Source organism: Paramacrobiotus metropolitanus, unplaced genomic scaffold (assembly GCF_019649055.1).
Source record: "Paramacrobiotus metropolitanus isolate TYO unplaced genomic scaffold, Prichtersi_v1.0 Parri_scaffold0000003, whole genome shotgun sequence".
Classification (NCBI taxonomy): domain Eukaryota; kingdom Metazoa; phylum Tardigrada; class Eutardigrada; order Parachela; family Macrobiotidae; genus Paramacrobiotus; species Paramacrobiotus metropolitanus.
Window position 1 is genome coordinate 347,099 of NW_026570223.1, and position 60,948 is coordinate 408,046.

The 60,948-nt window shown below is 42.1% G+C and overlaps 10 protein-coding genes and 1 non-coding gene across 14 annotated transcripts; 5 read left to right on the plus strand and 6 right to left on the minus strand.

Moving 5' to 3' along the window:
* Window positions 1–737: 737 nt before the first annotated feature.
* On the minus strand, window positions 738–3,039 carry LOC129597708 (uncharacterized). 4 transcript variants are annotated; one of them, XM_055495380.1, is made up of 5 exons: window positions 2,916–2,997; window positions 2,454–2,574; window positions 2,116–2,342; window positions 1,394–1,684; window positions 738–1,126 (listed from the first exon to the last, which is right to left on the minus strand). In XM_055495380.1, the coding sequence occupies exons 3-5, from the start codon at window positions 2,325–2,327 to the stop codon at window positions 898–900; spliced, it is 732 nt and encodes a 243-aa protein (XP_055351355.1). In that variant the 5' UTR covers window positions 2,328–2,342; window positions 2,454–2,574; window positions 2,916–2,997; the 3' UTR covers window positions 738–897. The 4 variants fall into 4 exon arrangements, with proteins under 4 accessions (XP_055351355.1, XP_055351337.1, XP_055351363.1 ...); XM_055495362.1 differs by lacking the exon at window positions 2,454–2,574 and having other exon boundaries at window positions 2,916–3,030; XM_055495388.1 differs by lacking the exon at window positions 2,454–2,574 and having other exon boundaries at window positions 739–1,126; window positions 2,912–3,039.
* A 6,729-nt stretch (window positions 3,040–9,768) lies between these two features.
* Window positions 9,769–11,579, plus strand: LOC129594983 (uncharacterized). The gene is made up of 3 exons (XM_055491872.1): window positions 9,769–10,093; window positions 10,613–10,924; window positions 11,101–11,579. Exons 1-3 carry the CDS (start codon window positions 9,891–9,893, stop codon window positions 11,369–11,371), a joined length of 786 nt encoding a protein of 261 aa, XP_055347847.1. The 5' UTR covers window positions 9,769–9,890; the 3' UTR covers window positions 11,372–11,579.
* Window positions 11,580–12,801: 1,222 nt separating this feature from the next.
* LOC129597701 (uncharacterized) lies at window positions 12,802–14,760 on the plus strand. Its single transcript, XM_055495351.1, has 2 exons — window positions 12,802–13,480; window positions 13,633–14,760. Exons 1-2 carry the CDS (start codon window positions 12,842–12,844, stop codon window positions 14,311–14,313), a joined length of 1,320 nt encoding a protein of 439 aa, XP_055351326.1. The 5' UTR covers window positions 12,802–12,841; the 3' UTR covers window positions 14,314–14,760.
* Window positions 14,761–25,466: 10,706 nt separating this feature from the next.
* On the plus strand, window positions 25,467–26,480 carry LOC129596839 (uncharacterized). Its single transcript, XM_055494221.1, has 3 exons — window positions 25,467–25,631; window positions 25,796–25,831; window positions 25,897–26,480. The coding sequence occupies exons 1-3, from the start codon at window positions 25,583–25,585 to the stop codon at window positions 26,334–26,336; spliced, it is 525 nt and encodes a 174-aa protein (XP_055350196.1). The 5' UTR covers window positions 25,467–25,582; the 3' UTR covers window positions 26,337–26,480.
* Window positions 26,481–27,016: 536 nt separating this feature from the next.
* Window positions 27,017–27,109, plus strand: Trnay-gua (transfer RNA tyrosine (anticodon GUA)). The gene is made up of 2 exons: window positions 27,017–27,053; window positions 27,074–27,109. It is a non-coding gene; the product is annotated as a tRNA-Tyr (tRNA).
* Window positions 27,110–27,456: 347 nt separating this feature from the next.
* LOC129597176 (atrial natriuretic peptide receptor 1-like) lies at window positions 27,457–32,557 on the minus strand. The gene is made up of 18 exons (XM_055494640.1): window positions 32,424–32,557; window positions 31,994–32,337; window positions 31,881–31,919; window positions 31,787–31,811; window positions 31,421–31,722; window positions 31,264–31,307; window positions 30,955–30,993; window positions 30,806–30,880; window positions 30,589–30,720; window positions 30,225–30,461; window positions 29,807–29,945; window positions 29,448–29,740; window positions 29,230–29,385; window positions 28,305–29,090; window positions 28,113–28,251; window positions 27,998–28,046; window positions 27,764–27,905; window positions 27,457–27,698 (listed from the first exon to the last, which is right to left on the minus strand). Exons 2-18 carry the CDS (start codon window positions 32,334–32,336, stop codon window positions 27,621–27,623), a joined length of 3,018 nt encoding a protein of 1,005 aa, XP_055350615.1. The 5' UTR covers window position 32,337; window positions 32,424–32,557; the 3' UTR covers window positions 27,457–27,620.
* A 3,945-nt stretch (window positions 32,558–36,502) lies between these two features.
* On the plus strand, window positions 36,503–38,112 carry LOC129597856 (uncharacterized). The gene is made up of 2 exons (XM_055495550.1): window positions 36,503–37,325; window positions 37,522–38,112. The coding sequence occupies exons 1-2, from the start codon at window positions 36,687–36,689 to the stop codon at window positions 37,933–37,935; spliced, it is 1,053 nt and encodes a 350-aa protein (XP_055351525.1). The 5' UTR covers window positions 36,503–36,686; the 3' UTR covers window positions 37,936–38,112.
* Window positions 38,113–47,002: 8,890 nt separating this feature from the next.
* On the minus strand, window positions 47,003–50,397 carry LOC129596169 (uncharacterized). The gene is made up of 5 exons (XM_055493369.1): window positions 49,976–50,397; window positions 49,408–49,781; window positions 48,279–48,739; window positions 47,901–48,135; window positions 47,003–47,447 (listed from the first exon to the last, which is right to left on the minus strand). Exons 1-5 carry the CDS (start codon window positions 50,078–50,080, stop codon window positions 47,276–47,278), a joined length of 1,347 nt encoding a protein of 448 aa, XP_055349344.1. The 5' UTR covers window positions 50,081–50,397; the 3' UTR covers window positions 47,003–47,275.
* Window positions 50,398–51,191: 794 nt separating this feature from the next.
* Window positions 51,192–52,988, minus strand: LOC129597892 (uncharacterized). The gene is made up of 2 exons (XM_055495597.1): window positions 52,608–52,988; window positions 51,192–51,609 (listed from the first exon to the last, which is right to left on the minus strand). Exons 1-2 carry the CDS (start codon window positions 52,857–52,859, stop codon window positions 51,418–51,420), a joined length of 444 nt encoding a protein of 147 aa, XP_055351572.1. The 5' UTR covers window positions 52,860–52,988; the 3' UTR covers window positions 51,192–51,417.
* A 584-nt stretch (window positions 52,989–53,572) lies between these two features.
* On the minus strand, window positions 53,573–54,406 carry LOC129593035 (N66 matrix protein-like). Its single transcript, XM_055489219.1, has one exon. It carries the CDS (start codon window positions 54,404–54,406, stop codon window positions 53,573–53,575), a length of 834 nt encoding a protein of 277 aa, XP_055345194.1.
* A 556-nt stretch (window positions 54,407–54,962) lies between these two features.
* On the minus strand, window positions 54,963–58,832 carry LOC129597980 (uncharacterized). Its single transcript, XM_055495699.1, has 3 exons — window positions 58,295–58,832; window positions 57,647–57,825; window positions 54,963–55,249 (listed from the first exon to the last, which is right to left on the minus strand). The coding sequence occupies exons 1-3, from the start codon at window positions 58,433–58,435 to the stop codon at window positions 55,060–55,062; spliced, it is 510 nt and encodes a 169-aa protein (XP_055351674.1). The 5' UTR covers window positions 58,436–58,832; the 3' UTR covers window positions 54,963–55,059.
* Window positions 58,833–60,948: the final 2,116 nt, after the last annotated feature.

Below are 60,948 nucleotides of genomic sequence, written 5' to 3' on the forward strand. Positions count from 1 at the left end.
AGTCAAACGTGGTGTGCGAAAGGTGGTATTAGAAGTCTAAGGTGGTGTGAAAGGTGGTATAAAGGTGGTATGCGGAGCCTTCACCATAAATGTTTGTGTAAGTAATGTTAATGTTGCGTATACGGTATAAACTATCAAAGTACTTATTGTAACAGCATAGCCATACAGATGAGATTCGGCAACAAAGACAATCGCACCCGCCCGTGGAATCACTAAATTTAAAACTGATCAAACCGCTTCGACGGGCAGCTACTTTATCTGCAGATCTTGCAGTCCCCGTTTCCCCACAGGGAATGTGGGCTCTTTGAAAATCTTCTTTCCCCCGTTTAATTTTCTTCCTCGAAACTGACTTTCGGTGAAAAATTCAAAAGCTCGCCAATGACATACGTAAAGGTTTGAATTTAATTCCGTGTAGTGCTTAGCGGAATTGTCAGAACTGCGTTTCTGGCTGTCTCACAGCCTCTCACTCTGTTGGACACAGTGGTGGAGTGGTTGGGTTTGCAGTGGTGGGTTCTTGACTTTTCCCATAGACTTCGTATGTTAAACATTTTTGAAATTTTTTTCCAGGTCTCAAATAGTTTAGAAAAACTAACTCGTTTCTGCAAATCTATGATCGCAGCGCTATCGCATGATCCATAGACATTAAAGTTTGGTTCAGTGTATCGTTTGCAAAAGGGAGATACGAATAGAATTTTGCTAAGGCTTATGCTATTAATAATTTAATATATAGAGATATGTACAGTTTGACCTGCTGAGTCGAACTGAAACGTTAAACTTAAACTTCTAAATTTGTTATCAGGTTTTCTGTTAATACTTATATACATGTGTATATATAGCATATAAACAGTCACGTTGCCATTATCCTATTTCTGAGGTTTTCATCGTTATCATCAATTACTATGACCAGTATCTGTATGCCAACATATTGGCCATGCTGGGTACGGGGAACGGCTTTTCGTCGTCCGCAGAGGGCGGTGGCAGGAGCGGACAGTTTTGTCCACGGGGACCGTTGCATTTGAAGGCCTCCTCGATGGCATGAGTTTGCTCATCAGAAATTTGTTGGGTCTCACGTCCGCACTTGTCAGCCACTTCCGTTCCAGTGCAGGTTTTATGGGATTTGATACTACTGCAATTGCAAAATACGTTACGATTTTAGTTTATAAATTTGACAAACTGCGTAATCTTTATCGTAACCTTTATCGTTCTTTATCGTAATCTTTATCCTTTATCGTTTTACAAATTTAAAAATATAGTGAAGTACTTTAAATCTGGCAAGGTTATTTTCGTCGAAAGTTTGAATTGCTTTCTTATCAGTATTACTCCAGTTTATTACGTACCTCGATTTTTACTTATTTTGACGTATCATGATTTAGTGAAGAATCTGCTCGTTTACCAGCATATTTGCTTAAAAATTTTCCCGTTGCGCCATCCAGCCCAATTATCCTCTTTCTCCAAACCCAGGCGAAACGAAAGAGTGCCGCAAGCGCGTGCTTTGGAGCCACTGGTCTGGTTGAGTGTCTTGCCGCACTGCATCAAGGTGTTGAATTTGCTGTAAAGATCCGGACGGTCACAGACATCCATCAGTCGTACCACAGTGGCAGTGAATTCGTGAAAATCGGTTACATCACGCGGAACGCACTGACCGAGGGCGATTTTCACACAGGCTAAGGCTTCCTTGGTAACTCTGCCAAAAACAGAATAAACAGAAAAAGTAAATAATCACACAGAAGACTTATTACTGTCTAGTTTCTTTCTTTTTAAAATTCAGTTATCGTTTTTTCTTTAAACGCGTTTTAATAAAATTGTGATATTGTTAATTCTTAAAGTTTAGTTATCGTTTTTAAATTCAGTTATCGTTCGTTCTCATCTTTGAGAATTAACAATAGCACAATTTTAATAAAACGCGTTTATCATCCTGGTTAAGCTAAACTAGTAAATAAGACTTTTTAGGTAATTCATACAGAGAGACAGAGTACAACTCTAGAAAAATTTATGGCCGTTAGCTGTACAGTACTTTTATAGTTAAAAAGTTATCGTACTGTTACTGTAACGAGTCGTACATATACCGGCTAAAATATTGTATTAATATCCACGCGGAAAAGCGGTTCAGGATACCTGCAGAGGCTTCTCAGCTGCGGCTCCGTCACATCCATTCCTGCTTGCAGCTTGGCCAAATAATCGTGACCTTCCGGTCCCATGGCGTACGTCTGCATGGTCATCCCGCACGGCGCGAAGGTGCTGGCGTCGCAGGTATCCAGCGCCACTGGATTGGCGGCAACGTAGCTGGCAATGGCCAACAATCCCGCAATAACACCGGCAAACATCATTTTGCTCTTCTCTGTCTAGCAAAAGGTTACGAACAGATTAACAGCGTGCAGAATTGATGGACTGAATGTTTCAACAGCGGAAATTTATGGTTTTTATGGGCGATACAGGGTTTGGGCGAGGCACACCTTGTTTTGCCGCGTTACATGCAGGATCGTTGATCGTGTGATAAAAGTGCCAGTTACATCATTTTGCTTTGATAGGTTCGCCGTACATTTCGTTATCCATCTGGAAATGGCTGCCTGATTTCTGCGTACAATCAGACAATATGCATATCTGGTGCATTATTTGCCGATGACCAGTGATAAGTATGCGGTAGTGTTTCCATAAATTTGCTTCCGAACCCATTAATGAAATACTTACTACTCTAGTTGACTTATGTACATACGAAGAAAAGTTAGTGCAGTCTTATGGGACATTTGCTCAGTAAGATTCATACTGAGCAAATCAACCACAACATCCAATGACCCAATCGTACATTAACAATGCCGGGCAGGGTTCTTTCTATACGCACGATTTCCTCAAAATGGTATTTATTGACAAAACATCATTAACTAATATCAAAATAAACAGTAGCATTACGTACTTACGAGAACGCAACCAGAAAATATCATAATGTTCATGTCGTCTTCTCTAGTCGCCAAGAAAACGAACTGTCGATTTTGGTCGTTGGAATAGGTGAAAACATAAATTATACAGCATCGATATTCTTATAACTGTCTGCACAATTTTTATGGCTTATCTTGTCTATCTATCTATGAGAAAGCGTATGCAGCGTACAGTCGTTGAACTTGACCTCGCAGAAATTATCGATAGTCGGACTTGGAACTGGACTTTGACGTACTGCAAAAGGTTTGGCGTCGTCATATCAGCGGCTGAAGCGCTGTTCAACCGCCGATACCGCCTTGAAGTTGCAACTAATAGTATACTTACAACTTTTGTGCTTTCAAATTTCAAACTGCTTGCAACGCGAAAAGAAAAAAACGGTGACCGTAGATCATTTTCACCACTATTAAACGGAACAAGTCAAATTTTTCCCAGTAATTTACCTTTTGACCTAAGCATTGGAAACAATTCGTATTCAGTTGAAAGTTGAAACTATAAGCACCGAAACACATTGCTCGTACTATGCGTATATAATTAGTCGTATTTTGTACAGATTAAAACACTGTAAATACGCGCTTCGAACAGCTAAACCCACGAGAGGAGTTTAACATTTCATAAACTCATAGCCTCGAGTTCTAGGCTAAAATGTACGGGACTTGGTCGGGGACGGCCGCCGGAAAAGAAGCAATTCCGAATTGCATGACGGGTTGCTGATATCAGGCATCACCGCATCAGTGTCATGTACTGATGTACAGTTTCCTCGTTATTCGCAGTTGGCGGGTGATGCCAGTTTTATTTGGATTTTGGCACAGTCATGAGTATTATACGGTGTTTTTTTGTGAACCACTCATCCGAAACATACAAATATTTTGTTCCACAAAAATGTTTTTAATAGGGTTTAATAGAGCAGAATTTTATTCCACCGGGTAATTAACTCATAAATTCTTATACTGCAGTTCGAAATATAATTGGTTTCCATTAGAAAATTTAATTTTCTGTCAGATCCGAAGAATGCCCATAAATTTTTTTGTAAGCGACAAAGGTGCATTGCATCGCGCGCAACTTCCTTGAGCATGTCACAGTAGTATCATATAACGAGTACAAGCCGGAACTACAGCCCTACAGCAAGCATCACAACAGTATTTTCCAGGATGTTCGGTTACACTGGTGGTCCATTGGGACCGAAACCATTGGGTCTGCCCCTACCCGGCGCGGGGAGCATGTCGCTCACATTGGATACATCCAGTTCCTTGTTGAGCATCCTGACACACTGCATCAAAATAGCCAGTTTGCGTCATTTGTATTAGTGTCCATCGCGCAGGCACTTTTATGTGTGGTGGCTGTTGGCTATTGCCAAATAAGAACTTCAAGTAAATTTGCTGCAGAGATCCGGACGGGCGCAGACATCCGTCAGTTGTACAGAGGGTGATTTTGCAATATACTTCCACTTTCTTTATGAATTTATTGTCATCCTCTCCGTGCATGTTTTATTCTTAGAGCGGTTAATTTTGAAAGCCCTTTCTTTTAGCGATCATAACAAATTTATTTTAAGAAATAGAAAACAGTTTAGCATACGGTGGGATTTTGCAAACCGACAAAGGTCTGTGCCCAACACTGTAACAATTCGCAAAACGTTTTGCAATGCCTTCCATTAAAAATTTGCTACAAAATCGTCATCAATTCATAATCTATGGGTGCCAGGTTTAGTGAATTGTTACATCATGTGGCCTTCAGAAAACATCTGGCTTCGTGAGATTTTAGGCACTGGTACGTTGTGTTAGCTTCGTGAACTGGAAGATAGTCATTTCAACTGTTTCCCTTGCGTTCCTCCCCGGGCCGCAAATCCAGATTCTCCTGAGAAGTTTTTTAAGCGACTTTTTAGTATAGCAATCTACGGCGGTTTTAACACTGGGAGGGGCCACATGCACTGCATTATTGTCCCGGTAAATAATTTCGGAAAACAAACATCATTCGTTTTCGTTTTTTTTTATCAAATTTTGATTTTTTATTATTACGATAATTAAAAGTGGCAGCACAGAATTTCGTGTCTCCCGTCCGAATAAAGAAGCTACATCTGCGCCTCACCGATTGCGACGGTCTATTTCAAATTCCAGAAAATAAGGAAACTGGCAAAAAGATTTTCTCGTCAAAAATTTGTTCCAGTTTCAAAAACTGGGCGTTCCACTTTAAAATCACTTGAGTGCCACTTACTTCGTTTTTAGAATTCAACTAATGATGAATTATCAAACACATATTGAAGTATTTTTAAGTGACAAGAAGTGAAGGAAAGAACAAGGGAGGGAATTACAGCTTAGGACAAAAAAGACGCATAATCCCACCAACAGCATTGCGAATGCATGCAGCGCAGTGCGCTGTACGGCTCACTTGTCAGCTAAAATACCCAGTTGTCGTAAAAATGCACTTGCCACATGCGTACGGATATCTGGGTGTGGGGTTATGCGTCTTTTTTGTCCTAAGCTGTACTGCAACTTTGTGTCCGTGCTGGAAGCTATTGCGAAATCACCCTCAGTACGACACCGGCAGCGAATTCGTGTACATTGGTAACATCAGGCTTTCGTTCCTTTTCGTGTTAGTTGAAATTATCGCATTTCTTTCTCATTTTAAAAAAAATAGAATGTCGTAATTTTGTCACAATGTGTTTATCGTCCTAGTTAACCTGTTTCTTCCTAACAGGTTAACACCAGCAAACACTATTTTAATTCTCAGGCTAGCAAAGGTCATAAATAGTTTAACGGAAGAATGCAGCGTGCCGAAATCGATAGACTGAAGGTTTTAACAGCGGCAATTTATGGTTTTACAGGTTATATGTTGTTTGAGCGAAGCACGCCTTGTACTTGACAATCGCTTGCCATAGTACCGTCTGTTGTGCGATAAAAACACCAGTTGCAACATTTTGCATTATGCATGTTCGCCGTGCATTCCGTAATCCATCTGGAAATGTCTGCCTGTTTTCTGTGTACAATACATCTATTGTAAACACATCCAGATAAATCATAAATATATACTATACTGTTGTTTCCATAAATCTGGTTCTGCTTTAAAGAAAATTAATAGTGCTCTCGTTAACCGAAATCTGTACGTGTAATACAGTATTCGAAAATGCATTAGACGTAAAAAAGGTAGTTCAACTTACGTGAGTTTTGCAAATTTTTTATTTTTCTAACCAACTACAACACCCCATTACCTAATCAATCATTATCAGTGCAGGGTAGGGTTTTTTATATCTGCGATTTCTTCCAAATAATAAATTAACAAAACAATAATTTTTATTACTGAATGGATAATATTATAGCCACCGAGAAAAATAACCAGAAAGCCATACTACCACAAGTTTGTGCCGTTTGCTCCGATAGCCAAGAAACCGGAGTGTCAGTTTTAGGTGCTCGAAATATCTGGTGAAAACATAAACTGAGTATTTCTGTTTAGTGTTTATTCTGATTTTACCGCTGAATTTTTGCTGTTTCTATGAGGACGCGCATACAGTAGTTGAACTTGACCTTGTAGAAATTATCGACAATCACATTCTGTGTTGAACTTGCGCACTGAAAGGCTCACGGTGGTTGTAATCAGCGGTCAAAGTGCTGTTCTACCTGCTGGTACCGCGTTGGTTTTACATACAATTACCACAATTTTTGTGCGTCCGCATTTTAAACTGCATTCGGAGTGTAAAGAGAAAGTAGTGGAAGCAATCCGTATTCAGTATCAGCACCGAATCACATTTCTCGTATGACTGCATTTACAAAATAGAAGACTGTAAATCCACGCTTCGAACAGCTGAAGAAATTAACGGGAAAAGTTTGACATTTCACACCCCCGCAGCCCCGATAAAATGCAGCGGGAACTATGTCGCCGGGCGGCCGTCGGAAACGAAACTATCCCGAATTTCACAACGTGTTGCTGATATTGTAGTTTCCTCGTTATTCGCAATTGACGGTGGCAGATCAGGGCAGTTCTGGGCCTCTGATGCCAGGGGCTGTTACTCTTTAAAGAGTAACGTTCTCTTCATCGTTGTGCAGGATAACAACAAATTGGTCGTCTCCACAAAGATGTAGAGGGCGTCATTCACGATCTATATATCAGGTTTCCTCTATTCTGGTTGGACCGGCTTTATGACGCTCCGACATCAGAAGTACTGTTGTGTCCTGTTCATCGGTCAAGCTGTGTTTATCATTTCCATGCATTTTTTCCAATTGTTTTTGTCCAGTTCATTCGGGATATTTCATACGCATGTGTTTCAAATGTTTTTTATGGATTTACAGCATACTGAACATAGCGGCGCTGGCTGCAGAATTTCTGGAGGCCAGTATGTCAGGTTTTTGGTATTTTGGTACAGTATTGTCATTAAAGTCGGTATTTCCGGGCTGTGCCGTCGTAGACTGGAGCCACAGGCCACGCAAGACCACCAGAAGTTATTTTTTTACCACACAGGTACGAGCAACTGTTCATTTTCACTGAATTATTATGTCCTGCACTTTGCCTAGTATTGTATTTATTATATTATATTTGATCATAATCACAATAATGTAACCAGTTGGTGTACGGTCGCAGACTCGCATGTCACCAGCAGCTCGAAGAAACCTGGACACGCTGATCAGCTTGCAGAAAATTCCAAACGCCGGACATATTCGTTTGTGGAAAATGGAAACTTTTTTTATCCTTTAGTGATAGAGACGTTGGGAGTGTTTGGCCCCGCTTTCAGTGAACTGTTGCATTTCATGGGCCGTAAAATTGGAGACTTAACTGGAGAAGCGCGTTCTACTGCTTTCCTTAAGCAGCGTTTCAGCCTGGCTGTTGTTAAAGGAAATGCCACGGCTGTTTTGAGCACGTTACCTTTTAACCCAAGACAAGATAGAGATTTTGGTTGTTTTTTTAATGTTTAAATTTTAACTTTCATGTAGTGCACCGGCGCTTGCAATCATTGTTACCTTGGCGGCTATTGCCCATTAAACTTATTATCACAATAATAGAAAGTGTTGCCCTCCGATGGATCAGGCTGTGCGAATTACCGTGAATACTGCGTATGTCAGTGCTAAAAATGTTCTCAAAAAATTAATATTTTCATGGAAACGACGCTGCTGTACTGTACTCTACTTATCGGTTAGTATAACGCCGTGTTTGCTGTATAGACCGAGTTGGCCGCAGACGTTTGTCAACGTCACCATGCCGCGATCAGTTCATGGGTGTACAACAGCAGACTGGTAAAATCAGGTGTCTGTCTGGATAGAGGTCAATATTTCTTGGAACGACTATTTTGTAAAACCTGTAATGGAAAAGCGGAGGACGAACGGGAGGGGTTGTACTGAATGGGAGGAAGGCACTTTGATATTGTAGCTACTTTAGAATACTTGTGGTGATGGTCCCCGTCTCACAGAAGCCATTATTTGTATCAGCTCGGAAAGACTACGGGTAATTGGGGACCAGATTATAATTAAATTGCACTCATTATTTGACTGGGAAAAATAATCAGGTGTATACGGCTTTGTTTATGTTGTCGTTTAACTCTCGCAACGGTTGACTTCACGGTCTCCTGCCGAACGTAAGAACAGCACGGAAAAGTCCCGATATTTTACACGTAGATACCGCACTTTACTCGTAATCAAAATGGCTAACGCGTTACCGGCAGCGTTCACGCATTATCACAACAACAACATTGGCAAAATGCTTCGTTTGATTTGATTTTAGGTAAAGTATAGTATGAGAGAAAATGTTTAAAGCATAATGCTGTTCAACTCTAACCGTGAGACTGATTGAACGTTGTCCGATTAACAATACAAATATTTTTGTCGGTTGAATATCGCGTCTGTATTATAAGTACATAAATAACATAATTATTATGTTCGACAAGGTTCCGGGTTAATTTCGTTGATATTGTACGGTTAAAAGTTTATTCAGCCCTGATAATACTCGTATAACAGCGTCTACAGTACTGTGGTCTGTAGTGAAGCCAGATCATGTATGCGCTGGGTTTGCACATTTTTTATTAAAAAAAACACTGTTTGAAGTCTTATTTTGCAAGCCCTACTTACGAAGATTTTCTGTATTCAAAATAAAAGGTTATACAACCCATAACTTCTTTAAAAATACTACTGCATAAGACAATACAATGCAAATTAAGATAATAATATTATTATATATTATATATGCTTGTATACTATATACTTGTATGATTTAAAATTAATAAATCAAATCAAATAAATCAAATAATCAAATCCAATCAAATCAAATAAGTCAAATAATAGAACTATAAGGAAAAGTATAGTTCTATACGTAATCGTATACAGTTAAGTGTACGCTGCTCTTCCTGTTATTAGCTGTTGCTTAAAATTAATTAAAAGGCAATATAGCGTATGTCAGAAGAATACAGATATGCTAGTCAGCTAGTGTACTGTTACATGCATTATATGCAACGTAACCGTAAAAAAAAGTAAAAACTGGCCATGTAGTGCGCGGTTCAAAAATTCAAAAATTAAAGCAATAAACGGTGTGCCAAAGGCACACAATCAAGTATGCATCATATCATAAAACTACTGCAGGTTCAGAAAGAGAAGCACTTAATCGCTTGCGCAATATTTGTCAAAACGAGCCATCGACGTTTTTGTCTTACACAAATTTGCTTCTGAGAAACAAAATTTGAAGTGGCTATATAATTCACCCAAGAAACTATTATAATCTCTAAAGTGATCGGGTTTGTCTTTTGATCGGGTCCCAGAAGTTGTACGTTCGAGTAAGAAAACTTTGCTAAGAACTGACTTTACGGGCGCTTTATCATTCCAGCGCAATCAACAATCAAAAAAATTCCCCGGACTGTCTGCTAACCGGCATATAACTACTCGTCGCCGCTGTTGCAGCCGGCAGTCCACCGATTTCTGCGTTGAGGATTATTCGCGTCCGTCCTTCTGTCTGTAATATTGCTGACCTTTCGCCAAGCACATTATAAGATGTATTCCGCTATTGCCGTCTTGCTGGCCGTTGCCGGCTACGCCGCTGCCAGTCCGGTGGCGGTGGGAACTTGCGACCCGAGCCAGTTTATGCCCTGCGTAATGCCCATGCTTATGTTTGCCATGGGACCGGAAGGTCAGCAACTGACCAAGATCAAGGACGGCATGGATATCACCGAGCCGCAGTTGAAAAGCCTCTGCAGGTTAGTCCTAGGGACCCAGAGCAACGAGTTGGCCGTCAAAAACAAAATGCTTTTGCTGTGGAAGAAATTAACTGTTAATAAATATGTATCAGTTAAATATTTTCGCAGAATTTCTAGTGGATCAGGGGTTATAAAAATTAGTTCTTATCGCTAGAAAATTTACCATTACTTTTCCGTGTTTCTTTATAAGAAAGTATACGTAGTCGTAGACATGTATTTACAATCGTAAATTAATAAAGTTCTAAAGAAACATGAAAGATAGCTGTAATAACTACATAACGTATTTTTGAATTCTCTTTAGTTGCCCATAACCTGTAACCAATAGCGCGTTTAACAATATATTGTACAGAACTCGAGTTTCCTTTCCGGGACAGTACTGAATATCATCTCATAAAAAACTCGCAATGCAAAATTTGCTATTAAAATCCGGCAATCAGTCAGCTTATCGATTTCTGAGAATCGCCGGTGTAGTTAATTAACCAGAATTACAATAGCGACGTTCGCTGTTTGCTTTGGTAGAATCGGAAAAGAGACTCTGACCTGTGCCAAGACCGCCGTGGGTTCGTGTGTCCCCCGTGACGTCACCGACCTGCATGAAGCCCTGGCCAGCACCGTGAAGCTGATGGAAGTCTGCGACCGCCCCGACATGTACAGCAAGGCCCGCGTCCTTTTCCAGTGCGCCAAGACCCTCAACCAGACCGCCGGCACCAAGACCCGCTCGTGCGCTAACCGTGCCGCCAGGACGTCCGTCGACAAGGTCAAGGCTAAAGGATCCAGCAGCGATCCGTTGGAGGAGTGGCGTAACGGTGAAGCCATGAAACAGTTGTGCTGGTAAGGCCGACATATATATAAATAAGTATGCCCTTATATATATAAATATTTGAAAAGGGGAGCATCGCTCACAGCAGTACGATGTGAATATATGCCCTTACATATGACTTAATGTATATAGAATAAATTAAAATAATTTTGTACGAAATATAGAGAAATAAAAAATTGTTTGACAGTAACCTCAAATCCGTCAAGAGCTGTAGTGGAACGGAAGTAGCTGACAAGTGCGGAAGTCAAGCCCAGCAGATCACCGACAGCATCTATGCTACCGTCTTGGAGTCGTTCAAGTGTAATGGACCCCGCGGACAGAACTGCCCGACGCTGCCGCCGCCCACCGCTGAGGATGCCAAGTTCGACATGCCGGATATGGGCAACATGTTCCCCGGTATGGGCGGTCCCGGTGGTCCCGGTGGTCCCGGTTTCGGTCCTGGTGGCCCACCCATGTAATGGACGCTACCAAGCCTGTTTATGTGTCGTTCTTAAACGCTGCTTGATATTTTCGTGATAAAATTTGTTAGGGATTTTCTTTTAATTTGTCGTCAGATTGTGGGAATAAATTTTTTTATGATGAAAGATGTGTTTTGTCGCAAAGAGTTTATCTTTAAACCGGTGTGCGAAAAACGGCAGTTCTGAAAATAAATTTAATATCGTATAAGCGACAGGAACAGTATTAATCAGATTTTATTCACGCACAAGAAACAGCCATGATTATGACGCGGCTGTAATTTGCAGTTGAACGCTGCAGTATGCCCTTATTTTGCTATCATTATATCTATCTGTACGTCGGACTGACGATGGTTGGCTGGAAGCCTAGAACAACCGTCAAGAAGTGTAAAACTCTTGCCCATTTATCAATACTTTGCCAACTTTTATTTTTCAAAGTCAGCCGCTGTAGATTAAGAAATCTGGAAACGATTAGCCTAGATGCTGCTGGGTTTGCTGTGCTTGATTGCCAATAATCAGCGGTACGTTCATGTGTTATCTACCGCGCAGTCAAGTTTTCTTGTATGTGTACTGTGCACTGTAACTTGCATTCTACACTCTACAGAGTGCAGACTCTGCACTGCAGATTCAGTTAAAATTATGCGATATCTGCGAGTACACAACAAAACATAAACCCACCCAATATTTCCAAGCGATCAGCCGATAATTCAACACTGCGCCATTGTTGCTAGTATACTTTGCACAATGTAGTCTTCTTCTGTTATGCACAATACAACCGCTGGAAGCAATAATTCTTCTCATAAACAATTTACAACAGTCAGAACTGTTCTTTATTTCACAAAATAAAAATAAAAACCAGTTTATAATACAACAATATAACTTGGTAACTTATGCTTCAGTTGTGTACGAGTGTACATGTTGCACACAGTGGAATCTGCATTATAGACCGGACCACGGCAAAGGTCATCTAATACCATGAAAATTTAGAAAGGGTAGTGCAGTCCGTTCGTTACGAAATTTATGTAAAAAATCTTTATAACTGGCTACGTGAGCATTAGTCTTACATTAAATTAATATGAACTACTTCTATACAAGCTGTTGGGTCAGTCAGTGCATGCTGGTATACGTTTCCTTAGTAATTAACATGCAAAACAGAGATCCATATTAGCATCATGCCATGGAAAGCAAAGATCCACATGAGCACCATGCTGATTGTTACAGTGACGGGTAAATCTTCATTATCGCATTCGCCGCAGAATACATATTTATCACTCTAAATGCAAGCAAAAAATAATAATCCTGAACAAAGATAAGAGCACTACAGTGACTACAGTCGATTAATCATAGCGCGATAGTCGATACGCATGGTGCTTCGTGCATCACATAAGAATCACTCATCGTCAATACCGCTGAGCAAATAAAGCCCACGCAGCTTCAAGACTGTGTTCGTGCAGCCGTAAACAGTCGAGTTGGATGTTACGTATTTACAGTAGCATGCATCTTTATTTAGAAAACGAGTATCAGATCAACGCATGGAATGCGGTAGATGTCGCCGTTGACGGTCAGCTCCAGCACGGGCATGTGGTCAACACTGCGGACAACGGCCTGATCGTCGATCTGCACTGCACAAGTCAGACGGCTGTTTTTGTCGAATATGGGAAGATCTTCGATCCCCGTGGAGCATCACATTATATACCAGGTCGGTCGATAAACCAAGGAACTGCGATACATGCGTTACTGCAGGCTCGTCCCGACCGCGCCTGGACCTGGTATCACGGGAGGATGGTGCGCTCAGATTTCCGGTATGGCGGGTATGCCTGGGTCGAGGTGAGCGTGGAAGGCATTACCGTTACGGAACTGCTTTCCCTGTCGCAAATCCGTGTCCCCTCATCCCACGACAAGCTTCAGGGGAGAGTGATTGAACGGGATGAATTTGTCGCATGCACCGGTCGTCTGCCGGACGGCTATTCGTCGGTCGTAACACCATTATTCTTGGCTCTCTTTCAACGCCAGTGCACGTGGTTAAATACGCGTCGTGTTTATCCTGTTACTTTTCTGAGCGACAGTTTCTTATATCTTCAACGTCAAGGTGAAGATTATTCAGAATTTCTGGTACGTGACCCACCGGCCCAAAATTATGTGAAATGGTTGCGCGCCAAGACAAATCGGGAGCACATAATTTCGCTAAGCTCTCGATTTTCCGGGTGCATAGCAGTCACTTAAAGCGTATATAACAAATTACAACCAGCGAACTGTTTTTGCAGGAAAAATCTTTTTGCGATGTGCAGGATAGGATCCTTTTCCACCGTGCGCGGGGTGAAGCGTATCCTGAAGAAGATCTCATTCTGCGCCGCAAACAAATAGAAAGCCCCGTTATGTGGGGAAGTACTCCACCAAGCTCGCGTATTCCGTTACCGACAGAGCTGTTGTTAGAGATATTTCACTCTCTAGACACCCTTGATCAGCAGCGATATCGGCGTACATGTCAACTATGGGATGCCTTGTTGACTTCAGTTGATTTCTCTAAGACCATTCAGTTATCCTACAACAAACCCTATTTCCCTTCCTGGGTCTCGGGGATTACAAGATACATACTACTGGTATGTTTGCTGAAGCAGCTTGGTCCGGCAACGCAACGCATTTACATCCGGGACGCAGGAGGATTTCGTCGCCCCTTCGAAATCATCCACTCCATTTTGCTTGTTGCAGACGTTGTAAAATGGAGACAGCACCCGGTGCAACAGTTAATTTTTGGCTACTGTGTATTTTCCGAAATGCAGTCTATGGAACGCTTTTTCAATGCAAAATCGGACATTTATACTAACTTTTTGGCGCCCTGCTGTAAGAGTGTCGTCTGGCGACATTGTACGGTGTCATCGCGGTGCCAGCCGCCGGCAACCATCTTGTGGAGCAAAACAATCACAATAACTAACCACAAGACCTGACTTTGAAAGTTGCTTGGAGAAGAAACAGCCGCTATCGGGAGCCAGTGACAGCGGTCAAAAGATCACATACCACATGCTGTTGGTATATATATAATACTGGACGGAGGGAAAAAATGGCTTATTGCAGCGCATTAATTGAGGACAAAGAAGCAGACAGGAGAACTCCCCGTCATGGCCGGCGTTTCTCTCACCTTGAGCGTAAAAAGCGTCGTTATCAGACTTTTTGCTTTCCACCGATGAATACAAAAGGAAGTTACCAGACTGGTTAAACGTTACCAATTACGGACCATTGGTGTTCTCATGTGTATTTGCAAATGAAATTTCGCGTATACGCGAAACACCAATGGACCGTCCAGCGTGGTAACTACTTAACAGCTACCCGAGTAGGCTTGAGCCAGTGTCGCAAAAATTAATTGTTGTCCTTGCACACTTACCGTACCAAATAATACAGTTGCATATGTATTATACATTTCGCATAAACGATCTTTACATCGATATACCCGCGATTCAATTCTACACAGGAAGATGATCTGATATTTTAAACCGTGGAAAACATTCGCTCTCATGAACCGAAAACGTATTACTCTGTCCGTCTTCCGATTAGTACATATTAATCCGGAAATAATAACCTTGCAAGCGGATCTCTTATTTCTCTGTGGACAAGTACTGCAGCTTATTAAGTTACGAGTACTAGAAGTACATTTACTACTAAAATAGCTGTTTCTCGAAATTTGCTTTACCCTTTTATGACCTCATGTGTGTCAGCTTTGCAACGTCGCCACCTCCTAACTCAGAAACTCAAGCTTTTATAATTACTTTTCCTCTTAACCGCAAGTTTCACAATAAAATCGCACATTATCGCATAACCTCGTTTTTTGGATGACCGACTTATTACATCCGACTGATCGAAATACCACAACATTTATAACCCATGGAAGTTTTTCATGCGCTACCGATAGCGGTTCTGAAAAAGGTTATAGAGAAAGCTGATGAGGGCGCACCTGCAGATTGAAACAGTACATTATCATTTATCAACTAATAATAAGGCTGTTCTGCACAAATTTTAGGTGCATGTATCTGTGCTCAAACGAGGATATGCCTACCAAATTCTAAACTATCCAACAATTTTCGATATTTTAATGACAGCGACTGGAGATGTGCACAACCATTTTGCACCGGCATCGGCACATCGGTATAAGTTCTTGGACTTTACGAGTAAACTAGAGACGAGTAACAGTAGACTGTAATCTCACACTGAAATCATTTGCTACTGTATACGTGTATGTGTGCAATGTACGCATACACGTTTAATATTTTTGAAACAACACTCAAACTAGTGCCGCGAAATTCCCGGGATCGATTATCGATAGCAACCGGACATTTTCCAGAAAAGTTATTTCTACCTTATCATGTGGTCGCGTTGAAAAAAGGTTGGGCTTTGGGGAACAGAATGAGCTTTCGCAATTACCAAAGAGATAATTATTACAAAAATTACAAATTCACTGCCGCTGATTACCGTCCCAGTGAGACGCAAGACACGGTCGAAATGTATTCAGCTAAGTTAGTTTCCTAACCGGGACATTGAGAGTCTGGATATAAATACTGTATGTCGCTGATTTAGCAGTCCGCGCACACCATCCCAGTTCGTCTTACCGAAGTGTTCTGGTAAAAGTGTGGAACAATGGCCGACGCAAGTTTCAGTGGCTTTCAGAAGGCTGCACTGCACAACTTTACCGTTGTACACAACATTTCCGCTACGGCAGCGAATAATTTCACTCTGATTCCCAACAATGTCACGGTACTGGCTACGTACGCATCACCGGTTAATTTCATCATCACAACCGTCGTGCGCTTGTTACTTAACACCGGTGTTTTACTTATGCTCTTCATCGACAAGAGTCTCCGGTCATCTTTCAACGTGTACATTATCCTCTTGCTTACTTGTAACGTCCTCTATGCAGCATCCGATGGCACGATCAAAACACTGACCTTTGGTACTCCGTTTTGGCTGGGATCGTCCGTCTGCACGTTCTACATGTATACCACCTATGTCCTGGCCGGCATCGTGCTGCACACCCACCTCCTCATCAGTCTCAACCGGGCATGGGCGCTCTTCTGGCCGGTGTCGTACCGTAATCACCATACGATAAAAAATGCTTGGATAATTTGTCTCGTTATGGCTGTATATGTCCACGCCTGCGAATTACCCGGGGTCATTTTGGATGCCATGTACTACCGCATGCCCTTATACAAGGGCTGCTGGGTCAACCGCCCAGCGCAACCGATATGGGCGGCACTGCAGATTTGGGTGTACACGGTCCCGACAATTTTCGTCCCGGTTTGTTATCCGTTTCTTCTGCTAAAGTATTACTTGACCATCCGGAAAAAGGCAGCCATTGGCGGAGGAGTGCCTGGGAATACTGCAACCGCACAGCAGCGCCGGAAGAACCGGGCGCAGCCGTTTCTGGTGACCTCGATGTTTACTGTGGGGTTTACGGTGTGCTGGTTGCCGACGCCGGTGTTTTACTTACTGACCGAATCCAATCAGACGGCATATGTGGGGTTGCGGCAATTCCAGGCGACGGCGTATTCACTGCTGCCGCTGCTTGATCCCATTTTGTTCTGCTTGACCATTCGAAGTTGGCATGATAATACGCGACGGATGTGGCACACGTATGTGTCCAGCCGCCGGACGGTGGATGTTAGTTTCGATTCAAATCGTAAAACTGCCAATGGGAAATGAACCGCTCCTAATCATACTGATACATCGATATCGAACGAACCTTTCTCCGAGCTGACGGCTCCGCACCAGCCAAAGAGGCGCCCGCCTAATGTTTTTCTGTACCGGTTGCTTAATAGTACTGTATAGCGAAAATTGTATTAGAAACATAATATTCACTACCCTATAGGCCGGCTGTTAACCAAAATTCAAGTTATGCCAGACTTATTTCAAATTCTGGATTACGGCAATACTTCGAAAGTTACAACAAAATTAATAAGAACGCAAAGTACTCTGTATTCGCTTTTGAAATCGGTATCCACTCTCTACCAACTGTATAAAAATATTTCAAAGCTATATAAGCGATATAACCGCTGCTGGCCATCTACAGTATCTGAGTCAATTGCGAACGGTAAAAAGCGAACCGCTTCCACATGGTGTGTCTTATACTGTAACTATTACTGTACTGTAGAATATCCGTTTCGCCGTGGTTGAATATGCACCTAAATTAGCTGAGTCACGCAGTGATAAGAGATATTTGTTGTAAATATTTAGATTTTAGATTGATCGATTTTATTTTTATTAGCAAGGCCAGGCCCGTCTTTAGCTTTTTGGGAGGGCGGGGGGGACGCACCATTGTTCTCCTCAAAAAAGAACAATGGCGCCAGTTGCGCCCGTTCCAAAGTCGCCTTTTTTTAACATGTAAGGTCCGACGCCAGTTGCGCCAGTTTGGTTTCGGAAGGGGGGGCGTGCACCCGTGCGCCCCCCTCCTCCTTAAAGAGGGGCTGAGCAAGGCCACGCAAAGATTACCTGCAATCGTGATAATGACGCGCTGTACTGATCTAACGTCCCACAAGATTTATTGATTAAATTATTTATTATTACGTATATACAATAATTGAAAGTTGCTCGATTTTCTGCATGGTTCGCTAATGGTAATTTGCGCTAGATGGCGGTCTGTTGCAATAAGGATGATCTTCGCTTGTGTCTTATAAGTCGCTCTGACTACTTCGTGTATCTGTGTTAGCCTTAAGGTCAACAATAAACTGCAAAAAAGCGAAAATTTTGGATATGCGGAGTAATTAAAAAACGTATCCGTTCCGTGAAACCACAAATTCACATTTCAATTATATCAGCTGCAACTTTCAATCATTGCAAATCTGATCGCGATATTTCTTGATATCAGATTGGCACTGCGCTCGTGCATCATGATCAAGTTTCGTTTGCGCATCCGGTGTTTAATTAAGATTAAAAATATGGCTAATGTAAACGTTCACTTTGTTGCAAAATTTCATTTAAAGCAGCGATAGCGACAAGGTCTTCCACTAACCCTGGGCTCACGACCGTTGTACGGTTAGTGCTTGTGCTTGTGTAATTGTATTGCTGACTGCTTGTTTGGGATAAAGTGCCCTGGAGAAACCAATTATTCTGAATCAATCCTGGCAATCACCACACCACAACATTTCCCGTATTTCCAAATTCATTGCAGCAACTGAATAGTTAAATCACAATTCAAGAAAACGTTGCATACTTGATTTTTCAGTTCAGCATCAGTGCGCTATGCTGAACGTTCAACAAAAGATTTTGAGCTCTAATAACACCTCTTTGAGGCTCTTTCCTATAGATATAAAGTATAAAGGTCAGGCTGGTCAGTTGACTAACCTGACCATACATAATCAAGCATTTCACACTATGTTGAAATGCAAACTGGTTTCTTCGAGCCTGACATTTATTTTTAAATTTAGACATATCCATTTGGTTGTTTCATTAGTGTGTAAATTTGAACTTTTTAAATTAGCTACAATTAATTAATTTGTTAATATTTTTTTTGTCTTTCAGCGCAAGCTTATTGTTCTGTTAACCGTCTATTGCCTGAACGCACATATACATGTAGATCAATATCAAATTTATCATGGGTAAATATAAGGGGCGAAAGTAAACGCGTTCCACCGTTTCCCTGTACTGCTGCCGTCACCCACCTGGAGTGTGACGTTACGGCAATACATGTGGTTAAATCTGGCGCGGTACATAAGCGCCATGTTCTGCCACAACGTCAAACTCCAGTCGGGTGACGGCAGCAGTACAGGGGAACGGTGGAACACGTTTACTTTTGCCCCCTATATACTAAAATGAGGTAACGATTACGCACGCCATTATAAAGGCAATCTTTGAATACGTAGTTAATCAATTCATCCTGCCAACTTATAGTTATACTCGTACAATCTTCAAGTCAATGCTACATGCGGTCGTGATGGTTAAATATCTTCGAAAACTGTATTGCTTGAAAAATTATGTAACTAAATACTGTATTAAATATGTACATCGTACCGTAAAATCACGTACGAGTACCGATAGTCAGTTTCACATTGGAAAAATAGCGACTCTTACCTTCCTTCCTGTAATCTAGGAGGTACCGCTATAAATAATTTGGGTATCCGGGGTGTACATACCTTCCGTAAAACACTGCTGATTGAACGTGAATTCTGGAGATGCTTGAGTAACCGACAAACGTATCAGCTTCGCAAAGCCGCATGGTCACGATCAACCCGTTTTGTTATATCCGATCAGTCCGTTTCTTCTACTCTGGCTGTATCCTCGATCAGCTTATTAAACACCCGTCCTCGACATCCTTTTTTCAGTACCGGATCTGTACTATGTTGGTATACTGTTGGCTAAGGGCACTTTTCAGGCTATTGCTACATTTCACTAAAGTTTCCCTCAGAAACATATGTAGCTCGGAAATTTATTAAATCAAGGTCTTACTCAGTATCTGTGAAAGCCATGGCCGGCTACCACTTCACATTTAGGACGGGAATGAATTTCAAATTCTCATTCTCTGTACCCAGCAACGCAAAGACAACGACCGTATCTTCTGCCAGTTTCATAATCACGACCGTTGCGCGATTAATTCTCAACGCGGCAGTTCTGCTGCTCTTCTTGCTAGAAAAGACCCTTCGTTATTCTTTCAATGTTTACGTCATTATGGTGCTATAGCCAGCAATTTCGTGTACGCCGGACTGGATGGACCCCTCAAAATCGTGACCATCGGTACCCGCTGGTGGTTGGGGCAACACGTCTGCACTCTGGAGCTGTATTGTGAATACGTTTTGGAGGCCGTTCTCCTGCATGCCCACCTCCTCATCAGCCTCAACCGGGCATGGGCGCTATTCGGGACAGTGCCCTATCGCAACCGCCACACGATGCCGCAGGCCTGCAGGATCTGTTTTATTATGGTAATTTACGTTCATCTTTGCGAATTATCTGGAGTTCTCATGGATGCGGCATATTTCCGGTTGAGTTTAGAGAAAGGTTGCTGGCTGAATCGAACAGCCCAACCGGCGTTCACATGGCTGTAAACCTGGGGTGTTCCCACGTTATTCATCCCGTTATGTTATCCGTTTCTTTTGCTAAAGTATTTCTGTTTCAAGAAAGCGGCGGCCGGTAGAGTAGTTTATAATAAAGAAGCGACGCGGCAACGCGGTAAGAACAGAGCACAGCCTTTCCTGGTGGTCAGCGTGTTTACCGCTGGATTTACTTTTTCTTGGCTGCCGACGTGGTTTTTCTATGTACTGATCGACGCTATGCCGCAGCTGAAGAGGGGGATATTCTATCAGTTTCAGGCAACTGCCTACACGTTCCTGCCATTACTAGATCCAATTCTCTTCTGCTTAACCACTCGCAGCTTGCATGTTTACATCGGAAGACAGTGCCGCAAACATATTATATTAAAGCGCCAAATTTCTAGTGTTTACTCCACGTAGAGTATTGCAAATGCGAGATTGTCCCATTTTTCAGGCTGTGCAAAGAAAGCTTGCAGTGATTATAATATCATCTACAGACACATCTACAGACACAATATACTCGTATCATCTGTACACCGTGCGTTTTTATGGCAAAGGAGCTGATGCCGAGATGCACAAAAATTTTCTAATCCTTATTTTCATTAGCTGGGTTCAGCTGTAGATAATTTATATTTATCTTGTGTTTCACCCAATGAAAGTAATTTACTGATATTGCTGACGTAATTGCTGTCATCAAACGCAATTAAGACCCTGACCGTTGACATCTATAACCGCGACATGCCTGGGTATCAAATTTCCGCATTGCTGATCGTGATTCGCTTACGCATCCGGCTTTTAATCAAAATCACAGGAACATCTATAAACAACTTTAATTTCCGCATGCTGCCGAACTGCATTAAATAACCCCTTCGAATGCGCAGCGTGTCATTTGTGCCGTACAGATAGGATGACTGCTAAGTGCTGATACGTTTCTTGTCTTTTGCATGCTATGGCCGCATACCACTTTACAACATGAAAGTATGCGAGTACGCCTTGGCCGGAGTTTGTTCTGCATTCGGACCTCCTCATCAGTCTCAACCGGGTGGGGGCGCTCTTCTAGCCGGTGTCCTACCGCAACCGCTACCGGTGTCCTAGCGATACCGACCGCCTGCTGGATCTGCGTGGGCCTGGTCCTTTACGTTCATCTTTTTGAGTTACCGGGCGGGCGTGGATGCTGTCTATTACCGGTTAAATCTGAAGAAGGGCTGTTTGCTGACCCGAACTGCACAATCGGCATTTAAATCGTTGCAAACATTTATTTTTACTGCTCTCACCTTATTCATCGCGTTATGCTATCCATTTTTTTTGCTGAAGTATTTTTGTATGAAAAAATCGGCAAGCAAAAGCAGAGCTGATGATAACACTGCACGACAGCAGGCCACGAACAAAGCGCAACCTTTCCTGGTGGCTAGTATGTTTACCTTTGGATTTACGTTCTCTTGGCTGCCGACCTGCGTTTTCTACATACCGGCTGACGTCATGCCGCATGTCCCGCTCGCAGCTTTTATAGCAATGGGAATATTTCTTCAGTTTCAGGCTACTGCTTATATGAACTAGATTCCATTCTCTTCTGTTTGACCATTCGACATGCTTACATCAGGCGACAATGCCGCAGACATTGTCGCCTGATGTAAGCATGTCACCCCAACCCCAAGCAATTTTCAAATCACCCACTTTCGGCATCCGCTTCGTCTTGCAAAATGAGGCTGACGCCGAGGTTGTGGAGAATTTCGTTACCTTTATGATCATTAACAGAGTAAAGTTACTGTATTATATAATTCATTTGTGAACAACTTTCTTTGCCCATTAGAGGTGACTTACTAATTCAGATTATTGTACAGGCTCTACGCACGTATTCACTAAGCATTTTTATACAAAGTTCGATTAATAATAAAGAAAAGCATGGAGTCGCGGTGCTATGCAAAGAATGGAGCAGGAGAAAAGGCGTCCCTATTTTTTTTGTATACTGTAGGTATAACCAGGCAAATTAAAAATTTCAAAAGAATAACGACATTATCTGAAAGTTAGACGCCCGTTTCCCATAAGTACGGTATTCATGGAACGCGGCTGCAGACCTCGTTAAACCGTAGAACAACACGCTGATAAATTAAAAATAGTCAGTATCTGCACGTACATTTATTATCCCTCCGTTCTACGTACTTCCCCGCAACAGCGAACTTTTCTTTCTGGGAATTTTATGCAGGTCCGTTAGAGCGTGTCATATATTTTGTGTCACATTTTGGACATTTGTTGGTGTTGTACCACACCACAAACCACACATTCTTTTTATCTTGCCATTATTAAAGCGCGAATAAAGTGCATACGCGCTAATTAGTAGTTAATTAACGATTTTACAAAGCCCTTGCATGGATAGCATCGCAATACGCACAATAACTCCACTACGGGGAACACTTCCCAACTACTCGGATTTATCCTTGCGGCCAGTAATTCAACAGCGTGAAGCGCACCTTTCGTTATTGGTTTTACCATCTTGATTGCCGTCCGGCCGGCCGTATTGCCTTTAATCTCGGTGTTCTTATCGTCCTGATATCCAAAAAGAGCCTTCATTCCTCCTTCAACGTTTAAATCGTTGCCCTCCTGACTGGTAATATCCTTTACGCCGCCGTGGAAGGTCCTCTAGAGACCGTTAAGCCGTTTGCTTGCACGCTGAATCTGTATTCCATTATGTCCCGGCGGCAATGGTACTACACACACACCTGCTGACCTCCCTCAACCGGGCATGGGCGCTTTTTTGGCCGGTTAGCAAGCTACAAGTAATTTTCCTATCTACTGTATTAGTGATGATTTTACATGAATGTGCGTTAAAAACGACAAGAATTAACGAAGAAAACGTCGAGGAAATAAAAACTGTTGCTCCGGTTTGCTTAAAAAAATTTAAAAAGGTTCGGGTTTTAGAAACGTAAAGGGCTTTGGCTTCGCCTGGGTCGATAAAAAACCTAGTTTAAGATAAATTGCCTCACTGAGTTTGAAATTTAAGAATTAGGTAAAAGTATGTTTGTGCGTTAAACACTGGTACGATTAGAAGTTTGTGACAGCTATTTTTAAGTATTTTAAATATTTTTCTGTTATTTTATATTTTGTGCGCGCATTATCGGTTTGTGGGGATAAATTAGATTCCAAAGCGCTTACGTACAATTTGGTGTGCAGAGCACTGCACCGAAAGTCTCGTACCTAAATTTTTCTGGAATGCTTAGGAAATTCAATAATGCACAAAGATCAATCTTTTGTATGGAACCAAAGTTGTAGAAGTTTTTCGAATTTTAAGATCACTTTTAGCATTTTAAAAAAATTCCCGACCCGTGATTCGGTTTGCAACAGGTTTATATTTACAGGTATCATACCGAAAAATCACACTATCAAGATCAGCTGGCGCTTATCCTGGATCATGGTAATGTATATCCACATCTGTCAATTACCTGGCATTAAACATACCTTTAATAAGTATCCTAATGCGAGTGCAAACTATGTACTAAGCAAACGGCATTTATAACAGAAAAACTTCCTCTATGCTATCCTGATCGGGGAGCGTACCCATAACACAAATCGCGTTTCCCCGTTGTATTTGGATAGATACTCGCTGCTTGAAACAACTCTTTCGCCCGTTTCTGGCCGGTGGAAGTCGCTATACCGTTTCCAACATTCTCCACTAGCCGTGAGTTCGGCTGCTGCGCCGGCGTCACGGAGGTGCGGTTGATATACGAGGCCGCCAGCGTGTCCACGCAGGTAACATCCACGGCCAGCGGTTTACCGCACGCCCACGGTATAAGTGTGATCACATCGGGCCTTTTCTAATCCTTCACAGACAAACCTTTCGGCCCCATTCTAGAAGGGAAGCCGGCTGACTTTGGGCCTCGGGTAAATTCCGCGCTGATTCCGTCGTGTCGTGGTAGTCTTCCGGCAGACCGCTTACAGCGAAGTCCATGCCGGCCTAATTCGTCGACCAACCCTCCACAAACGCACACATGTGGGGTAATGATCGATGCTCTCAGACGCAACGCAACACTCTCTGATGCGGAAATCGTTGTCCTCCAGCAGATTACCAAGGCAGGCTGCGCGTAATGCATGAATCCACACACCTGATTCCGGGACTGATACCGCCTGGCATCATAATGGACGCTCTGTACTATCGCTCAGACCGCCAGGTGTGCTGGGTCAATCGGGACGCTCAACCAATCTGGACACTGTTCCTAGGGATTTGGATTTTCGATGTACCCACGGTGTTCATCCCAGTGTGTTAACCGTTTCTTCTGTGGAAACAGCTGCGCATCCGACGAGCAACGCAACGGAAATAACCCCAGGCACAGCAACCCGACAGTCTGTTCCATCTCAACCAGCAGTTTATGCAACTAGATATCGGGCGAATAGCCGACTCTTCCGTTTGGCCTCACTGTTTGCCGCTGGGTCCAGCGCATGCTGGCTGCCGACTATGGCATATTACACATGAGCTGATGTTATGCCGACAATGGATTTGGCGGCACTCGGTCAAGCCGAAGCAGCGCTTTGCCCGTTGCTGTCTTTACTGGATCCAATACTAGTATTTTTGTGTTTGACTATGCGGAGTTTGCATGGTTTTGTGGGACATTTGTGGCGGGCTTGCATTGTTAGGCGCAAGAATACTTGAACGGTTAAATAGGTTCTTCAAGCCACTATAGCAAATGAATTTCCAAGTAAGATAGAAATCCCTTCCTTTATCACATTGTTTCATTCAACGCAACGCATTGCTTTCCGTTTCCCTTTTGCGCCCAGTGTACTTACCTGCAACACCGTTAAAATTGAATTTAATCTATTGCGGCATACTTTATCACGTGCAGCAAAACAAACCACTTCAAAAACCTCTCACGTGTGCATGGATTCTTGTTAAAAATCTAAAACTCGAACATCCAGGCACACGACCAGCAGAAAATTTTGCAGTGCACTTCAAGAACAGCGTTCTCTTTCCAAACCTTTTGAGTTTCCAGCTGACGACAGGATTTGTTGGGCTGACATGCTGGCAACGACGTGACCATTTACATTTATGCATCCGCGGTCCGTTTACTTCGTCCGTCAATGTACTATATAAGCGCGTGTGTTCCTATCAAAACGAGTGTCGGCAGTGACTTTCCTGTTTGATACTAACTCTTCTTGCATGCTACACGCTTTTTGTTCCGCTGGATTCGACTGCTAGCGTGTTAGTTTAGCGCATACAATAATGAAGCAACTTGCCGTTTTTGCCCTTCTTATGGTGGCGCCGGTTGCCTGTAAGTGCAGTAATTTTTTCAAAACGTTTCTAGCCTGAAGTTTTGAGATAAGTTATCTTCAAAATAATTTCCAGTATATTACCGTTATAAATTTTAAACAGCGTCGTAAAATTAATGTTTTTCCATCGTTAAGTGATTGATCGTTAATATTTATTCGATTCCAGGGTGCGCGACAACTGCCAACGTTTGCCGAATTGCCGGTACGGCAACGACATTTAATTTTGGCCTAAATGGAGAAATTAAATTTTTGTTTTTTTAACTACAGGAACAGTTGTGGGATCCGTGCTGGGAAGTATTAACGGAACGCAACTGGAAGCCGGCTGTGCGGACACATCCAACGCCTGCAGCAAGAACAGCAAACCCAATGTTGCTACGAACATCCTCGGCGGCTTGGGAAACTTCTTCGGCGGCTTTGGCGGTGCTGGACAAGTGGTGCAGGGTGCCCTGAACCTGGCCTGCAGTGAGGTCGCCACCGCGGGGAAGATCGCCGATGCCGCCAAAAATAAGGATCCCAAGGAAGCGTCCAAGCAGATTGCGAAAGTGGTTTGCACTCCCATCAACTATGCGGCCATGGTGAGCAGCTGCAATGAGGCCGTGAAGGCCGCCAAAGTCCCCAAGGGATCGGATTTGACGAAGGTGAAGGGATGCGAGAATATTCATTTTGTTGACACTCTGGGAAAGGCGTGCATTCCGCAAGCAGCGTAATATGATGCCACCTTGCTTGGATTTTTTTCTACTACTCTACTGTTTTAAGTATTCAGCTTTAACATGATGTTACGGTCTATTTTTGGACTGTGAGACAAATATTTTAAATGCTTAATGTAGTTAAATTAGATAATTTGCCTGGTACTTCTTAAATGCGCATCCTTCCATGAGCGTAGTGCGCTGTGCATTAACATAAAATGCATGCACAACCCAACGGACACAATACAGCTACAAGGTACTTGGAGTAAGGTATACGGTAAATAAGCAAATGCATACAGTATTCTCGAAGGAACCGCGATAGGCCCGCCTAGTTTTTAAAGTGAAGAGTGCACTGGTAGGCGGCTCCTTGATGCAAAGTAATGCGGCATTATTACTTCTGCCTTACACTTGAGTTAAAAGGCGGAGCCTACTGTTGAGAATTTACGGTTAATAAGAGTACGAGTATGTACCTGTACTTACTAAACGGCTAACGAAACCGTTGATTGTTTTGTTGGCTCGAGTGCAGTGTAGAAGTGTCGTACACATACTCGTGCAATACACTATGCACTCTCATAGCACACCGGTTACCGATGCCGATAAACACTTAATGGGCCCAAAGATGAACAAACAGACCGCTGATTAAGATCTCATTTGAATATGGTTCACCGGCATCCCACATATAAAATCAATTAGGTAAGCAACCGATGATAGCTCAGTTGGCAGAGCGGGCGGCTGTAGTATCACAAACATCATCAGATACCGCCAGGTCCTGAGTTCAATTCTCAGTCGTCGGAAATTCTTTTTTTTTTACAAAAATTTGCACCAGATGCTAATTTTTTCAACTATCCAGCAATAAGCAAACTCCAAAGGAATTTTTTTTAATTAATTGCTTCAACGGCTAGAGTAATAAGCGAGTAATTTTCTAACGGGCGTCTTCGTTATTCATCTTGGAGGCAGCAGTTTGACGAATAAGAAATCAAATAAGTGATCGCGAGTGCACAACGAAAGGGAGATGAAAAGGATGCGAAGCAATTATATACGTAGAACTTTTTGCTTATTGTTTGTTTAGGGCTAAAAGAGTTACTTGTTGAATGCAGTTCGCATTAACGGAATAATGAAACTAGCCAAGCAACCGGCAAAAACTACTTATATTTTCTAATTAGCACAATTATGCACTACGAGTAATTTGAATGTACATCGTATCCGTCGGCCCAAAGTCTCGGGACACACAATAATTTGACAGGTTTGTGCGTAACCACAGTTCTGAAAGACAGCGATTACAGAATTTCGAATGTCCGAGCTCTGCTATTCTATGCTGGATACGACGATGTCACTCTCCTTTTCGTGCCGATACAACCAGAAGGTGCGAACGCGACCTTTTCCCTGTAAAAAATTATCTTTTTCGGCAAATCGTCTGGGATTCGGCAAAACAACCGCTTCACGCGTACCCTGACATCCAGCCATCCACGCTCGCAGGATGTCAAAGGTGGATAACCAGCAGTCAGCGAGGCAGTGTCCTCCGTTAAATGAACTTTTCCCGCATCGCCGTATGTGGCCATTCTCGACGCCATGTTAACAGTATCACCGAATCTGCATTAAAAATCGTTTTATATAAAAAACTACAAAATCTAAAGACTTACAATTTGTGCAAGCGGTTCATGAAAGGTAAGTAAAGTACGTACAAGCAATAACGCGGCACTTTGAGGCCAATGACGCCGGCCGCGCAAGGCCCTGTGCAATAATCACATTCCGGTACAGTAAAAAAACAAGCACTTGTAGATACTGAAACATCCTTACCGGAATGTATGCCAGCTCGAAGCAGAAACTGTGGATTTAACGGCTTGGCGACTAAAACGGCCGGCAAGGCCAGAGCCATTTCGCATACCGTTATGGCATGCGCTTCTGCGGATTCCTGCACCGGTATACCACCCACCACCTACAAATATTGACTTGAAGCACACCCCTCATCAGACTGTAGCGTAAACGCACCAAATAAGAATCCCGAATATTTTCCACTTTGAGCACGTTGAATTCGGAAATACCTTCATCCAACACCGTACACAACCGGGTAAGGATCTTTAGCGCCTGTTTAACATCCGTCTGCGCGGCCCAGCTGGCGAACCCATCCAGCTCCCCAAAGTAAACACTGACACTGGCGAAGGTTTTGGCAATTACCGCACTACGGTTGCGCAATTGCTCCACGACAAACAACGGCAGCATCTCCATGAGCAGCGTATCACACTTGGCTCGTTCGTGGTTCAGCTCTTGTGTACGTAAAGTCACCGCTGCTTCCAGAGTCACCACGTACGCAGAGAACTTGGTAATAGTCCGCTCCACAATATTCCCGTGGGAGATGCCATGCCGGTTTTGGACACGTTGCAAGCGCGTCGCCAACGCTTGGATGGTGGGACGTTTGCGCGGATCGCGTTTTGTACATGTCTTAATTAAAGTGTCCATCTCTGCGATAGTGTTGGTCTGAAAGGTCATTTCCGCAAAATCCGGTGCGTGTTGTTGTAAGATGGTGAGGATCAGTAAACCGATGGAGTAAATGTCGCCCGAGCGGGATCTGTGTAGTTTAGGGTTGCTGCGGTGCTCCGGTGCCATCCATAGCGTGTCAGGTTGTTCAATGAGAAGATCATTGTTGGCAAGGTGACGCACTATATCACGGTAGCGGAATTTGGCAATTTTCAGGGTAAAACGCTGGTCGATAAGGCAGTGGGTAGGTTTGAGAAAACCGTGAGCGTCTTGCAGCGTCGAATGCAGGTACGCTACGCCCTAAATTAGCCATACTTGCTATTATAAATACTAGCAACAATTATAAAATAGCGATAGGTCCTTAATTTATTCCGAAAGATAGATATGAAAAGACCAAGAAAGATAGCTATGATTTTCGTTGCCACGTATCTTTGCTGACCTGAATGATATCCATAATCAGGGAAAACTGGAACTCTTTATCCATTTGCATCATATCAAACAGAGTCAGAATATTGCCTTTCTGGCAGTAGTCAGAGACCATTAGCGCATCGTCCATATCGATGATTAAACCGTAGAATTTGTGTATGCATTGATGCTGCAAGCAGTTAATTCTTGATGAACACCACGCTTTACATAATACATGAAATACCACGCTACCTCAAGAATCGGAATGATCTTGGACAATTTCTCCATATGCAGAGCTTGTTTACCATTTGACCTTTGCAAGGGTATCCGCTGTGCCCACACCAGGCGCTGATTCCAGTTAATAGTGCCGTGGGTGAATTTCGTCAAATCCAGCCGCATTTCCAAATCGCTTATATTAAGCAGCCACCAAAATCCCAGGGATTTTCGAGCAGCCATGTTAATCCAGTGGCGTATAAAGAAAACAGACATGCACAATATCAACATCCCCGCAATAGCGGGGATGACGATGGAACTATATGCCGGGCCTGCAACAGGATTGCTATATTATTATGAATTACTTTTATCAGCAAGAGCTTGTTGTTTGCGGTAACCATTGTACTGGCAGGGGCCTTCAGTGCCGAGGAAGCCACAAAGCGGAATATCCAGGGGAACAGCACCACCTATCCATGGGAATGACATGTTGGCTAACCACTGCAGTTCATCTGAACCAGCATCAAAATGACCAGACAGCTACAAACAGAAAAAAGCATTGCTGATGTGCTTCTATAGTGAAAGTTCTTGGTTTATTGCAACCAGTGCGCACACCAGTACAGTATTTCTTTTATTTTTTGACGAGAATTTCTGGCCGAGTTATAAAAATTATTTTTGATAAACCAACAATTTAACTGCCAAAGTGGCGCTTGTCAACTTGTCCTTATATTGTATTAAGAAGAGTTTGCTGGGTAACGTTTAGCAAGCGTCGAGCGCATGATTTCGACGAAAATTGCATGTGTACTGGGAAGAATTTACCTGCATAGAATGTCGATCATTATGGAAAGAAAATACATCGACGTTGACCAATTTGACTCCTTGCTCCGTCAAAGCAATGTTTCCGCTTGTCAATCGGAAGCGCTGCCCAAATGCCGCCGTAGCCATGGCACTTCCGCTGCATTGTGCACCGCCGGATCGATTCAGCGTCTGCATCGCCAATACGGGCAGCATTTCCACGATCTCGTAGGTGGCGCGGATCGTGTAGGAATCCATCGGCTGTTAATCAGCAAGGAATGGTTAATCAGTACAGGCGGGAGATGCTGATTGTTTATTCAACAGCTGCTAATGCCGGGTGATGGAATTAGGCCAGCCTGGCAAAGAGCACGGACATGTATTTAGGTACCTGGTCACCGGTGTCAAACTTGGTGTTATACTGGCTTCGACTGATTTGGGCTAATTCTTCGTTGAGAGACGGTGGAGCGGAGTTGGCGGTGGAGATTACCAGGAAGAATGTCCACTGTGCCAGTAATAGGTCCTAGGGATTCGTCGCAGAAAATGGATGTTGTTAAATAATTAGTTTAATTGCTGTTCATCTATGAGAAAAGATGTAGGAAATTTACCGTGTCAATGAAGTTATTAAAATACGCCGCGCGCCCGTACGAGGAAGCTTGCACAGGTTGTATATTGATGAAAACCTATCAACATTTCGAATTCGTGATCGGAGTACAATCCTATTTTGAGAAATTCTTGCGTTTGCAGTAAGACTTACATACTCCCCATTGTTCATTCCTGATTTTCCCGCTAGTTTCTGGAAACCGTAAATCAAGTATTTTAATCTTTTATGCAATCATAAATACTCGCATTAGCATTACACTGCAGTGCATGTGACGCGTGTTTCGTGTTCAGAAATAATCATTGCTTAAGTCCATCTTGCCACTGTCTTGCTCTTTAACAAACTGACATTGGCTTCGCTAATCATGCACACTGGCAATGCAATACTCAAATAATTTATTAAATTTTCCATAACACGCAACCTTGGTACTTATGTACAGATTGGAATTATAAAGTTAATATTTACCCGAACTGTCAACACCGTCGATGCCGCAGTAAGAAAGATGAAAACTACAATAAAATATATATTCCATTGCAATAACTTGCTGTTAGGATGATTAAAGAAGCACGTAAACAATACAATCGATATAAGCATATAATTATTAAAACACTGCGATGCTAACCTCTGCTCCGTTTGCGAGCGATATCCAGCGACTGCACCATGGTCTGTTGGGATGACCCCTTGAACGTTACAGTCTCCAGTGTATCATTGAAAGTTGTTGTTGCTGCCAGACGACGGATGGCTTTGTTGATCATTCCGTAGATGATCGTCGTCGCTTCAGTGTCCAACAAAACTGTCACGTGCTTCCATTTGAAATAGCGCAGCAGGCTGAATAGTGCGTTAACCTGGCTATCGTACGTGGCGCCCATGGTCAGCGAGTTCGGGTACCACTTGGTATTGATCAGTTCGCTTTGGCCAAGTCCACTAGAAAGAATCACGTGCAGTTTTTTTCGCACATCGTTAAGCAGAAAAGGATAATATTATTTACTTGTTGATGACCAACCAGTCCCATTCTGCAACAAATTAATCACGGATAAGCGGATTGATTAATCTATAAGGTTTCTGCTATAATGCTCTCTCACCTCGAACCAGATTGGATATCGTCGGAAAATCATTGCACGCTAGCCAACAAAAATACACATAGCGAACACAGAAACCTTATATTTTGTTTACTTGAAACGGCTGTTAACCGTACCAATGGCAATTACGACATGGCAAACGGGATCGTCCCAACGGGAGTCATCGACGTGGCGGTAATAATATTCTCCCAATAATGCCGCACTGCTGGCTGCTAATTGCGCGCAGTCTAGCGGCAGCGCGCCCCTTACTTGCTGTACGGCGACGGTTATGTTTTGCTCAGCATAGACCGTGCTGGTGCGCTGTGTCGCCAAGGTCAGCGCGGCGCCGGTCCAGGCTAAGCCAGGGGCGATTGTCGCATCCACCGGCAGCAGACTGACCACTTCAATGTGGATACAGTGTGCAATGTCGGTCAGCGTTATACAAAACCAAACGATACCAAGATATGTTGATGGGATCATGCTAGAAAGCCAAAAAAATGACAATAATATTGCGGTATGCGCGGAAGAAATGGTCTCCTTTTCCAGTATAGGTAGAGATGTTCAAACCTCAAATGAGAGAGCGCAATCGGATATTGCCCGATTCCGATGCTGAGTCGCTGACTCGCTAAAATGATCTTTGCTGACTACCATATACAGCGATCCTATAATTCACGGTTTTACGTAACAAAAAGATTATGACGACTACAGTTTCTGCGCGCATTACAGGGCTCCAATGTTTGATTCCCGGCTGATTGATTTCTGTACTCATGCTATGATCTTTGGTACGCGTACTGCAGCACTTCACGATACCTGGAACAGTTGTTCACTGGCAGAAAGGTACGCATGTACGGATACGTGCGTAGACGCAAGGTCGCATAACAAACCGAAAGTGCCGGCAACCTGCGTGACAGGGGCATTTTTGACTGCCGACCGGGGACAGCTTTCAGATCACATTACTGCCGCTTTACGCGCGACTAACGGGAAAATTGCTCCTCGTAGACCTTATGCTATAACGAACCCCACCCACAACCAATGAGCAGCTGTTTAGCCAACGAATCCTAATTGCACAGAGAACAGAAATTTTCTCCGATTCAAATCCAAATTGCAAAGGCATATCATTAGTTACCATGCATGCGATATTAAACTTTTTAAAATCCCAAAGTCAGAGTTTTCCTTTTCCTTTCATGATAGATCAATTTTACGTTTTGTTTCGGTGGATAACGGTTTCGCTGAATTTCACTATTCGTTGGTTGTCGTCGTGCCTTTCTTGTAGATAAGAAGTTATTAGTATTGATAACTTTTATTGGGTCACAAATCCACCCCGGTGCTTTTAAAAAACAACATTATTGTACAAAACCAATAAAGAATTTTATTAATTACAATAAAAACAGTTGCAAATTTGTCACAAAGAACTGGTTTACAAAAGCAAACAGTGGCAAAATAGAAAAATTCGAAGCTATTTATTTCCTCGTAGCCTCTCTCAACAGGTAGCACTGCAGATTGTACGTCAAGGCGTACTACAGGTTTTACATCAGGTTGTACTACATGATGCACATCAGGTTGCACTGTAGGGTGTACATCAGGGTGTACTACAGGGTGTACCTTAGTGTATATTACAGGATGTGGAACAGTGCGTTCCTTTATTAATAAATATTATATTTTAACGTAATTTTAACTAATAATATTAAAGTTTGAAGTAATAAATATTGTCTTATCTATATTGAGTAAATGAAACACGAGATAAAAATTTACATGAAAAACCATTATTCAAAAACTTCGGCACCACGTTTTTAGAACATGATCGAAGTTCCTGGTGCGAAGTGCATCAACATTATATGCATTATCATTATATTTAAAAATGTAATATGGCTTGTTTTTATTATCGTAACAGCTAGTTTCTATATTGTTAATTCTCTTTTAAAACAAAATTTCAATTTCACCTTGTCCAAATTATGTTTGTAAAAATTGCGTTTTAGTTATTTCTTCAACGCTACCTAAACAGTTTGGCTCTACCGGTATAATTACTGAGTATTTGCAAACAGCTCTGTTCCTGAAAACTTTACTTAGGACACAAGTTTCAGAAATTCTAATTGCTAATAAGTTTGTTAGGGAAATCAATAAATAAACTTGTGGTGTCTTTAATTTATGACGATGTCGTTTTATAACATTGCAGGGCGGGCATACTACATGTTGAAAGGTTAGCTAGCCATCGTACATTAGAATGCACCATAAAGCTGTGCGTGTCGGCGTTCGTTATAACTTCATTTTGTAAAAAAGTTTTGCATATCTGCAGTTATTTTTTATGTTTTTTTGTCGTGTTTTTATTAATATTGATATAACAATATTTATTATTTCAAATTTCAGTATTATCGTGTTATAATTACATTGAAATATCATTTTGTTATTAAATTAACGTTATGTAGCACACTCTGTAGTACAACTTAATGTACGTCCGGTAGTACACCTTGATGTACATCCGTAGTACTCTTTGATGTACATCCTGTAGTACTCCTTGATGTACATCCTGTAGTACAACCTGATGTAAAATTTATAGTACATCCTGATGGGGCGGCTATGAAAAGCAGCTTAGAAATTTCTGTATTTTGTCACCTTTTTTTGCTGGCAAGTTTATTTTCCGCAACGAAAAATGCATTTTATTGTTGTAATGTTTGATGCTTTGGTTGTTTTTTGTACACCGGTGTTTAATTGTAAAATCCGTGGGGCAAATCTTATGGCGGAAGCTATTTTCATTTACATGAAAAGCGTGACAACAATCAGTTCATAACGACACGACTTCATCTATACTTCCGATAGTCATCGATATCAATGAAATTTAACGAAAACGTAATCAGCAGAAACCAAAACGTCAAAATTATTTCATAAATAAAATAAAAAAGAGAACTGACGCTTTGATTAAAAAAAGTTCTATATTCCACATATTGTGTATCCGCTAACGGTATTAATTAAAGTTCTGTACATAGTAAGTATTTCCAATGTGCATTATTTCTGTGGGCAATTACGATTCGTTGGCTAAGATACTGCTCATTGGCTGTGGGTGCGGCTCGTTATACCGTTAGGGCTACGAGGAGCAATTTTCCCGTTAGCCGCGCGTCTGCCACTTTGGCACGGATGATGCAGATGCGTAGTTGTGGCAACTTATGACACGGTGCTGCTGCTAAATGTACCGGTTGTTAAATTTGAAATACCCTAATAAAAAATTTCTCAACACATTAGTCAGTGCTTCAACAATCAATCGCTATTTGTTTCCTCTGAGTTAGAACTGTAGATTCTGTTTAACATGTGTGTAACACGAGAGAACGTGGTCATGCAGCTGATTACAAATATTAGTGATATATAGCCTCATCTACATATTATTCTGCAGTAGCGCGCTGTTACTCATGAAGAAAGTGGCAAGCATTCGTAAATGTTGCTGCTCTTCTGTTTTGCTGTTTGGTTTATTTTGCTGTTCTTAGGTCATTACAACATAATTTTTACCAGTTGCATATTTGTTGTTTATTTTTAGCATATTTGTTGCAATGAATAGTGCATTGCCTATCGTGATTCATGTGCCACGGTTGCCTATTTTATCAGTCAAACCTAATCAATTAACTTTCAGTGTGTAATTCCGTGTACAGCCGTAATTATCAAACTTCTAGTGTATACTTTAAAAGCCGCTTTGCGTTCCGCACCTAAATAACCGCTTTTCTCCTGCGTCATGTGCGAGAGTAGGCATACTTGGAAAAACGAATTAAAATGCGAAAAATTCCTTATGGTAGTATTGTTTTATTTTGAGGGTGGAGTTTGCTCAGTTTATTTTATTCACTGAATACAAAAACCGTCGAGGTAGTAATCAGCAAACGTGCACGGCCAGAATTTTTCAAATTAATTGCTCAAAACCCTTGCCACAACCAGTTACCAGAATTTAGGGAGTAATTCCTACGTTGTGATAACAAATTTTTTTCACAATACCACATCTAATCACCGCGTTTGTAAAAATAAATACTGGTGCAGTGGTGCCTGTGATCGGTAACTTTTAGATACGGTTTATTAATGGACTATCAAATTTGTACTACTACAAGTATAAAGTATAGCTGTTTTCTGCGATTTCTGTGGTATTGCGTAAAAGTAGGCCAAGCATGCATGCATGCGTAAAATGCATGATTGATGGTATAAAAAGTTTGATTCCCGCTTTCCATTGTATTCTAATATTGTTGTTTCCTCATCCTTATCTTTGATGTATCTGTAATTAAATTTTTATTCAATGAAATGTACATTTTTGCAATTATACAGTACGTATGACTGGATTCCAGGCGCGCATGCGTTGTAGAATGTTGCACCTTTTATTCTCCCAAATTTCAGTAGACCCCACTTTGCAGAAATTGTTGAAGTTTATTCGGCGATCGACATATGCCCTACCTCAATCCGCAGGCTAAAATCCAGCTAGGGTAATTAATGAGTTTAACGACCTCGTGTAAAAAAACGACCCGGCATCTGCAACACCGGTTGCTGTAATTCTGTATCTTTTGATACCATCAATCATGCATTCCATCGTTTTATTAAGCACTTCACACTTAACAGCATGCCTTCGCCGGAAGCCAGAATATTTTTATTTTTGCCAAGAATACTGTAAATAATACCTATATCGCAGTCTGTAAAAGAAACAGCTATGTGGTTTTATGAGTTTGATGATCCATTAGTAAACCGGCAGCAGTTATTGATCACAGGCACTAGCATTTATTTCACAAGCTCCTAATTTAATTTAATGTCCACACCTGTTCATTGAAATATTACCACTTTAATATTGGTTTCAAAATACCAAACTTATGCAAAATGAGCCGCACCGCACACACTTACGGATTTTCGGCTATAATTTTTTTTCTGAGCTATCCGAAGAGTTGGGCCTCATGGTACACCAATCCTGGAGATCCCTCGGTAGCGAAAGATTTCCCGCATCCGCTTTGCAACTACAATGGGCCCTACAGACTGGAATGCACTAAAGCCGATTTACGTTTGCCAGGAAACTTTAACATCAGCGCCCTCGCAAATACCAGTAAATTATATAACTTTGTCAATTATCTCACGCTCGACTGCCCTACTAGTGCCAAACGCACCTACTGCAATACCGTTGGCCCCGGCGCCCAACCCCTTTCGTACCGCGAATGGATTTGGGATGTGACGCTGATTGGCTTTCAGGCTGAAGGAGGCGGGAGAGCGCCCATCAATGTCCTGCTGTCGAAACTGCCCACTCTCCTTCGTCTACAAGTACACTACTCCAGGATCGGCACACTGGATAAAAATTTTCTTCAGAATTTCAAATATCTGGAAGAGTTTGATGTGCGTAACAACGACATCAGTGCTATCGACATTCATGCTCTGGAACCATTGGCTAACCTCAACCGGCTCAAGATGGGCGGTAATTTGATACAGAAGTTTGACTGGGGTGCCCTTAAGCCGGTTGCCGAAAAATTGGTATGTTGTAAAAACTTTTTTGATTTGCAGAAAAGTGCTTTTTGATGCCCTTTTTGATGAGCTCAAGTATGCGTGATGTCAGTGTACGATTCCGCTTTTTAAAAAAATTAATAAGCTTTTTGGTTGCGCGGAATAATTTTCCCAGGGAAATCAACAATTCTTCTGTTAACCTACTGTACTTGTTATTTTTCGACAGTATTTATTGGAACTTGATGGACAGAATCCACCTCTGAAATCCCTGCAGCGCAGCGGCCCGCTGTTTTCCATCAACATCACCAATCTACTATTGAACAACAGCCGTCTGTCTATGATTCCCAAGGATGTTGTGGACACCTTCGAAGTACGCCAATATTTTGAAGTGGTCATTGACGTTCGCAATAACCCATTCTGCCCGAATAAAGGCGACTGCTCGTGCTGTGAGATGAAAGATCTAGCCAACTGGTTCGAGAAGCGAACTTCCTGGGCCGCCGGCTCTAAAGACGAGTGGAAGCATTCTACCACCGTCTCGGCCAATTGCGGACCGACCTCGAATACGGGCAATGGGAATTCAGTCAAAGAGTTTACGAAAACGAATCCTCTGTTGCCGCGTTCTTATGAGAAGTGCAAGTAAATGCGTGTTATACATTGTCACGGGTTCATGAAATACAGTATGCGGTATGCCGGCCTTTTGGAACTCCACTTCCGCCAAGAAGACACAAAGAATCTGTCTGTGACGTGTCTGACAATGATACCGATTCTCTAGATACGTAAGTCAATAATCGTTTATTTTTGCTTGAAAACTGCTAAATCCGCGACACTAGTTCCAAAATTTTAAAATTCTGATTAAAAGTGATCTTGATCAAAATCTTCTTGACACAATCTTGACTGAAAGCCGGTCGTCCATGTCAAAATGTATTAAAAACGGTTGATGAGGGAAAAGGATTTTTTGTCTATTTAGCGAAAAAGTTGCGTATTCGGAATATGCAAGTTTATATATATTCGGAATATGCAGGTAAAGGTTTTTTTGGGAACGACCGGGAATATGATATTCCCGGTCATTCACAATTATGTATGATGCCATCTACCATTCGCTTCTTATAATAGCAAAGGTACTGTTATTCAATCGCAATCATCAGTGTGTACGATTTACGCATACGGTACACAGTACCAGAAATTCGACATCTCAACGTCACTGCTGACATTTCACTGCAGTACTTGTACCCACAATACTGCATACACGACCAACCTGACTCACGTCAGCAGAGTAGAATCTGGACTTACTTGTGGAAGATACACGGAAATATTAATATTACCCAACAACACGATCGCGACCAAACACTCAACTCAAACACACCACAACACCCAGGGATCCCGACCAGCCGATGGTCTGGCCGATCCACACGACTTCCGCTAAAGAACTATCTCTAGCTCCCTAACAAAGGTCACACTAACATCCGGATACTCAGTACTAGATTCGAGATGGAATATCCGCGCTGAATCTAGGACCAAGCTAGAATCAAGACTCCTCAGGACTGATTCTGTGGTCCAGAATCACGACTGCATTTGCCCATTCACTCAATGGACGTGTGTCATCTACACCGTAGCTGCACCTTGCACGTACAACATAGCCAACTAGCTAGACGTATTCGTTCAAACTGCGTGCTTTGATTTTTTAACTTTCATTAAATTTTGGTGTCATGCACAGCTCTGTACATTGCAAATTCGTTTACAAAAGCGTTCACAGATGTGATAGCGGTCTCCAAAGATTTTGGACTGACCTAGGCCGTTATACAGTATGATTAGTTTTGCACTTATTAATCGCGCTACACCACATGAAGATTAACCGCTCTTTTCATACTGCAGTTATGCCAGTTTCAAATACTAATAATCAGTTCCGACATTTTGATAGCGATGTAAATTACGATACTAGTGATAATTAGCCATAGTTTTCCTCTGCGTTTAGAATAATAAGTTAGAAACGACGTTATTATGGCAAGGGAAATCGAAGCTGCGTTTGGTGTCGTTTGCCACAGGCATTTTTCGGAGCTTTATAAAATAACCTTATTATGCTAGCTTTCTTCAGTACAAAGTACTGGTATGAACTAAGGGGTGTCTTAAGAGGAGCAGCATCCAGCATTTACCACTGACGTTTTACCGCACAGCTTTACCATTGACGTTACCAAATGATTCCCATCGCGGGTCTGTCTCTCTGATTCTGCCATGAAATAATGACCAATTATCTGCATTTCCTGGAGGTATTCATTTTAAAGAGACAGAACAATGCAATGTGCAATTATGGAGGAAAAAGACGCTTCATCCGACAGAGAAATCACCGAAACGCGAACCTTGTTTTGCTAGTGAACCGCAACAGGAGCTTTAACCAATATTGCAGTGTATCAGCGGAAATAAAATTTTGTCATATTCGTTAATTCTGGGAGCAGCATGGAAGAAGTTGACGCTACTAGTGAAATGCATTGAGCCATAAAAATAATTGCGGATGTTCGACAAAAGCATTTCCTCGATGCTCACGCCATTAAAGCTACCAAGTTCCGGTCTGTTATCATCGCAAATCGATGTGTTCCCGGAATCATCCCAACTACGCTTGTTCTGACATAATTACGTGATGGTTTCATGCACGGAAAAATTGATCTCTTTATCTGTATAGCGTCATGTAACGTTCACTAGTTATCGGTGTGCTCGTATAATGTGAAATGTGAATCTTGACGGACGTGGTGATTATCTGCACATGTGCACTAATCCTTAGTTACAATAGTGTTTTCAATATGTTATGGTTATTTCCCGTATGTGGTGCCGGCGTGAATTGCATCTGGCCCAGGTTGACGCATTAAATAAGTTACTGCGTTAACTGAACGCCTTTAACAACACGAAAGGAAGCCTTTACGAGAATGTCGGTCCTTCAAGCCCGGTTTCTAAATAACCCTATTACTAATCCTTTCTTTTTGGAGAAAATGTGCGGTGTTGCTGGAAACACTGATATAGAGCTTAGCCGGTTAACGAACCGATATATCTGTATAATATCTCCTAGCGTGTTCGACCAGCATTTCTCCCCAATGCTTTCCAGAAAAACACCCATCTACACCCGCTCAAATTGCAGGCACTTACGCCGGTAAAGATATTAATAACATCTAATATTCCGTGTGCCGAATCGAATGTCCGGGAGTCAATTTATGTGTTGCCTTCCACTTATCGATCAACATTTTATCACAGATCCAGAGTAATCATAATAATTACCCACCATCAAAAGGAGATGCGTTGGAATCTATCATGGATCGGCGGGTCCATATGAATTTTGTGGTTAAAATAAACGCTTTTGCCTTTATACACCTCCAGTTGCAGCAGGAACGAAAAAATTATTTTGCTGGATAACGTTTTCCACACGGACCGCAATCATGACCGATTTCAACACAACGCTCAACCTCACCTTATCAAAGGCTCAGCAGATCTCACACTCCGAATTCTTTGCGTTCATGACTATGTACCTGACCATCTGTTTTGCCGGATCGCTGAGCAACTTGGTGACCACCGTGGCTATCTTCACGAACACCGCTATCCGCCAGAGTTGCGGTTTCCTTATCGGACACTGTATGATACCCTGTACGATATTGTGCGCCATCATATACCCTATGATATGTATTATCGATTACTACAAGATCATTCTCAATAAAGCCATCAGCGTCCCGACAGCGGCTGCCATCTCGTGGATACAGATGACGAGTATCGCAGCCTTAATGTGGACGGAATTTTGTATTGCCGTCAACCGTCTAATCGCCATATGCCTGCCGCATAACTATCGCCGCTTCACCAGCAAAAGAAATATGGTGCTGATGGTGACCTTTGCCTGGGTTTTCGCCGGTATTAATGCCATGATGGGATTTTTTGGTGTCGGTGTACGCTATGCTGTCTCGCCACTGGGCAATCCGACGTACTTACAAGTCAGCAGAAGCGGCGTGTTTTTTAATACACTGCGCTTGTATCTGCCGATCTCATTGTCGGCGGCCGTGTACGCCGTCATCTATGTCAAGCTCACTTCCATTAAACGCAAACGACAGAGAGTAGTGTCACAAGTGAGTGATAATTTGCCATCAAGCAGTAAACAAAAACACTGGCAACGGCGATTACGGACTGCCCACATGGTATCAGTGGCATTTCTGTGGAATGCTATGTGCTCCTTGAGTATACCTGTGTATTTGGCTATCATGCCTGAAGTCTTCTCTCAAGCACCGATGAGCTTATTGTGGCTATCGACATTAATTATCCTCGGTTATGTGCTCAACCCGGTACGTTGCAAACAAAATACACTACTGTGGTCCATTAGAAAACCTTTTTTACATCATGTTATGCTACTATTTTTATCAAAACACGCCTCATATGGATGACTATACCTAGCATAGTGAATTTACGTTCGTGTGTTTTTGTAGGTGATTTTTTGTACTATGAATAAGGACTATAAAACTGCCTTGATCGACCAGTTTATCGCATGGAGATACAAGGCCAAACCACGTACCAGGCCACCACCATATTCTTTTAGCACGTCCGATCACAACATGCAATCCGTGCTTTGAGAATCTGCGACCATGCTAAAATATCAATTATGGAATTATGCTGCACGCGACATCAACCACTTTTCTAGGTCAACGACAGGACTAACGTTTCCGAAAATATAATTACCTCGAATAAAATGACTGGGGAACACGAGAATTTGGAGCGTAAGACAACTGGGAAACACGAGAATTTGGAGCGTTACTTATGCGCCCGGGTTCTGGGCGCGAAAACGTTTTCGTTGAGCCCCTCGGAAAAGGAAATCAGCTTTATGTCCTGAATTCACTGTTCAACAATACAGAAATAACGAAACAAAACATAGGGCGCATGGAATTGACCTTAACTTATCCTCATTTTCATGTTTATGCGAAATAATGGATAAAATGCAGTGTGCATACACTTAAAAAATAACTGAATTGCTAACAAAGGCATAGCAAATCGGAAGTTATACTCATCTCGAACGAACGTTGGTAATATACCAAGTCCCATTGGGATTAACTGCTACCGGTTCCGGTGTCTTTGTTATTTTTGTATTATTACCGTGAATCCGAATTAAACGCCCCCAAAACTTGTGAAGGCAAACGGCCATTGTAATTTTACCAAACCGGATTGCCAGATCGCTTTTATTACGAGCGAGACTGGAAAGCAGCCTGCAGAGGAGCTGGCTTTAAGTGGTGTCAAGCCATTTTGTGCCTGTTTCGTACAAGGTTTACACAGAGTGTGAGAGAGTATGCCCCACATCGGCCACAATTACGGTCCCCATATGGGGCACTCTCTTATGATCCCTATTCCTGCCAACAGGACAGATTTTTCACCTGAATGATATATTTTTGTAAGCGACACTCGTCTCTACCGAGTAAGCATACAGGAATTAAAGTATCACCTCGCCTCTGTCTACAATCCGAAATGATGATCCAGAGTTACAAACTGCGATCGACGAAAGAACTACACTGTTAATTACTCGTGCTTCCAATAAGTATTGAAAAACCTTCTGTTAGTGCGTACCATCATGAAATAACCATGCATAATACTGGCACCAATGCGGCAATCATTTCGAATCTGTCCTTTTCCAGTGAAAATAAAGAGGAAAAGAAGACTTTACCACTTGAATGTGCTGCTGAAGCGCCGTAAACGGCTGTTCTCATTTATCATTATTGAGGCATCGTTTAAACGCAGCCGCTTGTATCGTTCTGTTCGCTAACTGTTTCTGACTGCCGCATGGAATACGAACGCGTACCGATTTCTTAGTCTGCGACTAGCGTATCTAATGTCTTGTGTGAGCATGGAAAAGGTCAGTGCTGACGCTTAAAACAAGATCTAAGCGTAAGCAGAAACAATCGCGTCTGCCAGTACGATTATGATAGTCTTCCAACGAGAAAGGAGCGCCATCAAATGCAAACGCATTAAATTCTTTTCCTGGAGAAGCTTCCAGAAATCCTTTTCTTTAAGAACAGCGCACAACGTTGCCGGAAATGCAGCTCATCCTTTGCCTTCTGTACACGCCGACTCCATTCATTGTCCATTCGTTTGACACTTCCGTTGATGCTAACCGTCCAATTCCAGACAACGCCATCCACCGCACATGAATGGGACAATGCCCCTTAGTCTCCCGCGTCTGTCCGATCTGACTTATCCTTCCCTCAAATTGTCCGAAAATGGGAGACGCGGTTAGTTGGAAGGTCTGCTTAGCCAACGATACTTTTGCGTAGCGGTTTCCGCACGGCTTCGCGGAAGGTAGCGCGAAATGGTGAGGGCGTTTTATGTGGCCCCATAACATTTGATTTTGGCCGTCACGACCAAACACCAAAACGAAAGGAACCACCGAAATAATGATGGAAATATCACCGGTTTTTAAACGATCATGGTCCATCATACCGTATTCCAGTTGTTTGTAAAAACGAAAGGTCGTTGTTGTTCGTTGTCGCCGTCTTTCGTAAGGCACACGACACGGTGATTCGGTAAACGGTGTCTTCAAAGCCATTCAAACTCGAAACACAGACCAAGCGCGCATACAATTTCGGTTAATAGGAAGCAGCCTTTCGTATAACTGGGCTGTGATGGTGATTGGTGTCATATTTGTTTCACGAGGACAGCAACCAAACAAGAAATATACTTCTGGATGGCCGAGGCAGTTCATTAACATCTGTTATCTGGGGATTTTGGGGACCATCCCGTCGTCTCAACAGGTGTACGCAGAAGGGTTAGAAGGTTGTTTTTATTTGCTCTAGCTACTGAATATTTTGGTCTAAGTGTAAAGGGCATTTGCTTGTAAAAAGTGTGTATGAAAGTAATTATTTGGTGATAAAACAGAGTTGTGCGCATTTCGAGACACGCTCTAAGAAGTTAAGTTGTTCCACCAGCTCCATTTTATCGTGTTTTATTGCCAGGAGACAAGAATTCTTTTCACCAGTCCAGGAAGTCGAAATGGATTAGGCGTCGTGGAGTCAACAATGCATTTGCCGGTGAAGATTTGCTGCGTCCCACATGTCGTTCGGTTACTGGCCATAGCGTGGGATACCAATACGTAGTTTTTAATCTGCGATTAGTCGCTGGGAACGGAAACGGAGCCGCCGTCTTGTCCGGATACCGACGCACTACACGGATTAGCGTCATGCGTGAGCGCATTAGATCAAAGCCGAAGAGAAACTGCCCGGCTCATGGTTCTTAAAAGTCATGCACGTTCGATGAAAACTTATCTTTCTTCGAATTTCTTTAGATTATGCTGTATTATTCTGCAGCCAAATGATTTGGCTTGAAAAGCACAAAATTGCCTGGAGTCTGGAAAAGCTTTTTGTGATCGTTTCATTCGAAGAAAACACAGGGCGTTGCCAAGTCGCTGCCTTTAATCTCCTACATTACGTAGCAATTTCGAGATTAAAACTTGCGGGTCTTGCGCGTGCTTACGGAATGTCGCTGCCCAAAAAGCTATTGGCAGCACCATGGTATGTAGAAGTATTGATAGTTGATACTGACACTGGCGTAAAGCACGTGTATAACCTTCCCAGTGGCAAATAAATTTTCGGCGAGTGGATTGACGTGCTTCATTTATCAGTGCCCATCTTTAATAAATTTAAGAACTACTCATACGAAATAGACGTTCCCAGAGGAAGTTTTTATAAAAACTAGGGTACCACTAGCAGTAGGCAGTAGCTACCGACCCCAATCACATATGGTGGTGGAGTAAATTGAAAACTGGATGCTGAAAATTGTCTACATTGTTGAAGATTACCAGTTAACTTTCAGAATATAAATTCTTATGAATATCTCTTTAAAGGTCGCCACGATGAGCAACTCTAGCGCCACGCTCAATGCTACATTGTCCCAAAACCTCTTAATACCGCAAGTAGAATTTTTCGTGTTTCTGTTTGTATACATTATTGTGTGCTTCATCGGATCCCTGAGTAACTTGGCGACACTGGTGGCCATCTTTACTAACTCTGCCATCCACCAGAGTTGTGGCTTTCTAATCGGACACTGTATGGTTCCCTGTACGATAATTTGTGGCGTGATCTATCCGCTAATGGGTGTAATCGACTACTATAAAATCATTCTTAACCAGACCATCAGCATACCGGCAGCGATGGGCATCACCTGGCTACAGACGACTTGCAACGGAGCTTATGTCTGGACGGAACTGTGCATCGCATTTAATCGCTGGATCGCTATTTGCATGCCGCATAATTACCGCCATTTTACTAGCAAACGCATCATGATACTGATGGTGACCTTTGCCTGGGTTTTACCCGCCATTAATGCCATGATGGGATGCTTTAACGTGGGTGTACGTTACGCTGTATCGCCATTGGGCAATCCGACGTACATACAAATCAGTAAAAGCGGTGTGTTTTTTAACACACTGCGTTTGTATCTGCCGATCTCGCTGGCTGCCGCACTGTACGCCGTAATCTATGCCAAGCTCTCCTCCATTAAACGCAAGCAACAGAGAACAGTGCGCGAAGATCTACTGTCCAACCATAAACAGAAACAATGGCAGCGGCGATTACGTACAGCCCATATGGTATCAGTGGCATTTTTGTGGAATGCCCTGTGCTCTTTGAGTATACCCGTGTTTGTGGCGCTCATGCCAGAAGCATTTTCCCGGACACCGATGCTTGTGTTGTGGCTCTCAACAGTGGTTATTCTTGGTTATGTGCTTAATCCGGTACGTTGCAGGGATCTACAGACATCAGTTTTAAAGCCAAATACCTCTTGTTTGTTACAGTTTGTAACATGTTGTGAATAATCAACAACGTGATACAAAAAATAATAATAATATAATCATCAACAATTAATCATTCATCAACAATCTTGGTGATATAAAAGGTTATAGGGTTACGTTTGATTTCGTTAAATTACCGGATGTGCTTCTTTTAGGCGATTTTCTGCACCATGAACGAAGATTATAAAACTGCACTGATAAACCAGTTCACAGCGTGGACGAGCAAGGCTAAACTGCGTTCTGGACCGGTGAAGACATTACAGCTCACCTCAGTATTTCCGAGCAGTACAGCGCGTGAAGTCGCCCGTGATTTAAAAGTCTGAAAAGGTCTAACTGGAATTTCTTTGCGCCACCCGTTTCTTTGAATCTGCGACAGTGTTGTCGCCGACAACACTATAAAGTCGCAGTTATGGTTAAGTCAACAAATGTACTGCCGCGTGACCCGGCGTGGGTGGTCTCGGCTGTGGACGACATGTATTCGTACCGCTAACCGCAGCAGTATTGCACCTGAAGGGGTACTCGGATGATTGATTTACCAGTTAAAACGATCCTTGAAATATTTGCCGTTCCCGATGGGAAAGTAATGGGGAAAAGTATTTATTAGTATATTAAAATCAAAATTAGTTAAAGAATAACTGCAAAATTTGTAAATACGTTATCAGAATCGAGAAAAACGAACAGAATAATAATAATTAAAGTTAACATCTTCGTACACGCAAAACAGACCGTTGAGTCACTTTACCGTACGTAGGATACAATACATAGATAAACAACACCGTCACCAACGTCGTGTTACGGTGTTTATAGCTGCTTACATTACACGTATCTGTATATGTAATACCAGTTTATAGTTAATAAAAACATTTGCTTTTTATAGTTGCATGTACACAAGTTACTTCCTGAATCATCTTGCAGAAATCCTGATTTTAGCATTATAGCATATCGTTCCAGATTGGGGGTTTTCAAGTCAGTGTGTCCAGCAGAATCAAGACAAGAAGAGGTCATCAGAGTGCTCTTATGGTGGATAGTTATAACGGGCGTAAAACCGAACAATTTCATAACAAGTTTATTTTTTTAAAAAAATAACTTTGCAAAACATCAGCCCCGGATATTCTGTTGAAAACTTTGACGCAATCCAGCAAACACGAAAAAGCTACAAAAACAAAAACGGATCAGAAGTTGATCCCCGGCGCTATAAAGGGCTTGAGCAGTCAGCCGTCGCCAGTTTGAAAAGCAATCGCAGTGTACTTGGTCGCATCGCTCGCAGTTGGGCCCAACCGATGTTGCTTAACTTATCCAGAGGTTGACGCAAACTGCTCGACAAATTGGCAATGTCAGCATCTAAATCATCCGTTTGTTCCCGCCTGTAAAGCGAAATCGACCACTGCGATAACTAATAATTGAAAAAGACAAAATATATATAATGATTGATTGTCATTAATTTTGCCAGCTTAGGTCGGATTTTTTTGCAAGCTTCGATTATACAGATAACACAGCTACAACACGTGCAGAAAAACCGGAGACTGCACCGAAAAACGCAAAGCCTGCGTGACGGTAGGATACTACCGATAAAAATGAAATTTCACATCTGAGTAAGTAGGGAAATGGTAAATTGAGCATAAATGGTTAAAACGGTTTAATAATGCGGTAGGAGTGATGGTGGCACGCCAAATTCTAACGGTTGCAACTTGAAATAACGATTTTATACAAACCAAAATCAGTCTGCGTGCGATGGTCAAAATTAAGTTATTTTTTTATAATTGTAATTATTTTTGGACATGCATTGGACATACGGAAGAATTCCGCCATGAACGAACCTGTTGATAATCGTCTTGACAAACTGCTTCATCGACCTGCTACCGACGTTGAAACCACTAAATGCACACATGAACCGATATAATGTCTCGATGTCCTTATCGGACAACGGCGGGGTCATATCGTCCAGAAAACGTTCTAACCGTCGTCGTTTCTCATGATAATGGATGCAGTCGGCTGGGAAAACCAATGTGCCGTCTTTCACAAGCGCTGATGCCGCACAATCCATTAATATTCCTAAAAAGTCCATTAATGCAACTACACAGTACTCTGCCTACAGAATTTTACGGCCTAAATTATTTTTAACTACTGTTACAAATTTTTTTCCTGTCCAGATTAAATTTTTGGGAGCGTTGCGTGTAAAGGTCACTAATACCGACCTGCAGGTTCACAGCCCTCTTCGACCAGATCATCATCAGCTAAAACGCAGTCCACCATTCGAATTTGCAGATCACTGAAGTGTGTCCCACTGGGAATGTTTAGGATCTGTGCAAAGGACACTCGCGCCTGGATAACAGCAATGGAGCGCAGATGGGGACAGCGCTGTACCACCTCTTCCAGACAGTGCTCGCTTTCTTCCATGCAGTCCGCTAGGTCGGCGTCACGGGCATACAGCACCTCGAAGCAGGGCGGCGCAGAGTAGCCAGCCAGGCTGATGGTCAAGCCGGTCACGTGCTCCGTCAGGGTGACGTTTGAGAGGGCGCGCACAATGTTGTCGGGGAGCTTCTCCGCGGATTCCTTGTCCAGGGCCTCCACGGTGTCCATCAGGCCGGTGTGGGTGATGCGGACGTTGTGGCGGGTGGCGGAATGCTCCAGCATCTTATACCAATCACGACAAACGCTGGAAAATTGTTTTATTTTATTACGGATCAGAGGTGCGTTCGTTGTTGTGCTAACGCATATGCTTGCTAATTATTGTTTACGTTTTGCTCAGTTAGCTGTGAGAAATGCCCCAGCCGTGCAGCAGTGCGACATTAGTTTTTTCTTTTATAGCCACAAAAACCTTTAGGGTTTATGCATTATCATGCATTTAAGGTAGCTTGAAATGTGGCGACTATTATTTATGTTATTATGTAATAACGCTGATAGTGTTGTTTTACTGTAATTTTAAGTTTTTGCGATATTATCGTTAAATTTTAAACGTGCTAATTCTAGTACTTACTGGCAGCAGTTTAAATGATAGCATAATTTGAAAAAAATCGTTTGTCTCGCTTTTTGTATTGCTTAACCGCTTTAGGTTTTACCTTCTACTTAAGTAAAGGTGGCATATAAAAAAATTAATTTACAATTCGTTTTAGTATCCAATTTTGAACAATATTGCTTTGTTTGATAGTTTTTGGAAACATTTTCAATACCATGGTAAGATTCCATTAAAGAAATAAGCCTGTAAGTATAATATCAAGGTTTGGCTGTGTAAAATACTGAATTAATATTTTAATATCTTAAAGGGAATATAATCAAGGCGTTGACATTATCCTATGTCAGCGTTCGTCTGTATCAACACTGTACCGTCGCAGAACGAAATGGCTCCATGTACTATCCAGAAATCGGAATATCTGCATGGTTAGATCCGGAGGAATATCGGGGAACGATGTGTAATGCTTGCCACAGATGCAGGTGCGAATGGGGCGTGGTCCGTCGAATTCTTCACGCGGGAGCGTGAGGAGGTGGTTAGCTTCGCTCTCGCTCTTTCCCTTCACCGCCTCCTTCAATTCATTGTTCAGTCGCTCCACATCGGCCAACTTGGCCTGCAGTTCGTCCGCTGATTTCTGGTAGTTGTCCCGTAATTTAGCCACTTTCTGCTTGTGCAGGACTGTCGCGGGATCGGAGCTGGCGACAGGTTTGGTGGGTTTCTTCCGCTGACCTTTTAGTCGCTTGATTGTCTATAAATAAATTCACGTTTTAACACATCACAGATTTTCGTTGTCAAAGTTAAAGCAAAACCAGAACTATGAGAGCTGTAAATAAATTAATAAATACAAAATTTATTAGACAGTGATCTTTTTAAGATAGCGGATTCCGTACATGGTGTGATGAAGTTGGTATAAAAAAGTTGGGTGTCCGACATGCAGCGTACCTCGGATTTGTGACGCTGTTGACGGATCGCCTTATCAATGGTTTCGGCTTGGGCATTGTTGGGCCGACGGTGTTTGCGTCCGGTGGGGGCGTCGCCTGAATCCATGTGAATAACGAATCACGATACCTTAAAACTTGTCACAGGAAACTGATTTTGATATTAGTCACATGGCGTACAATAATATGGTTGTAAATATTGATACAATATAATGGACCGGTGTGTTGATAGGTTTTAGAAGGTGATTGTTACAATAAGTGACTTTCTGATTAGTTATTTGTAGTCTACGCCCAAGAGAACCAACTTGCATAGCTTTTTCTATGGCGCTGCAAGAATGTTCCAAGGATTATTTTGATGGTATTAAATGTTTACTATCTCACATTCTCACTGTATTAAAGAAAATAATAAGCACACAGCATTGTGCCAGCATAATTTTTGTCGAGTTTGCGACCTAAGAGTAAATGGTTGCTACGTACTAGTGATATTCGCGTATTTGTTACGCACTCAATAACGAGCCGCTGCTACAAGGACAAATTATTGCCCGTATCTGTTTTTAATGATTCACATTGTCGTGTATCAAAATAATTATTAATGCCAGTAGACTACAAGAGATGTAACGCTTAAACGAAAGGCACTGAAGTTTTTATATGCTTCCTTAATTATTAATTTTTAGTGGTCGTGGCTCCATTATACAAATTGCGTGCGATCGATGTTACTATGGAAAAAACCGATATACGAGTACAAATGAGAATGATTACAGCTAGCGCCAACAATCAGCTGTTTCCGATGTTGTCCAAAAATAAACAAATCTGTAGCCAGAAATGAGACGTGGTTTAATATGGTATTGCAGCCGTCGCGACGGCTTATTTGTGGGGAACTAGCCGATTCACAATGCTTGTTTTGGTGTATCTGTACTTCATAGAGCCACTGAAGGTGTGCAAAAGTGGGCGCACAATTGCTCTGCTGAAACTGCTATCCGTATTTCTATAAATTATCGTAATTGTTTGGAAGACGATGAACCCACCAAGACTGTCTAGCTTGGCTCATTACTTCACAGTTCCATATGCATGAACCGCCGACCACGCTAAGCACCTTTAAAAATACAACTTAATTGATCGCAATGTTTCCATTTATTTATGGTAATACTAGTGTAATTATCAAATTGATAAACATATCGATCGAGAGTGGTGTAATTTCTTAGATTCCTTTTATTGTGGTTATTGCAATTGGTCAACTGGATTTGATGTCGGTTTTTTTAACCGATATGTACAAAGTACATCCGGCACATTATACAGCAATACTTAACCAATCTATATTACCATTCTTCCGATTACTCGTTTTTATGCGTGAAATACGTAAGCATGTATACAAGTACAAGCAAGTTTTGGGATAGCTTCAAATTTATCAATAAAAAGTCTACAGTACAAGTAATCATAAGACCAGCGCTATCCCAAAAACTTCATCAGACGCCGGGTGGTTTGCAGAGGGAACCGGCGCAGTCCGCCGTTGTGAACGAAGCGCTGGTCCGTTCGGCGGATCTGTGTATCACCGGGTGGCGCCATTGGCGGAGCATAGTGGGCTAGCACTCTGGCCAACCGGTAGTATCCACCGTATCCATCGGACGTGGAAGACATTTCCTGTAATAACCAGGATCTGTTGCCACGCGTGACAAACGAGAGATACAAAACAGTATCTGTCCATGCATGTTTATTTATCACGTGCAACCACGACAGCACACATTTACCTGTAAAAAGCGGTCACACAAATACTCTCGCTGCAATATCGTTGCATGTACTGTATTAAAACGCCACATCGCGTGCGAACACGCTGTACTCATTATTGTTTTGTAATATTCCCCTGTCTCCATTAAGCATAAAATATTACGCTTTTGATAATTTAGGCATGGACACAAATATTTAGACATTATACCAAAACATTTTTAACTATATAAAATACTTCTAAGCTATCGCAAGTGTACATCTGCGATGCGATTCTTTTACTGATGTAATACATGTACGATATTACTCGTACATCAGTAAAAGAATCGCATCATTCGCGTTGAGTGTACCAAAGCAGAAAGGATGCGTACATTGTTAATCACAACATATTTTTGCAAACGGTGTATGCATTATCATTGTCATAGATAATAGACCATAATATTGACATAAAAAATAAATTTTGGCATTTCAGCAAATTTTGTAACGAATGGGTACTGCATGTCTAATATATACATGCGTTCACGCGCCGCAGTTAACACGATGCAGTTAACTGTACATCAAATTTAAAGAAAGAACTGTTTACAATTAACATACTTATATACGGGCTACAATTAGTTTTATCATATCTAAATCGAATTATACGCTCACAATGCGCCCTTGAATTTAATAATTAAAACGGAAACGTAAGGCAATACTGCGTAATGTTCATGTCGTCGTACAAGACTTCAAATTTGCCAAATCACACTAAAAATTGTTTGTTTTAAAATACTCGTAATTCTGAAAAACAGCAGTCGCAGTTATAAGAATTTATAGATGGCAAAATTTTAAGTTTTATGTTTTAGTGTTTTGGCAAATTAATTAAATTTATATAATACATACTGGAAGCGAAGCAGCATGCACGACTCTGCATAACTCACCTTGCGTTTTTCAGCGCCGTCTTTATGCAATCTGTACGTATCTACCGGTACGGGATACCGGCCTTCCCACACCCAGCACAACGCCGGCATAATTAACTGCAGCATGACCACGGCCACCAGCGCCACCGTGGGCATTTGCCGCGAAGCAGCCTGCATTATTCCTCTGGAACGTGGCAACAAAGCATGCAAATGAAAACTTTCGCAGTGGAGTGCAAAATTCCAAAATGAACAAACACACCCAACAAATCCCATCAGCTCACACCGATCAGTCTAATCAAGTAGGTATCTACTTTACCCGCCCAACTGACACATTTATATAGGTACACACCGCGGCGGTTGCAGTACGTGCTGACGGCAACGCCGCACGGCCGAGGCCACAGACCTTATTTCCGGTCATAGCGGCTGCGCCGTATTATATCAACCTGTTCCCTGTTTTGTTCCCGCGGGAGTCGGCCGCGGATGAAAGGGTGCTGGGTAAATTTAGACGAACGAAGCCCGGTTAATCAGACAAAGATCCCTGCTTGGTGTGCGCGCTTCCATCATCATTCGGCGGACAAAGTGGCCGTCGTGCGCTTTTAATCCCGGATTCATTTCCTTTACCGGCAATCTACATTTAGAATATTTAGCGTTGTGTCAGTGTGCGCGGGAAGATGTGCGATCACGTGCGCGTTGCACACTTTATTTTGTCATTTGTGAATGAAAGACGCTTCACGGAAGCTTGCGTCAATATGCCGACAAAAACAATATCCGCTCGTATACAGATACACACAGCAGTAAACAGTCGGGAAAAAACATGTCTCAACCGGCGTTCACTGCAGTTGGGAAAAAAACAGGTAAAAAAATTAAAGTTCATCTAGAATCTAGGGAAGCACTCAATATGAGTAGTAAATTTTTTTGCAAATTTTTGTAATTGGAAGTAATATTATTATTTATTTCCAAACTTTTCCCGAAGCTGTGGATTTTCTTTAGCCTAAATTAATGTCGGCCAGTCCGCCAAGATTCAGCCCCAACAGTTTCGTCCCACTCAGTAGATTCACGCCCAACAACGGCTTATGTTTCCGCTTGGTCGTAGTCGTCGTCGTGGATTCCGTCGTATCGATTTCCAGCATTTCCGTTGTGGTCCGTCGGCGTGGCCGCTTAGAAGTAGAAGCACTAGTGGCGCCTCCTGTATTCTGTGTAGCATCGTTATTAACAGATCCAACTTGCCCGTTTGGGTTCTGACCGCTTCCCGTGGGAGTTTGACCACCAGACGCACCCTGATTCATATCCTGTGGATTCTGGTTACCATTCTGCGGCTGACCGTTTCCCGTGGGATTCTGATTATTCCACCCACCCTGATTGCCATTCTGCGGATTATTGCCATTCTGTGGATTATTGTTGCCGTTGAATCCTTGATTGCCTTGACCGGTGTTGGATGGGGATTGATTAAAGCCGGCATTGTTACCGTTTTGTGCGTTCTGATTGGTGGGGAACCCCCCGTTCTGGCCTTGTTGCTGCCATTGACCGTTACCGGTCCCGGTGTTCCAGTTGCCGAAGCTATTCTGGAAGTCGTCCCACTGTTGTTCGTTGGGCACTCCACCGTTCCAGTTGCTGTTGCTGCCTCCTTGGCGGCCGGTATTGAGATTTTGCTGGTTATCACCGGATTGGTCGGTTAATGAGCCGGATTCTTCTGATGGACCGCCTATTTCCACGGGTTCCGTGCCGGTTGGATTACCGGCGGTGTCGGTTTTCTGTTTAACTGGAAGCGAATGCACGGAGCAGCTCAGCAAGAGCAATAAAAATATTCCGTTCGTAAGCATTTTGGCGTAAAATTGTCGAAACAATTACTGTAAAAAAAACTGCAGATAAACAAAATAAGGAAGAACAGATAAATTGTACTAGCACGGTAAGATTGGCAAATAATTAATACTCTCAGGTTGATGAATCGAAAAATTTTTATAAGCGTTTAAATACTGCTGCTGCATTAGCCGCATGGACATGTGCCGCTTTCGTGTTGTGATTTTCTGGTTTATTACCTTCAAAAACAAATAGCTAATTACTTGGAAAATGTCATCAAAACAACGATGTCAGACAGCCGTTAGCCGGCATTACGAAGCCGTCTACCGGTTAATTTCCGGTGTATTGTGTGGAAAAACATCGTACAACTTTTTCAGCGTCGTCCGTTCGTTAGTCGTTACTGCTAAGGCAAGTCGGCAAATGGTTTCCTGCAAATTTATTTTCTCCCCCGAAAGCAAACACCCATGAAATCATGAGAAAACCAATCAAAATAATTATTATAATATGAAAAGTTTCGGAAACCCGCGATGTGACGCAGAATTTACGGTTAGCGAAACCTATCGCTCAAATGATGCACCGAAAATGAAAACATGTGAATGATATTACGACGTATCTACGGTACAAGCTCTACTAAGCAATTCAATTAAAACAAAAATTATGGATGCACTTATAATAATTATCGGCCGCGATATTTCTTAAAGGGGAATTTCGTTGGTACACGCGGATGATGGGTAGCCGACTGCGGCATATACGCAACGCGGTTGCCACCGATAAAGAACAGCTTGGGAATGGCCAATCCGTTCAACAGCGGTACATGCGAGCTTTCGGTCGTGGTTGACTCTTTGTCCTTCCCGCTCGATTGCCATCTACATCAACCAAAGCAATACCGTGATTAAAGTCCAAATTAATCAGAAGAACGCTACTCTAGAGCTTTAATTACTTTGAAGAAAAACCAACAGTATATTATAAGCCTTTTCAGGAGAAATCTGCCTTTCTTATAATCCCTGTAATCATCGGAAACCATTTTTCTGCCTTATAGAGACGTATCTGTTGCACCATACAATGTCATATACTGTATCTACCGCAAAATTTACTTGGTTTCTTTCTTATAATTATTATTACCAGCGCTGAAAAGCGATAATCCTTAATGCCGCTGTATTGGTGTATTTAACGTGACATTCATGTGACCTTTATAGTGATGGGGCGGTAACTGTGTTCCTGTAAAGTGTAGTGTTTGGTACACTGCTATTTGTAATTGCATAAATTATCAATATGGGGCTATTAGAAACCAGACAGTTTTGCGTTTATCTTCGCATATTAATTTTATCGAACAGGTGGTGACGTACAGATTGATCAATAAAATGTGTTGAATACAATATCAATAGATTCATATATCCTTACGTCCTTATTTTTTGGAAATTATCTCCTAAATCAAGATTGATTTTCTCAATAAGTTGATAATTTTATAAAATAGAGCATTGCAGAAACGTTCCTACGTTTATCTTCAAAAAAATCTTGAGTTTTGGAGAAGGTCTAAAAAAATTCTTAGAAGTTGTAGTACTTAAAGATAGTTAGTACTTAAAGGTTGTTACTTTTGGAAATTATCTCCTAAATCAACTTTGATTTTTCCATTTAGTTGTTGATTTTATAAAATAGAGCACCATTCAAAGCATCCTACCTGCAGCTTGGAAAAAAAATTTCGGTTTCCGAAACGTTTCAAAAACCCTTTCAAACTTCCTGTACTTAGCGTTTCAAGTTCATGGAAATTTCCAGTAAATTCTGGAAACGTATCGAATAAGGAAATACAAGTTCCGCAGCTTAGCAACCTAAACTACAGATCTGTATAGTTATTTAAATTGTCAATTCCATCAGAATTATATTTTTTTTTAAATTCTTGAAACCTTTAAGGTGCTTTTAAAACACGTTCGGATACCTCAAAATACTTAACCATAAATTTTTCCATCAAAGTCGCCTCCAAAGCTTTACATTTCAAGAATTTCTAAACATTTCTAAATATTTTGACTCGGCCCCGCGCAGCGGGGCCGTTACCTCTAATTTTTTTAGCCTCCAGAGTTTCGAAATTTTAAAAATGTCTAGGAATGTCTGAGTACCTCAATACCTCACGGTCTTAAATGTCTAATTTATATGTAATTTCTAAATACCTAAATGCCGGTTCGCGGTCTGTTTTTGTATTCACTCTCGTACGGCTCTGTGATACTGGTGACAACTTGGGCATTCACTAACCTCGAAATCTGCTAAATATGTATTTATTTTATTTTGATAAATACTGAAGAGCTTGAATGATGGCTGAAAAACCTTACAATTACAGTAGTAGCAAATGAGGTCACCTTGGGTGTGAGTGAGGTCACCTTGGGCGACCGTTAACTGTTCCCCACAAGTTTCCATTAATTCTGCACTGAAAAATGGTTTTTTATGGGCACCGTGTAAATGATCCCACTCTACCATTTTATCACTGTTTAAATATTATCTGTCGTACCAAAAATTCAAGTTTTCAGTACTTTAGATCGGCAGTATAAAGTTACGTTAAAAACGTTAAAAAGAGCCAATAAAAAAAAATTACGGAGGCTTTCACAGTTTTCATAAAACTGGTCGAATTTAACCGGAAAGCTTGAAAACCAATAAACTTTCCACATTTCTACATGTTTAAAATATTTTCATAGCGGGCCTCGCAGAGGTTTTAAATTTGAAATATTTCTCAAAAATTTTTTTACTGCTGTTACGAAGTACGAGTATATTTTGTATTTTTTTCGTTCTTCCATACCTCAAACACAGCTGGTCGCGCGCTAGCGCGACCGACACTTGTACAGTAAATAAGCTTCGCATAGCGCATTGTTGTACAACGATACGCAAACCGCTTCAAAGTATTATAACTTCCAGTTAGCTAACGCATACAGCATCAGTTTTTTTCGTTTTCTTTTCATATCAGTACTTTATAACTAAATACTTTATAACTGTCCTTCTCGTTGTCACAGCAGTATTGGAATGATATATTTTGCATTAGAATTATTCCGGGAGTTTTTTTTGCTTGTATCCATACATACTGATACAGTTAACGTATGCTTTATAACGCGCATCCATACATGCAATTAACGCAATTGCTAAGATGCCTTACTTTAAAAATTTTGTAACATACCGTACAAGCAAAAAACGCAGTTCGACTATTGTTACATATTTTTATATAAATTATAGTATGATACACATGCGCCAAGTAGGTAGTCCGTAGTAGTGTTTTATTGATGTACCTAGCTTGCACGGAGGCCTTAAAGCGATCCCAGTTAGCCAAAACGACCATAGGCGATTGTGTTTGGCTGTCAGGCCTCTCCTCCATACTGCTCTCCAGTGCCGGATCTCGACGGGAATGCCGACGGGCCACTTTTGGAAACGGCGCCATACGCACCAGAAAAATTAGGTTCTGTAGCGACTGCAAAATGTTTCAATATAATTATTACAATTCATTTACCTTTTTTAGGGTAAGCACTAAAGTTACACAGCCACATAGCTTGCTACAGCAGCGTAACAATCACTGATCTTAGACAAACTCTGACTGGATGAAATCAGTTTTTTCGCTAACGGTGCACGAAATTGCTGCTTAATAGAAAAACCCGTGTTATAATATTCAATCACAAGCTTTCCCGCGCAAAAGACCAGCGAAGGTTTACGTTTACCAGTGAAACAACCGAATAAGCACTTTGGTAAACCATACAAAATTACTCTGCACTTATAATATTATACACTGCTAATAAATGAAAGTATAATATAACCATTAAAAAAAGATTTCGGGGCTAGTTGGTTTGTAGCTCCAAAGGTCAACTGAATATGCATTTAAATATAAGCAATAAATAGCCCAAAGTTTTTTAGCCAGGTATGGCCATGATCGCCTAATTACGTACCTGTTTCTTAAGCATGGGCATGTGGCGACTGCTAGGGGACGGTAGCCGAAGTCCACTGGTGGCTTGGATGGTCAGTCCCTGGCAGCGATTACACACCACACTGTAACTGCACAGCGCCAGAATACACTTGAGTACTTTCATGGTCACAGCTTTCCGTAATCACAGCTTCGAATAACCTTTCACCAGAGTGCACTGGCCGATTGACAGTGAAATAAATGTAAAAATCGCTGTACTGCTGCAATATAACCAAGATTGCCGAGATTTTAATCATAATTCTCCCTTGAGCGATTACGGTAATCAAGAGGCCGCTGGTATAACCCCCGTATATGTGCCCTCAGGTGCGGCACGAGCGGATCCAATCCGCTGGCCTTGCTGCTCCTGATTGTCTAATCTCCGCCTGATTTCCGCTGCCCCGTAATTGTCCCGGATACACTCGGCTAATATTCTCCGTAGAAAAGCGGGAAACCGTGAAATTAATCCCCGGCGGCGGTAAGGATCTTCAGTGTACTTAACGGACAAAAGTGTTTTTTCAACATGTTACCGGCATCACATGGCCCTGTGCGTTATTCCGGCACGGCATAATGGCGGATTACATTTACCGCTCCAGCAACTTCCAGCCGGAATACAATCAAGATAGCAGAGGACACTAATAATTTTCTTTATGTCTCATGAAATTCGGGAAGTTTCCCAGTGTATGCGGTGACATTAAAAACGATATTTTCTAACACTATTGACGCACTTCTTCAGAAAAAAGCTAGAGCAACATCTAAAAATAAGTAATCGGTGCCATTTGTGGGAAACTAAGATGCTTTCATGACGTCCGCGTTCGGGAAAACCGTGTCAATGATTTGAGTGGTTTTTCATCATTATGGTTAAGGATAAAATAAAGGCTAGCATTAACACCTACAGAGTACTATACGAAGAAAGTTAGCAAATAAGTACCTGTCTACCAAGGCTTTTAGTTGTTTTAACAAACCTATTGGCTTGACTGTCTGGCTTCGAACTTGGACTACACTTAATAAATGTAATGGAGAAAATTGCATACCATGATAAACGTGCTACGGTGCCCTTTAGTATAACCTTTGAAGGCCTTGACAAGCCCTCGTGATCTTGGTCACCCGAAGGTTATTCGTCCGCCCAAAGATTAGCCGCTGCGTAATTAAATGTGCCGCAACAGGAAGTAATGAGCGAGCTACATGTCTTAAAGGATTATCAAAATCCGCATTTACAACATTTTGTCTCGCACACCGGAGTACGGAAACTTCATTGAAAAAACTCACGGTTGTTGACATCGTACCTGTATTACTCACTGAGACATAACTTAATGCTTATCTTTACAGTTCTTTCCGGTTTTATGAGCTTTCTCTCAACAGATAACTCAAAATTTCAAAATCAAAATTGTGGGACACAGAGTAGGCATATACAGCTACGCGATGCACAATTTTTTATTAGTCAATTAAAACCCTGTTATCACGAAAACAGCGACACTTTACTGCATGCCACCGAACACTGTAAAATTCACAGGTCGCTTGGAGACTTCGTTTTATCCGCTTAAATAACGTTGCAGCATGTAGAATTAATCGCTGAGGTTTCCTTCTGTTCTAACAGTCGCTTGGATTACCAACTGGGCAGATCATCAACTTCCGGTATAGAGATCAAATTCGTACCATTCTAATCATGTCCGCCTCCGTCCACATCATCCTCGTCCTGTTCCTCCTCGCCCCACTAACCACCGCCGCCCCGGTCAGCGCCTCCAGCTACCTCCTGGACAAGCTCCTGGACGCCATCGTCAATCGCATCCTCAGCGGACGCCCGGTAGAGGTCGAGGCCAATGAGAACGCCGTAATCTTCCGGCAGTCCGGTAACTGCCAGACCGAGCCCTATGCCACACCCTCCTCGCGGATTCCCCAGATTATCGAGCCGTCGGAGCAGCCAACCGCGCCGCCACCCACGACCAGTTCGACTGGCTCGCCGACATCTGGAGCGACTGGGATAACGGAGACGACAGGGACGCAATCTCCAGGAATAGCGGAGACTACCAGCCGGAATCCGTTCTGGTGGTGGGTGACCGATGAGCCCAGTGCGCCGTGGTGGTGGAACCGGGAGACGTCGACCTCGACGCCGGCAACCAGTACGCCGACCACCACGAAGGGATGGTTTTGGTGGAGTAAGGCGCCGGCTTAATTTAACACACCGGCTCTTTTGAAACCAGCTGCATTTCAATTTACAATTTTATCTCTGGCATATAGAACATAGAGCAAAATGTCGCAGAGTACAACGGACTACAAAAATCGGTTAACGCCGGACCACGGTTCGTTTACAGCCTCTCTTATCAAGCCGCGAAATCGGCTGCACCCGCAAAACCGGTCTTAGCGTCAACCGACTTTTGTCGCTCATTCTGTAAAATTTAAACCCTGAAATATGATAGTGGTGTTTATTTTCTGGGCTTCTGTAGATGTTTAATGCTTGTTTGTATCATATAATTTTGTTAATTCGTCTTGGTACTTTAATGGAATTTTGGAGCCAGCCAATAGCCGCTTGAAGTCATGTTTATTCTGTATTTAGTTCACTATATTCTAAACATTTATTGTGAGTTAATACAATAAAGCTGCTTGTGGCATCCGCCTGGCGTTGTTGACAATTTGACAAACATC

Excerpts from the sequence above, each read along its gene's own strand:
- LOC129597892 (XM_055495597.1), bottom strand. The coding sequence starts at position 52,859 with ATGGGATTTGTTGGGTGTGTTTGTTCATTTTGGAATTTTGCACTCCAC. Across the intron at positions 51,610-52,607 it reads ACGGCGCTGAAAAACGCAAG|GAAATGTCTTCCACGTCCGA; the intron begins GTGAGTTATGCA and ends TGGTTATTACAG.
- LOC129597176 (XM_055494640.1), bottom strand. The coding sequence starts at position 32,336 with ATGATCCCATCAACATATCTTGGTATCGTTTGGTTTTGTATAACGCTG. Across the intron at positions 30,721-30,805 it reads TTAATAACTTCATTGACACG|GACCTATTACTGGCACAGTG; the intron begins GTAAATTTCCTA and ends ACGAATCCCTAG. Across the intron at positions 27,906-27,997 it reads AAAGTGCCGCGTTATTGCTT|ATTCGGTGATACTGTTAACA; the intron begins GTACGTACTTTA and ends TTTTTAATGCAG.
- LOC129596839 (XM_055494221.1), top strand. The coding sequence starts at position 25,583 with ATGAAGCAACTTGCCGTTTTTGCCCTTCTTATGGTGGCGCCGGTTGCC. Across the intron at positions 25,632-25,795 it reads TATGGTGGCGCCGGTTGCCT|GGTGCGCGACAACTGCCAAC; the intron begins GTAAGTGCAGTA and ends ATTCGATTCCAG. Across the intron at positions 25,832-25,896 it reads CAACGTTTGCCGAATTGCCG|GAACAGTTGTGGGATCCGTG; the intron begins GTACGGCAACGA and ends TTTTAACTACAG.
- LOC129597856 (XM_055495550.1), top strand. The coding sequence starts at position 36,687 with ATGAGCCGCACCGCACACACTTACGGATTTTCGGCTATAATTTTTTTT. Across the intron at positions 37,326-37,521 it reads AGCCGGTTGCCGAAAAATTG|TATTTATTGGAACTTGATGG; the intron begins GTATGTTGTAAA and ends ATTTTTCGACAG.
- LOC129597980 (XM_055495699.1), bottom strand. The coding sequence starts at position 58,435 with ATGAAAGTACTCAAGTGTATTCTGGCGCTGTGCAGTTACAGTGTGGTG. Across the intron at positions 57,826-58,294 it reads TGCCCATGCTTAAGAAACAG|TCGCTACAGAACCTAATTTT; the intron begins GTACGTAATTAG and ends AACATTTTGCAG. Across the intron at positions 55,250-57,646 it reads AAGGCCTCCGTGCAAGCTAG|ATGGCAATCGAGCGGGAAGG; the intron begins GTACATCAATAA and ends TGGTTGATGTAG.
- LOC129594983 (XM_055491872.1), top strand. The coding sequence starts at position 9,891 with ATGTATTCCGCTATTGCCGTCTTGCTGGCCGTTGCCGGCTACGCCGCT. Across the intron at positions 10,094-10,612 it reads CAGTTGAAAAGCCTCTGCAG|AATCGGAAAAGAGACTCTGA; the intron begins GTTAGTCCTAGG and ends TTGCTTTGGTAG. Across the intron at positions 10,925-11,100 it reads GCCATGAAACAGTTGTGCTG|TAACCTCAAATCCGTCAAGA; the intron begins GTAAGGCCGACA and ends ATTGTTTGACAG.
- LOC129597708 (XM_055495362.1), bottom strand. The coding sequence starts at position 2,948 with ATGAACATTATGATATTTTCTGGTTGCGTTCTC. Across the intron at positions 2,343-2,915 it reads TATTTTCTGGTTGCGTTCTC|ACAGAGAAGAGCAAAATGAT; the intron begins GTAAGTACGTAA and ends ACCTTTTGCTAG. Across the intron at positions 1,685-2,115 it reads CAGCTGAGAAGCCTCTGCAG|AGTTACCAAGGAAGCCTTAG; the intron begins GTATCCTGAACC and ends TGTTTTTGGCAG.
- LOC129593035 (XM_055489219.1), bottom strand. The coding sequence starts at position 54,406 with ATGCTTACGAACGGAATATTTTTATTGCTCTTGCTGAGCTGCTCCGTG.
- LOC129597701 (XM_055495351.1), top strand. The coding sequence starts at position 12,842 with ATGTTACGTATTTACAGTAGCATGCATCTTTATTTAGAAAACGAGTAT. Across the intron at positions 13,481-13,632 it reads AAGATTATTCAGAATTTCTG|GAAAAATCTTTTTGCGATGT; the intron begins GTACGTGACCCA and ends CTGTTTTTGCAG.
- LOC129596169 (XM_055493369.1), bottom strand. The coding sequence starts at position 50,080 with ATGGATTCAGGCGACGCCCCCACCGGACGCAAACACCGTCGGCCCAAC. Across the intron at positions 48,740-49,407 it reads AGCCATTTCGTTCTGCGACG|CGTTTGTCGTGATTGGTATA; the intron begins GTACAGTGTTGA and ends ACAATTTTCCAG. Across the intron at positions 47,448-47,900 it reads GTCAAGACGATTATCAACAG|GCGGGAACAAACGGATGATT; the intron begins GTTCGTTCATGG and ends TTCGCTTTACAG.